This window comes from Molossus molossus, unplaced genomic scaffold, assembly GCF_014108415.1.
Source record: "Molossus molossus isolate mMolMol1 unplaced genomic scaffold, mMolMol1.p scaffold_m16_p_4, whole genome shotgun sequence".
In the NCBI taxonomy this organism is placed as follows: domain Eukaryota; kingdom Metazoa; phylum Chordata; class Mammalia; order Chiroptera; family Molossidae; genus Molossus; species Molossus molossus.
This window is the reverse complement of record NW_023425377.1, coordinates 53,132,142-53,204,230: the sequence shown is the minus strand read 5'-3', so window position 1 is coordinate 53,204,230 and position 72,089 is coordinate 53,132,142. Positions and strand designations below refer to the sequence as shown.

Below are 72,089 nucleotides of genomic sequence, written 5' to 3'. Positions count from 1 at the left end.
TTAATTTATTGATTTTTATTAAAGATGTTTCTCCTTTTCCCCCCAATGATTCCTCCCTCCACACCCTGTCCCCAGCTTAGTTGTTTATGTCCATTGTTCATGCATACATGCATATAAGTTCTGTAGTTTATACCTCCTCCATGACCCCCTCTTCTGAGGATTGTCAATCTGTACCCCACTTCCACGTCTCTGGGACTATGCCATTCCTCAGACTGTTATGTTCATTATATTCCACAAATAAGTGAGATTGTGTGATATCTGTCTTTCTGCTTGGCTTGTTTTGCTTATAATAATACTCTCCAGGTCCCACTGTGTCATCTCAAAGGATAAGAGATCTTTCTTTCTCACCGCTGCATAGTACTCCATTGTGTATATGTACCACTGCTTTTTTATCCATTTGTCTACTGATGGACACTTGGGCTGTTTCCAGATCTTAACTATCATAAATAGTGCTGCTATGAACATGAGGATACATATATTCTTTCTGATTGGTGTTTCAGGGTTCTTTGAGTATATTCCTAGAAATGGGATTACTGGGTCAAATGGCAATTCAAGTTTTAAATTTTTGAAGTAACATCATAGTGTTCTCCATATTGGCTGCACCAATCTGCATTCCACTAGCAGTGTACTAGAGTCCTCTTTACTCCACACCCTCGCCAACATTTGTTGTTTGATAATTTGTTGATGGTGGTCATTCTGACCGGTGTAAGGTGATACCTCATTGTTGTTTGAATTTGCATCTCTCTGATGATTAGTGATGTTGAGCATTTCTTTATATGTCTCTTAGCCATTTGTATGTCCTGTTTGGAGAGGTGTCTATTTAGTTCCTCTGCCTATTTTTTAATTGTGTCCTTTGTCTTCCTTTTGTTGAGTTGTGTGAATACTCTATATATTTTGGAAATTAACCCCTTATTTGATGTATCATTGGCAATTATGCTCTCGTATACAGTGGGTTATCTTTTCATTTTGAGGTTGTTTCTTTTGCTATGCAGAAGATTAGTAGCTTGATGTAGTTTAATGTGTTCATTTTTTCCTTTGTTTCGGTTGCCTTAAGTGATTTATCAGTGAAAATTCTGCTGCATATGATGTGTGAAGTTTTGTTGCCTACATTTTCTTTTAGAATTTTTATGGATTCACGGGTCACATTTAAGTCTTTTATCCATTTTGAGTTTATTCTTGCATATGGTGTAAGTTGATGGTCTAGTTTCATATTTTTTTGCATGTAGCTGTCCAATTTTCTCAACCCCATTTATTAAAGCAGCTGTTTTTACTCCATTGTATGCTCTTGCCAACTTTGTCAAATATTAATTGAGCATAATGTTTTGAGTCCATTTCTTGGTTTTCTGTTTTGTGCCACTGGTCTATATGCCTGTTCTTGTGCCAGTACCAGGCTGTTTTGGTTACAGTAGCTTTGTAGTATAACTTGATATTTGGTATTGTGATCCCATCTATTGAGTCCTTCTTTTTCAAGATTGCTGTGGCTATTCGGGGTCCTTTGTGTTTTCATATAAACTTTTAAAGTATTTATTCTAGTTCTGTAAAACATGTCATTGGTATTTTGATGAGGATTGCTTTGGCTAATATGGACATTTTAATGATGCTAATTCTTTCAATTCATGAACAAGGTATGTGCTTCCACTTTTTTATATCTTCCTCTATTTCTTTTTTCAATGTCCCATAGTTTTCTGCAAATAGGTCCTTCACTTCTTTGGTTAAGTTTATTCATAGGTATCTTAATTTTTTTGCTGTGATGGTAAATGGGATTGTTTTTGTAGTTTCTCTATCTGTGAGTTCATCATTGGTATATAAGAATGCCATCAATTTGTTGACGTTAATTTTGTATTCTGCTACTTTGCCAATTTTATTTAATAACTCTAGTTGATTTTTGATAGAGTTTTTAGGGTTTTTTATGTATACCATCATGTGATCTGCAAATAATGACAGTTTCACTTCCTTTTTTCCAATTTGGATACTTTTTATTTTTACTTCATGTCTAATTGCTGTGGCTAAGACTTCAAGTACTATGTTGAATAAGAGTGGTGAAAGTGGGCATTCCTGTCTTGTTCTTGTTGTGAAGGGTAATTCTTTTTATTTTTGCCCATTGAGTATGATGTTGGCTGTAGGTTTTTTATATGTGGCTTTTATTATGTTGAGATATGATTCCTCTATTCCCACATTGCTGAGTGTTTTTATCAGCAATGGTTGCTGGATTTTGTTGAATGCTTTTTTTTTTTTAGCATTTATTGATATGATCATGTGGTTCTTATTTTTCTTTTTGCTCATGTGGTGTATCACATTTATTGATTTGCAAATATTGTGCCATTCTTGCATCTCTTGAATGAATCCCACTTGGCCACGATGAATAAATTTTTTTATGTATTGCTGGATCCAATTTGCTAATATTTTGTTAAGGATTTTGGCATCTGTGTTTGTTGGGGATATTGGCCTGTAGTTTCTCTCTCTAGTTTTTTTTTTTTTTTGGTAGTGTGTTTATCTGATTTTGGAATTAGAATTATGCTGAACCCATAAAATGAGCTTGGAAGTTTTTCTTTTTTTGGAATAGTTTGAGGAGGATAGGTGTTAGTTCTTGAATGTTTGGTAAAATTCACCTGTGAATCCACCCAGTGCAGAACTTTTGTTTGTAGGAATTTTTTTTCTGCTTTATTTTCACTGGTTGTAGTCTGTCTGTTCTGATTTTCTCATTCATCTGCATTTAATTGTTAAAGATTGTATGTTTCTAGGAATTTATCCATTATTTTTCAGATTGTCCAACTTGTTTGCATATAGTTGTTCATAATATTTTTTACAATCCTTCATATTATTTTTTATTTTTTTATTTCATCCTCAGCCGAGAACATTTTTCCACTTTTTGTTCAGATAGAGTGGGAAGGAGAGGGAGGGGGAGAAACATTGACGTAAAAGAAACATATCGAGTGGCCGCCACCCACACAACCCAACCAGGGCCAGGGACAAACTGCAACCAAGGTACATGCCCTTAGTGGGAACCAAACCAGGGTCTCTCTGGACTGCAGGCTAATGCTCTAACTGCTGAGCTAAACCAGCCAGGACCAATCCTTCATATTTTTTTGATGCCACTTATTAATTCTCCTCTTCAGTTCTGATTTTATTTATTTTGGTCCTCTCTCTGTTTTTCTTAATTAGTCTGGTTAAAAGTTTGTCAATCTTGTTGAACTTTTCAAAGATTCAGTTCTTAGTTTTATTGATTTTTTTTTTAGACCTCTCTGTTCTGACTTTTAAAAAATATTTTTATTGGAAAAAGATGGTGGCAGGCAGGACCAGAGAGAGGGTGAGTGTGTGAAAGAGTGAGCTAATGAGTGAGAGAGTATGAGTGGACATGAAGGTGGACAACCACATTCGTGCAGTGCAGAGACATGAAGCAGAAGGTTCCTGAGCTGTGGATGGGAGCAGCCGGCTACCGCAGTAAGTGGCCAATCAGGGCACTTCTCCTTGCACCATAAGGAGGTCCCACCATTTTAAAAGATCCTGAGTCTTCCCTGGAAGGAGGCACTGAGAGTGGCTAGGGCCCAGCAACCTGAGCCTACCAGTGCACCTGGCACCATTGGACCAGTGAACACTGTGTGTCAACACAGACCAGTGCATAGTAGTTGAGCTCCCAAGGTGCCAGTCACTGAAGCTGAGGACAGCTGGGAGCCCAGCACCATAGTAGCAGCCCAATCAAAGCAGAGATATACCCCCAGAAACAGAAGCTGGGGAGCAGAAATCCATCCCAGGCAACAGAAGCACAGACCAGCAGCTGGGACCCATTCCCCAAAACTACAGCAAAAGCTGAACAGGAGTTGAGCCCCACAGGGCTGCAGCACTCCCCAGGCACCAGTAGCAGGACCTGGTGCACACAATAACTGTGGGAAGCTGGAGCCCGAGAGGGACTCGTGTGATCTAGCTGCTGGCCTGCAAGACCTGCAGGGTGTTTGGGCATCAGAGAGGCTTGTGTGACCCAGCAGGGACTCTGCGATTCAGTTAACCTTGGGACCTGTGGGGTGCTGATGCACCAGAGAGACCAGTAGACCCAGCAGGGACTGATTGATCTACTTACCCATGGGACATGTGGGGTGCTGAAGCACCGGAGAGGCCTGCACAACCCAGAAGGGATGGTGCAATCCAGTTACCCATAGGACCTGCGGGGTGCTGAAGCACCAGAGAGGACTGTGTGACCCAGAAGCCCGTAAAATAAACATAAAGCCAAGTCCCCAAAGGACTGTGCTATTTAGTTACCTGCAAAACCTGCAGGGTGTGGGGGCACCAGAGAGGCCTGTGTGACCTAGCTCCGCACAAAATACGCGTATAGGATGTGAAAATGGAGGCAGAGTGAATCAAAGCTACGTAGATGATCTCCCAGGACCAAATGGGAATTACAACTAAAATAAAGGCAAATCTATAAAACAAAAGCAACAGAAAAGCATCATGAGAGGACCATATGACCAGGGACACTGGTAGGATCAGCGGAGACATGAGAGGGTGGCAGGCTGGGAGCCCATGGACAGCAGCAGTCTTAGCTGTGAGCAATGTTTTTGGGGAATAAAGACCAAGCCTGCTCCACAGAACAGAGAGCTGGGACAGAGCGCTAAAATAGCCACAGCCACTCACCTGGGGCTACTGCAGAAGGAGGGCAGACTGGGCTGGAACTCTGTGGGGACACCCAGGATTTGAAGAGCACTTAGAGTTTTTACTGAGTTGCGGCCACAAAGGACTGTGGCCAGTGTGCTCCTTCCCAGAGCTGTGGGAAAAGCAGCAGCCCACCCCTCTGAGATTCAGCCATTCTGAGGTGAGGCAAAAAAGTGCATATTGAGGCTCATTAACGACAAGCATCAATCCCACCCTCTGGAAATCCTCTTATGCAAAACACCAGGGCTACATTCCAAGGCACTGAGTAATTGAGACTAGTAGCGTCCAGAAAAAAGTTAGAAGATAACTGAACCTTTCCTGGGCTTGAAAATATACCCATAAAAGTAAGACCTGACAGTGGTGTTTAAAGTGGGCCCACCCAGGATCATCCAAACCCTATAGAAGAAGCCACAAACAGCAGAAAAAACAGCCACAAGGAAAATTTGGCAGGCTGCCAAACCCACTGAGCTAGCCAAAATGGTGAAACAAAGAAACAAATCCCAAATGAAAGAACAAGAGAACTCTGTCGAAGATGAGATCAATGAAATGCAATTAAGCAAATTATCAGAGGTAGAGTTCAGAGCCATGATCTTGAGAAAGCTCAACAGCATGAGTAAGGACATTAGCACAATAGAAATACTGAAAACCAACCAAGTGGAAATGATGAATGACATAGCAGAAATACAGAACACATTGGAAAACTAACCAGCAGAGTAAAGGAAGCTGAGGACCAGATCCATGAATTAGAAAACAATGTAGAAAAAATTAACCAATCAGAAAAGCAAAAGGAAAAAACAATTAAAAAAACAGGAAAATAGACCAGTCCTGGGAAGCCACCAGGCAACTTTCAGTCTTTATATTTGCTCATTCTGGAGGTTTCACATAGTAGACATCATGCGCTATTCTGTCTCATCTGGTCTCAGACTGGCTTTAGAAAGTTACTTTTGAGAAGAATGTGGGAACCGAAAAATGGCGGCGGCGTGAACGGAGCTACACAGACCGTCTCCCAGAACCAAACTGGAATTACAACTATAACACAGACAAATTGACGGGAAAAATCAACAGAAAAGCAGCTTGGAGGACCAGACAATGAGGGACACTGACTCCATCCCGGTAGGCTTGCGAAGGCGCGAGACGGGGCTGGGAGCCCATGGTCGCAGCTCGGCAGCGGCCTCAGCTGGGAGCGGCGCCCTCGGGTTACACTTCCAGGCGGCCCCACAGCGCAGCAGCCGGGACAGAGGCTGAAACAGCCACAGCCACTCACCTTGGGCTCCGGCAGAGGGAGGGCAGACTGGACTGGAACTGTGTTGGGACACTCGGGGTTTGGAGGGCACTCAGAGCTTTGGCTGAGTGCAGCCACTCAGGACGGTGGTCACATTGCTCCTTCCCAGGGCTCTGAGTGAGGCAGCAGCCCCTCCCTCGGAGATCCAACCCCACCCTGTGGGCCATTGAAGTGCTAATTGAGGCTCACTAACAACCAGTATCTGCCCCACCCTCGTGAAAGCCCCTTGGCTGAGCACCAGAGGGAGTTTTTCAATCAACTGACAACCCAAAACTCATCAATTAACCTAGACTGCTAGCCTCCAGGCAAAAAGCTAGAGGATAACAGTACGTTTCCTGGGCTGGTAACTTTAACCAGGAAAGTAAGACTGGACAGTGGTGTTCAACGTGGGTCCTCCCTCGCTCATCTAAACACAGGAGAGGGAGCCACAAACAGCAGAACATCAACACCCACAGGGAGAACTTGACAGGCTCCAAAGCCCTCAGTGATAGCCAAAATGGTGAAACACAGAAACAGAAGCCAAATGAAAGAGCAAGACACCTCCACCGAAGATGAGATCAATGTGGAGCAATTAGGCATGTTAACAGAGCTAGAATTCAGAGCCATGATCTTGAGGAAGCTGAACACATGAGTAAGGATATAGAGACACTGAAAATAAGCCAAATGGAAATTAAAAACCAACAAGAAGAGATAAAAAATGACATATCCGAAATGAAAAACACATTGGAAGGTTTAAAAAGCAGAGTAGGGGAAGCTGAGGACCGGATCAGTGAATTAGAAGACAGGGTAGAAAAAATCAACCAATCAGAAAAACAAAAGGAAAAAACTTAAAAAACAAGAAGACAGCTTAAGAGAACTATGGGACAACTGGAAACGTAATAATATTCACATCATAGGAGTCCCCGAAGAAGAAGAAAATGAGCAAGGGATAGAGAATATATTCAAAAACATAGTGAGAGAAAACTTCCCTAATTTGGTGAAGGAAGAAGGCATTCAAGTTCAAGAAGCACAGAGAGTCCCAAGTAAGAAGAACCCAAACAGGCCCACACCAAGACACATAGTAATTAAAATGCCACAAATTAAAGACAAAGAGAGAATCCTAAAAGCAGCAAGAGATAAGCAACAGGTTACCTACAAAGGGAACCCCATAAGGCTCTCAGCTGACTTCTCCCAGGAAACACTACAGGCCAGAAGAGAATGGCATGAAGTAATCAAAGTCATGAAAAACAAGAATCTGAATCCAAGACTACTCTACACAGCAAGGCTATCATTCAAAATAGAAGATCAAATAAAGAGCTTCCCAGACAAAAAAAGGCTAAGGGAATACATTAGCACCAAACCAGCACTGCAAGAAATGTTAAAAGGACTGCTGTATTTAGCAGGAGAAATGGGAAGAAAAATAGAACCACACTAAACAAAAATGGCAATAAATAAGTACATATCAATAATCACCTTAAATGTAAATGGATTGAATGCTCCCATAAAGAGACACAGAGTAGCTGATTGGATAAGAAAGCATGACTCATCTATATGTTGTTTACAAGAGACCCACCTCTCAACAAAAGACTCACATAGGTTGAAAGTGAAGGGATGAAAATAAATTTTCCAAGCAAATGGAAAGCAAAAAAAAGCTGGGGTAGCAATTCTCATATCTGATAAAATAGATTTCAAAATGAAGACCATAACTAGAGACAAAGACGGCCACTACATAATATTGAAAGGATCTAACCAACAGGAAGATATAACCTTGATGAACATGTATGCACCCAATATAGGAGCACCAAAATATATTAAAAATCTTCTGGAGGACTACCAAGGAGAAATCGACAACAATACAATCATAGCAGGGGACTTCAACACCCCGTTGACAGCACTGGATAGATCCTGTAGGCAAAAAATTAGCAAGGAAACAGAGACTCTAAATGAAGCACTAGACCAAATGGATTTAATAGATATCTACAGAGAATTACACCCCAAAACTACAGAATACACATTCTTCTCAAGTGCACATGGAACATTCTCAAAGATAGACCACATGATAGGACACAAACTAAATCTCTACAAGTTCAAGAAGATTTAAATCATATCAACGATCTTCTCAGATCACAATGGCATGAAACTAGAAATCAATTGCAACAAGAACATGCAAAGACATTTCAACACATGGAGGCTAAATAGCATGTTATTAAACAATGAATGGGTCACCGAGGAGATCAAGGAAGAAATTAAAAACTTCCTGGAAACCAATGAAAATGAACACACACAACAATACAAAATCTATGGGATGCAGCGAAAGCAGTTCTGAGAGGGAAGTTCATAGCACTACAGGCCTACCTCAAAAAACAAGAAAAATTTTTAATTGACTGTCTAACCTCACAATTTAAAGAATTAGAAAGCAAACAAAAAGAAAACCCCAGAGCAAGTAGAAGGAAGGAAATAGTAAAGATCAGAGCAGAAATAAATGACATAGAGACCAAAAAAACAATTCGAAGGATCAATGAAACAAAGAGCTGGTTTTTCGAAAAGATAAACAAGATTGATGGACCCTTAGCTAGACTCACCAAGAAACAAAGAGAGAGAACCCAAATACACAAAATCAGAAATGAAAGAGGAGAAGTAACAACCAACACCACGGAAATACAAAAGATCGTTAACAACTACTATGAACAACTATATGGCAACAAATTCGACAATCTAAGCGAAATGGACAAATTTCTAGAAACACACAGTCTCCCAAAACTATTCCCGGAAGAGATAGAAAACTTGAACAGACCAATAACAACGAAGGAAATTGAAGAGGTAATCAAGACTCTCCCAGCAAACAAAAGCCCAGGCCCAGATGGTTTCACGGGGGAGTTTTACCGAACATTCAAAAAAAACTAACACCCATTCTCCTCAAACTATTTCAAAAAATTCAAGAAGAAGGAAGACTTCCAAACACGTTCTATGAGGCCAGCATAATTCTAATTCCAAAACCAGAAAAAGACACTACGAAGAAAGAAAACTACAGGCCAATATCCCCGATGAACATAGACGCCAAAATACTAAACAAAATACTTGCAAATCGGATCCAGAAATACATCAAAAAAATTATTCACCATGACCAAGTGGGATTCATTCCAGGGATGCAAGGCTGGTACAATATTCGAAAATCAATAAACGTGATACACCACATAAACAAAATGAAGAATAAAAACCACATGATCATATCAATAGATGCTGAAAAAGCATTCGACAAAATCCAGCATCCATTTCTGATAAAAACGCTCAGCAATGTAGGAATAGAGGGATCATATCTCGACATAATAAAGGCCATATATGAAAGACCTACAGCCAACATCATACTCAATGGACAGAAACTAAAAACATTTCCATTAAGAACAGGAACAAGACAGGGATGTCCACTTTCGCCACTCTTATTTAACATTGTACTGGAAGTCTTAGCCACAACAATCAGACATGAAGAAAAAATAAAAGGGATCCAAATTGGAAAGGAGGAAGTGAAACTGTCATTATTTGCAGATGACATGATATTGTACATAGAAAACCCTAAAGACTCCATCAAAAATCTATTAGACTTAATAAATGAATTTGGCAAAGTGGCAGGATACAAAATTAACGTCAAGAAATCGATGGCATTCTTGTACATCAATGATGAACTCACAGAAAGAGAAACTGAAAAAACAATCCCATTTACCATCGCTCCAAAAAAATTATGATACCTAGGAATAAACTTAACCAAAGAAGTAAAGGACCTATTTGCAGAAAACTACAGGTCATTGAAAAAAGAAATAGAGGAAGATATAAAAAAGTGGAAGCACATACCCTGTTCATGGATTGGAAGAATTAACATAATTAAAATGTCCATACTATCCAAAGCAATCTATAGATTCAATGCAATCCCCATCAAAATACCAACGACATATTTCATAGAACTAGAACAAATACTTCAAATGTTCATATGAAACCAAAAAAGACCGCGAATAGCCACAGCAATCTTGAAAAAGAAGAACAAAGTAGGTGGCATCACAATACCAGATATCAGTTTATACTACAAAGCGACTGTAACCAAAACAGCCTGGTACTGGCACAAGAACAGGCATATAGACCAGTGGAACAGAACTGAAAACCCAGAAATGGACCCAAGGCAATACGCTCAATTAATATTTGACAAAGGTGGCAAGAGCATACAATGGAGTAAAGACAGCCTCTTTAATAAATGGTGTTGGGAAAATTGGACAGCTACATGCAAAAAAATGAAACTAGACCATCAACTTACACCATACACAAAAATAAACTCAAAATGGATAAAAGACTTAAAGGTGACCCGTGAATCCATAAAAATTCTAGAAGAAAATGTAGGCAACAAAATTTCGGACATCATACGGAGCAGAATTTTCACTGATACATCACCTATGGCAACAAAAATAAAGGAGAAAATGAACACATGGGACTACATCAAACTCAAAAGCTTCTGCACAGCAAAAGAAACAATCATCAAAATGGAAAGGCAACCCACTGTATGGGAGAACATCATTGCCAATGATGTATCAGATAAGGGGTTAATTTCCAATATATATAGAGTGTTCATACAACTCCACAAAAGGAAGACAAAGAACCCAATTAAAAAATGGGCAGAGGAGCTGAATAGACACCTCTCCAAACAGGACATACAAATGGCCAAGAGACATATGAAGAAATGCTCAACATCACTAATCATCAGAGAGATGCAAATTAAAACAACAATGAGGTATCACCTCACACCTGTCAGAATGGCCACCATCAACAAATCATCAAACAACAAGTGTTGGCGAGGGTGTGGAGATAAGGGAACTCTAATACACTGCTGGTGGGAATGCAGACTGGTGCAGCCGCTATGGAAAACAATATGGTGCTACCTCAAAAAATTAAAAATTGAACTTCCATTTGACCCAGTGATCCCACTGCTGGGAATATACCCTAAGAAGCCTGAAACACCAATCAGGAAGAATATATGTACCCCCATGTTCATAGCAGCACTATTTACAATAGCTAAAATCTGGAAACAGCCCAAGTGTCCACCAGTAGACGAATGGATCAAAAAGCTGTGGTACATATACACAATGGAGTACTATGCAGCGGTAAGAAAGAAAGATCTCCTATCCTTTGAGACCACATAAAGGGACCTGGAAAGTATTATCGTAAGTGAAAGAAGCCAAGCAGAAAAAGACAAATACCACATGATCTCACTTATATACAGAATATAATGAACATAACAGTCTGAGGAATACAGTAGACCCAGACACATGGAAGTAGGGCACAGACTGACATCCCTCAGAAGAGGGGATGGGGGGTGGGGGGTGGTGGGAAGAGATAATCCACAGAACTTATATGCATGTATGCATGATGAATGGACATGGACAACTAAGCTGGGGACAGGGTGGAGGGGGGGTGGGGTGGGGGGTGCCAATGGGGTAAAAAGGTAAAATGTCTGTAACAAAAAAATAAATAAAAATTCATTAAAACAACAACAACAACAACAAAAAAACCCCAGGAAAATAGCTTAAGAGAACTATGGGACAACAAGAACCATAATAATATTTGCATCGTAGGAGTGCTTGGAAAGTAAGAAAATAGGCAAGAGTTAGAGAATATATTTGAAGAAACAGTGACAGAAAACTTTCCTAACTTGGTGAAGAAAGAAGGCATTCAAGTTCAAGAAGCACAGAGAGCCCCAAGTAAGAAGAACCAAAAAGGCCCACACCAAGATATATAGTAGTAAAATTCCAAAAATTAAAGAGAAAGACAGAATCCTAAAGGCAATAAGAGGTAAGTAACAGGTTACCTACAAAGGAAATCCCATAAGACTCTCAGATGACTTCTCAACAGAAACACTACAGGCCAGAAGGGAGTGGCATGAAGTAATCAAGGTCATGAAAAATAAGAATCTGCTATCCAAGACTACTCTATCCAGCAAGGCTATCATTCAAAAGAGAAGGTCAAATATAGAGCTTTCCAGACAATTGAAAATACTAAGGGAATATATTAACACCAAACCAGCATTGCAAGACATGCTAAAAGGATGGCTGTAATTAGTAGAAGTAGGAAAAAATTAGAACCACACTAAACATAAATGGCAACAAATAAGTACATATCAATAGTCACCTTAAATGTGAATGGTTTGAATGCTCCGATAAAAAGACACTCAGTAGCTGACTGGATAAAAAAAAGTGACTAACATATAAGTTGTTTAAAAGAGACCCACCTCACAACAAAGACTCACATAGATTGAAAGTGAAGGGATGGAAAAAAATCTTTCAAGCAAATGGAAAAGAAAAAAAAGCTGGGGTAGCAATACTTATATCTGATAAAATAGACTACAGATTGAAGGCCATAACTAGAGACAAAGAAGGCCACTACATAATATTGAAAGAATCTATCCAACAGGAAGATATAACCTTGATAAACATATATGCACCCAATATAGGAGCACCAAAATATATTAAAAAACTATTGGAGGACTTCAAAGGAGAAATCGATAGCAATACAATCATAGCAGGGGACTTCAACACCCCGTTCACATCACTGGATACATCCTCTAGACAAAAAATTAGCAAGGAAACAAAGACTCTAAATGAAGCACTAGACCAAATGGATTTAATAGATATCTACAGAGAACTACACCCCAAAACTACAGAATTCACATTCTTCTCAAGTGCACATGGAACATTCTCAAAGAAAGACCACATGTTAGGGCACAAACTAAGTCTCTACAAGTTCAAGAAGATTGAAATTATAACAAGCATCTTCTCAGACCACAATGGTATGAAACTAGAAATCAATTGCAAGAAGAACATACAAAGACATTTTAACACATGGAAGCTAAATAGAATGTTAATAAACAATGAATGGGTCACCGAGGAGATCTAGGAAGAAATCAAAAACTTCCTGGAAACCAATGAAAATGAGGACACAACAATACAAAATCTATGGGATGCAGCAAAAGCAGTTCTGAGAGGGAAGTTCATAGCACTACAGGCCTACCTCAAAAAACAAGAAAAATCTCTAATAGACTACCTAAACTCACAACTTAAAGAACTAGAGAGTAAACAAAAAGAAAACCCCAGAGCAAGTAGAAGAAAGGAAATAGTAAGGATCAGAGCAGAAATAAACGACATAGAGACCAAAAAAACAATCCAGAGGATTAATAAAACAAAGAACTGGTTTTTCGAAAAGATAAACAAGATTGATGGACCCTTAGCTAGACTCACCAAGAAACAAAGAGAGAGAACCTAAATACATAAAATCAGAAATGAAACAGGCTGGTACAATATTTGCAAATCCATAAATGTGATACACCACATAAATAAATTGAAGAATAAAAACCACATGATCATATCAATAGATGCTGAAAAAGCCTTCGACAAAATCCAGCATCCATTTCTGATAAAAACGCTCAGCAGTGTGGGAATTGAGGGATCATACCTAGATATAATAAAAGCCATATATGAAAGACCTACAGCCAACATCATACCCAATGGGCAAAAACTAAAAGCATTTCCCTTAAGAACAGGAACAAGGCAAGGATGCCCACTTTCGCCACTCCTATTTAACATAGTACTGGAAGTCTTAGCCACAGCAATCAGACAGGAAGAAAAAATAAAAGGGATCCAAATTGGAAAGGAGGATGTGAAATTGTCATTATTTGCAGATGACATGATACTGTACATAGAAAACCCCAAAGACTCCACCAAAAGCTTACTAGACTTAAGAAATGAATTTGTCAAAGTAGCATGATACAAAATTAACGTCAAGAAATCGATGGCATTCTTATACACCAATGATGAACTCACAGAAAGAGAAACTAAGCAAACAATCCCATTTACCATTGCGGCAAAAAAAATTAAGATACCTAGAAATAAACTTAACCAAAGAGATAAAAGACCTATTCGCAGAAAACTACAGGTCTTTGAAAAAAGAAATAGAGCAAGATGTAAAAAAGTGGAAGAACATACCCTGTTCATGGATTGGGAGAATTAACATCATTAAAATGTCCATATTACCCAAAGCAATCTATAGATTCAACACAATCCCCATCAAAATACCAACGGCAAACTTCACAGAATTAGAACAATTAGTTCAATAGTTCATATGGAACTAAAAAAGGCCTCGAATACCACAGCAATCTTGAAAAGGAAGAACAAAGATGGAGGGATCACAATACCAGATTTCAGGTTATACTACAAAGCCACCATAATCAAAACAGCCTGGTACTGGCACAAGAACAGGTATATAGACCAGTGGAACAGAATAGAGAACCCAGATATGGACCCAAGTAAATTTGCTCAATTAATATTTGACAAAGGTGGCAAGAGCATACAGTGGAGTAAGGACAGCCTCTTTAATAAATGGTGCTGGGAAAATTGGATAGCTACTTGCCGAAAAATGAAACTAGACCATCAACTTACACCCTACACCAAAATAAACTCAAAATGGATAAAAGACTTAAATGTAACTCATGAATCCATAAAAATCCTAGAGGAGACTGTGGGCAACAAAATCTCAGACATCATACGCAGCAGAATTTTTACTGACACATCACCTAAGACAATAGAAACAAAGGAGAAAATGAACACATGGGACTACATCAAACTCAAAAGCTTCTGCACAGCGAAAGATACAATCATCAAAACGGAAAGGCTACCCACTGTATGGGAGAGCATAATTGCCAATGATATATCAGATAAGGGGTTAATTTCCAATACATATAGAGTGCTCATACAACTCCACAAAAGGAAGACAAAGAATCCAATTTAAAAATGGGCAGAAAACTAAATAGACACCTCTCCAAACAGGACATACAAATGGCTAAGAGACATATGAAGAAATGTTCATCATCACTAATCATCATAAAGATGCAAATCAAAACAACAATGAGGTATCACTCACACCTGTCAGAATGGCCGCCATCAACAAATCACCAAACAACAAGTGTTGGCGAGGGTGTGGAGAAAAGGGGACTCTAGTACACTGTTGGTGGGAATGCAGACTGCTGCAGCCACTATGGAAAACAATATGGTGTTACCTCAAAAAATTAAAAATTGAACTTCCATTTGACCCAGTGATCCCACTTCTAGGAATATACCCTACGAAGCATAAAACACCAATCAGAAAGAATATATGTACCCCCTTCTTTGTAGCAGCACTATTTACAATCGCTAAGATTTGAAAACAGCCCAAGTGCCCATCAGTAGACAAATGGATCAAAAAGCTGTGGTACGTATACACAATGGAGTACTACGCAGCGGTAAGAAAGAAAGATCTCTTATCCTTTGAGACTACATGGAGGGACCTGGAAAGTATCATCCTAAGTGAAACAAGCCAAACAGAGAAAGACAAATTTTATATGATCTCACTGATTTGTGGAATATAATGAACATAACAGTTTGAGGAATGGGGTAGCCCCAGAGACGTGGAAGCGGGGTATAGACTGACAATCCCCTAAGGAGTGGGGAGGTGGGAGTGGGATGAACCACAGAACTTATACGCATGTATGCATGAATAGTGGACATGGACAACAATCTGGGGAAGGGGTAGGAAGGGAAGGGGGAGGGGGGAATCAGTGGGGGATAAAAGGAGAATCATCTGTAACAAAAATTAATCAATAAAAATAAATAAATAAAAATAAAAGGACTGCTGTAATTAGCAGGAGAAATGGGAAGAAAAATTGAACCACACTAAACAAAAATGGCAATAAATAAGTACATATCAATAATCACCTTAAATGTAAATGGATTGAATGCTCCAATAAAAAGACACAGAGTAGCTGACTGGATAAGAAAGCATGACTCATCTATATGTTGTTTACAAGAGACATACCTCACAAGAAAAGACTCACATAGGTTGAAAGTGAAGGGATGGAAAAAAATCTTCCAAGCAAACAAAAAAGAAAAAAAGAAGCTGGGGTAGCAATACTCATATCTAATAAAATAGACTTAAAAATGAAGGCCATAACTAGAGACAAATAAGGCCACTACATAATATTGAAAGGTTCTATGCAACAGGAAGATATAATCTTCATAAACATATATGCACCCAATATAGGAGCACCAAAATATATTAAAAATCTTCTGGAGGACTTCAAAGGAGAAATTGATAGCAACACAATCATAGCAGGGGACTTCAACACCCCGCTGATATCACTGGATAGATCCTCCAGACAAAAAATTAGCAAGGAAACAGAGACTCTAAATGAAGCACTAAACCAAATGGATTTAATAGATATCTACAGAGAATTACACCCCAAAACTACAAAATTAACATTCTTTTCAAGTGCACATGGGACATTCTCAAAGATAGACCACATGTTAGGGCACAAACTAAGTCTCTACAAGTTCAAGAAAACTGAAATCATACCAAGCATCTTCTCAGATCACAATGGCATGAAACTAAAAATCAATTGCAAGAAGAACATACAAAGACATTTGAGCACATGGAAGCTAAATAGCATGTTTTTAAACAATGAATGCGTTACCGAGCAGATCAAGGAAGAAACTAAAAACTTCCTGGAAACCAATGAAAATGAAGGCAAAACAACAACACAAAATCTATGGGATGGAGTGAAAGCAGTTCTGAAAGGGAAGTTCATAGCACTACAGGCCTACCTCAAAAATCAAGAAAAATCTCTACTAAACTATCTAACCTCACAACTTAAAGAACTAGAGAGCAAACAAAAAGAAAACCCCAGAGCAAGTAGAAGGAAGGAAATAGTAAAGATCAGAGCAGAAATAAATGACATAGAGTCCAAAAAACAAAAACAAAACAATTCAAATGATAGATGAAACAAAGAGCTGGTTTTCGAAAAGATGAAAAAGATTGATGGACTCTTAGCTATACTCACCAAGAAACAAAGAGAGAGAACCCAAATACACAAAATCAGAAATGAAAGAGGAGAAGTAACAACTGCAACCACATAAATACAGAAGATCGTTAACAACTACTATGAAAAATTATATGGCAACAAATTTGACAATCTAAGAAAAATGGAGAAATTTCTAGAAACACACAGTCTTCCAAAAACGGACCAGGAAGAGATAGAAAACTTGAACAGACCAATAACAACAGAAGAAATTGAAGATGTAATCAAGACTCTCCAGCAAACAAAAGCCCAGGCCCAGATGGCTTCACAGGGGAGTTTTACCGAACTTTCAAAGAAGAACTAACACACATTCTCCTCAAACAATTTCAAAAAATTCAAGAAGAAGGAAGACTTCCAAACTCATTTTATGAAGTCGGCATAATTCTAATCCCAAACCCAGAAAAAGACACTACAAAAAAAGAAAACTACAGGCCCATATTTCTGATGAACATAGACACCAAAATTCTGAACAAAATACTAGCAAATTGGATCCAGCAATACACCAAAAAAATTATCCACCATAACCAAGTGGGATTCATCCCAGGGATGCAAGGCTGGTACAATATTTACAAATCAATGAATGTGATACACCACATAAACAAAATGTAGAATGAAAACCACATGATCATATCAATAGATCCTGAAAAAGCCTTCGACAAAATCCAGCCTCCATTTCTGATAAAAACGCTCAGCAATGTGGGAATAGAGGGATCATATCTAGACATAATAAAGGCCATATATGAAAGACCTACAGTCTACATCATACTCAATGGGCAAAAACTAAAACATTTTCCTTAAGAACAGGAACAAGGCAAGGATGCCCACCTTCACCACTCTTATTGAACATGGTACTGGAAGTCTTAGCCCCAGCAATCAGACAGGAAGAAAAAATAAAAGGGATCCAAATTGGAAAGGAGGAAGTGAAACTGTCATTATTCGCAGATGGCATGATACTATACATAGAAAACCCTAAAGAATCCATCAAAAATCTACTAGACTTAATAAATGAATTTGGCAAAGTATCAGGATACAAAATTAATGTCAAGAAATCAATGGCATTCTTATACACCAATGATGAACTCACAGAAAGAGAAACTATAAAACAATCCCATTTACCATTGTGGCAAAAAAAATTAAGATACCTAGGAATAAACTTAACCAAAGAAATAAAGCACCTATTCGCAGAAAACTACAGGTCATTGTAAAAAGAAATAGAGGAAGATATAAAAAAGTGGAAGCACATATCCTGTTCATGGATTGGAAGAATTAACATTATTAAAATGCCGTACTACCCAAAGGAATCTATAGATTCAATGCAATCCCCATCAAAATACCAACGGAATACTTCACAGAATTACAGCAAGTATTTCAAAAGTTCATATGGAACCAAAAAAGACCTCGAATAGCCACAGCAATCTTGAAAAAGAAGTATGAAGTTGGAGAGAACATATTACCAAATTTCAGGTTATACTATAAAGCCAATGTAATCAAAACAGCCTGGTATTGGCACAAGAATATAGACTAGTGGAACAGAACAGAAAACCCAGAAATGGTCCCAAGGCAATATGCTCAATTAATATTTGACAAAGGTAGCAAGAGCATACAGTGGAGTAAGGACAGCCTCTTTAATAAATGGTGCTGGGAAAATTGGACAGCTACATGCAGAAAAATGAAACTAGACCATCAACTTACACCCTACACAAGAATAAACTCAAAATGGATAAAAGACTTAAATGTGACTCATGAATCCATAAAAATCCTAGAAGAAACTGCAGGCAACAAAATTTAAGACATCATACGCAGCAGAATTTTCACTGATACATCACCTAAGGCAATAGAAACAAAGGAGAAAATGAACACATGGGACTACATCAAATTCAAAAGCTTCTGCACAGCGAAAGATACAATCATCAAAATGGAAAGGCTACCCACTGTATGGGAGAGCATAATTGCCAATGATATATCAGATAAGGGTTAATTTCCAATATATATAGAGTTCTCATACAACTCCACAAAAGGAAGACAAAGAACCCAATTAAAAAATGGGCAGAGGAACTAAATAGACACCTCTCCAAACAGGACATGCAAATGGTAAGAGACATATGGAGAAATGCTCAACATCACTAAGCATTACAGAGATGCAAATTAAAACAGCAATGAGGTATCACCTCACACCTGTCAGAATGGCCGCCATCAACAAATCATCAAACTAAATATGTTGGCGACGGTGTGGAGAAAAGGGGACTCTAGTACACTGCTGGTGAGAATGCAGACTCATGCAGCCACTATAAAAAAGATTATGGTGTTACCTCAAAAAATTAAAAATTGAACTTCCATTTGACCCACTGATCCCACATCTAGAAATATACCCTAAGAAGCCTGAAACACCAATCACAAAAAATATATGTACCACCATGTTTTAGCACCACTATTTACAATAGCTAAGATCTGGAAACAGCCCAAGTGTCCATCAGTAGATGAATGGATAAAAACTCTGTGGTACATATACACAATGGAGTACTATGCAGCTGTAAGAAAGAAAGATCTCTTATTCTTTGAGACTACAGGGAGGGACCTGGAAAGTGTCATCCTAAGAAAAACAAGCCAAGCAGAGAAAGACAAGTATCATATGATCTCACTTATTTGTGGAATATAATGAACATAACAGTCTGAGGAATGGAGTAGTCCCAGAGACGTGGAAGTGGAATACAGACTGACAATCCCCAGAAGAGGTATTGGTGGGGGAGAGATAAACCACAGAACTTATATGCATGTATGCATGAACAATGGACATGGAGAACAAAGCTGAGGACCGGGCAGTGAGGGAGGGGGATGGGGCAGTCAGTGGGGAAAAAATGAGAAACATGTGTAACAAAAATTAATTAATATTAAGAAAAAAAGAAACTTGTAATAGACTGGAACAGTGTCATACTTCCTCTGAGTCATGTAGTCATCTGTCTCCCAATGCCAATGCCTTACCCACCTCAGGAACCCCTGGATCATGCTGCAGCTGGACTGTGGCACAAATTAAAAAGGAGGAAGTGAAACTCTCATTATTTTCAGATAACATAATATTGTACATAGAAAATTCTAAAGACTCCATCAAAAATCTACTAAATAAATAAATTTTGCAAAGCAGCATAATATAAAATTAATGTCAAGAAATTGAAAGATGAACTCATAGAAAGAGAAACTAAAAAAACAATTCCATTTACCATCGGGGCAGAAAAATCAAGATGCCTAGGAATAAATTTAACCAAAGAGGTAAAGGACCTCTTCACAAAAAACAAGAGGTCATTGAAAAAAGAAATAAAGGAAGATATAAAAAACTGGAAGCATATACCTTGTTCATGGATTGGAAGAATTATTATCATTAAAATGTCCATATTACCCAAAGCAATCTATAGATTCAATGCAATCCCCATCAAAATACCAACAACATATTTCACAGAACTAGACCAAGTACTTTAAAAGTTTATATGGAAAAAAAAAAAAAAAGACTCCAAATAGCCACAGCAATCTTGAAAAAGACTAAAGTAGTAGGGATCAAAATACCAGATATCAGTTTATATTATACAAAGCACTGTAATCAAAACAGCCTAGTACTGGCACAAGAACAAGCATATAGATCAATGGAACAGAACAGAAAACCCAGAAATTGAACGAAGACAATATGTTCAATTAATATTTGACAAAGGTGGCAAAAGCATACAATGGAGTCAAGACAATCTCTTCAATAAATGGTGTTGGGAAAATTGGACAGCTAGATGCAGAAAAATGAAGCTAGACCGCCAACTTACACCATACACAAGAATAAACTCAAAATGGATAGAAGACTTAAATGTGACTCGTGAATCCATAAAAGTCCTAGAAGAAAATGAAGGCAATAAAATTCCAGACATCACACATAGCAGAGTGTTCACTGATACAAAGCCTAAGGCAAAAGAAAAAAGAAATAAATGAACACATGGGACTAGATCAAACTAAAAAGCTTCTGCACAGCAAAATAAACAACCATCAAAATGTAAAGAAAACCCACTATATGAGAGAGCATAATTGCCAATGACACATAAGATAATGATTAAATTTCCAAAATATATAGAGTGCTCACATAACTCAACCAAAAAAGACAAAGAACCCAAATAAAAAAATGGGTAGAGGGGAACAGGACAGGTAGGAGGGTGTTAAGGGGGGGAGGAAAAAAATCTGTAACAAAAATGAATTAATAAAAATTGGGGGTGGGAGGAATGGGCAGAGGACGTTAAGAGACACCTCTCCAAACAAGACATACAAATGGTCAAGAGACATATTAAAAAATACTCAACATCCCTAATCATCAGAGAGATGCAAATTAAAACAACAATGATGTATCACCTCACACCTGTCAAAATGGCTGCCATCAACAAATTATCAAACAACTAGTGCTGGTGAGCGTGTGCAGAAAAAGGGACTTTAATGCAGCTGGTGGGAATGCAGACTGGTGCAGCCACTATGAAAAACACTATGGAGTTACCTAAAAAAGTTAAAAATTAAACTGCCGTTAGACCCAGTGATCCCACTTCCAGGAATATATTCTAAGAAGCCTGAAACACCAATCAGAAAAAAAATATATGTACCCCTATGTTCATAGCAGCACAATTTACAATCACTAAGATCTAGAAACAATCCAAGTGTCCAGCAGTAGATGAATGGATACAAAACCTGTTGTAAATATACACAATGGAGTACTATGCAGCTGTAAGAAAGAAAAATCTCTTATCCTTTGAGTCGACATGGTGAAAACTGGAGTGTGTTATTCTAAGTAAAACCAGGCAATCAGAGAAAGACAAATATCACATGATCTCACTTATTTATGAAATATAATAAACAAAACAAAATGATGAACAAAATAGACCCAGAGACATACATGTAGGATACAGATTGACAAACCTCAGAAGAGAGGGTAGGAGTGGGAAGGAAAGAGATAAACCACAGAACTTATATGCATGTATGAGTAACCAATGGTCATAGACAACAGTCCTGGGGGCGGGGCGGGGGAGATGTGATCAGGAGGAGGGTGTGAATGGGGGAAAAAGGAGAAACATCTACAGATACAAAAAATAAATAACAAAATAACAAAAATAAATTAAAAAAAAAAAAAGAATCTAGTTAGGATTTCCCAGGAATGGGAAATTGTCAGGCAGAAGAGGAAAGTGTCACCCTGAATGTCAGTCTCTTTAACAAATGTTGAGTGCTATCAATTTTTGAATTCTTTTTATTTTCATACCTATAAGATGGTTCAGCCACCACATATGTTCCTCCATCACAGAAAACTCCAATACAAATGCCTGACACTAGAGTTGCCAGGGTCTAGCTCTCAACAATCAATGTGCCCCCTTTCTCTTCTGGGTAACACTGGTGGAGTTCACACAATCACAGCCTGATTGTTCCTCAAAATGCTTTCCTTAAGATGCATGAAGCTTGAGAATATCTTGTCTTTTCTGGAAGATTCTTTGCTTCTCAGTTATCAGAACATTTTGCCTTTCAGTTGACTGCTCATATTCTGACACCAATTCCATGCAATTTGTTCCCTACCATTCAGTAATTAACTCAATTCTGACTCCATCTATCTGGATACAGCATGGATCCCACAGGTGCAGTTACACATGACTGCCTCCACTTCAAACACCAATCACAAGTCCAGGTTATCACCTGTGCTTCTGATTGGAGGTTCCCAAGACCCATCCTCTGGTTTGGTTAATTTGCTAGAGTGTCTCACAGAACTCAGAGAAACACTTACTTATTAGATCACTGGCTTATTATAAAGAATTTAAAGCATGAAGAGCTCTGTTAAAGATGCACAGGGCAAGGTATGTAGGAAGAGGTGAGAGGCTTCCATGATTTCTGAATCCACCACTCTCCCAGACCTCCATGTGTTCACCAACCCAAAAGCTCTCTGAACCCCATTTTTGGGGGAATTATGGAGGCTTATTACATAAGCTGAATTGATTAACTCACTGACCATTGGTGATTGATTCAACATCCAGTCCCTGTATGTCCCCTGAGGTTAGAGGTAAGACTGAAATCCCCTGGAGATGAGCCCCCATCCTTAGAGGCTTTCCAAAATCACCTCCATAGCAAAAGATACTTTTACTGCTCTCCTCACAGAAAATGCCAAGATTTTTTTTTTTTTTGAATTTTTTTTTATTTATTTATTTTTTTGTTACAGATATTTTACCTTTTTACCCCATTGGCACCCCCCACCCCACCCCCCCTCCACCCTGTCCCCGGCTTAGTTGTCCATGTCCATTGGTCATGCATACATGCATATAAGTTATGTGGTTTATCTCTTCCCACCCCCCCCACCCCCCATCCCCTCTTCTGAGGGATGTCAGTCTGTGCCCCACTTCCATGTGTCTGGGTCTACTGTATTCCTCAGACTGTTATGTTCATTATATTCCGTATATAAGTGAGATCATGTGGTATTTGTTCTTCTCTGCTTGGCTTCTTTCACTTAGGATAATACTTTCCAGGTCCCTCCATGTCGTCTCAAAGGATAAGAGATCTTTCTTTCTTACCGCTGCATAGTATTCCATTGTGTATATGTACCACAGCTTTTTGATCCATTCGTCTACTGGTGGACACTTGGGCTGTTTCCAGATCTTAGCTATTGTAAATAGTGCTGCTATGAACATGGGGGTACATATATTCTTCCTGATTGGTGTTTCAGGCTTCCTAGGGTATATTCCCAGCAGTAGGATCACTGGGTCAAATGGAAGTTCAATTTTTAATTTTTTGAGGTAGCACCATATTGTTTTCCATAGCGGCTGCACCAGTCTGCATTCCCACCAGCAGTGTATTAGAGTCCCCTTTTCTCCACACCCTCGCCAACACTTCTTGTTTGATGATTTGTTGATGGCGGCCATTCTGACAGGTGTGAGGTGATACCTCATTGTTGTTTTAATTTGCATCTCTCTGATGATTAGTGATGTTGAGCATTTCTTCATATGTCTCTTGGCCATTTGTATGTCCTGTTTGGAGAGGTGTCTATTCAGCTCCTCTGCCCATTTTTTAATTGGGTTCTTTGTCTTCCTTTTGTGGAGTTGTATGAGAACTCTGTATATATTGGAAATTAACCCCTTATCTGATACATCATTGGCAATGATGTTCTCCCATACAGTGGGTTGCCTTTCCATTTTGATGATTGTTTCTTTTGCTGTGCAGAAGCTTTTTAGTTTGATGTAGTCCCATGTGTTCATTTTCTCCTTTATTTCTGTTGCCTTAGGTGATGTATCAGTGAAAATTCTGCTCCGTATGATGTCCGAAATTTTGTTGCCTACATTTTCTTCTAGAATTTTTATGGATTCACGGGTCACATTTAAGTCTTTTATCCATTTTGAGTTTATTTTTGTGTATGGTGTAAGTTGATGGTCTAGTTTCATTTTTTTGCATGTAGCTGTCCAATTTTCCCAACACCATTTATTAAAGAGGCTGTCTTTACTCCACTGTATGCTCTTGCCACCTTTGTCAAATATTAATTGAGCGTATTGCCTTGGGTCCATTTCTGGGTTTTCAGTTCTGTTCCACTGGTCTATATGCCTGTTCTTGTGCCAGTACCAGGCTGTTTTGGTTACAGTCGCTTTGTAGTATAACCTGATATCTGGTATTGTGATCCCTCCAACTTTGTTCTTCTTTTTCAAGATTGCTGTGGCTATTCGGGGTCTTTTTTGGTTCCATATGAACTTTTGAAGTATTTGTTCTAGTTCTATGAAATATGTCGTTGGTATTTTGATGGGGATTGCATTGAATGTATAGATTGCCTTGGGTAGTATGGACATTTTAATTATGTTAATTCTTCCAATCCATGAACAGGGTATGTGCTTCCACTTCTTTATATCTTCCTCTATTTCTTTTTTCAATGACCTGTAGTTTTCTGCAAATAGGTCCTTTACTTCTTTGGTTAAGTTTATTCCTAGGTATCGTAATTTTTTTGGAGCGATGGTAAATGGGATTGTTTTTTCAGTTTCTCTTTCTGTGAGTTCATCATTGATGTACAAGAATGTCGTCGATTTCTTGACGTTAATTTTGTATCCTGCTACTTTGCCAAATTCATTTATTAAGTCTAATAGATTTTTGATGGAGTCTTTAGGGTTTTCTATGTACAATATCATGTCATCTGCAAATAATGACAGTTTCACTTCCTCCTTTCCAATTTGGATCCCTTTTATTTTTTCTTCATGTCTGATTGTTGTGGCTAAGACTTCCAGTACAATGTTAAATAAGAGTGGCGAAAGTGGACATCCCTGTCTTGTTCCTGTTCTTAATGGAAATGTTTTTAGTTTCTGTCCATTGAGTATGATGTTGCCTGTAGGTCTTTCATATATGGCCTTTATTATGTCGAGATATGATCCCTCTATTCCTACATTGCTGAGCGTTTTTATCAGAAATGGATGCTGGATTTTGTCAAATGCTTTTTCAGCATCTATTGATATGATCATGTGGTTTTTATTCTTCATTTTGCTTATGTGGTGTATCACGTTTATTGATTTGCGAATATTGTACCAGCCTTGCATCCCTGGAATGAATCCCACTTGGTCGTGGTGAATAATTTTTTTGATGTATTTCTGGATCCGATTTGCTAGTATTTTGTTCAGGATTTTGGCGTCTATGTTCATCAGGGATATTGGCCTGTAGTTTTCTTTCTTCGTAGTGTCTTTTTCTGGTTTTGGAATTAGAATTATGCTGGCCTCATAGAATGTGGTTGGAAGTCTTCCTTCTTCTTGAATTTTTTGAAATAGTTTGAGGAGAATGGGTGTTAGTTCTTTTTTGAATGTTCGGTAAAACTCCCCTGTGAAACCATCTGGGCCTGGGCTTTTGTTTGCTGGGAGAGTCTTGATTACCTCTTCAATTTCCTTAGTTGTTATTGGTCTGTTCAAGTTTTCTATCTCTTCCGAGTCCAGTTTTGGGAGACTGTGTGTTTCTAGAAATTTGTCCATTTCGCTTAGATTGTCGAATTTGTTGCAATATAGTTGTTCATAGTAGTTGTTAACGATCTTTTGCATTTCCGTGGTGTTGGTTGTTACTTCTCCTCTTTCATTTCTGATTTTGTGTATTTGGGTTCTCTCTCTTTGTTTCTTGGTAAGTCTAGCTAAGGGTCCTTCTATCTTGTTTATCTTTTCGAAAAACCAGCTCTTTGTTTCATTGATCCTTTGAATTGTTTTTTTGGTCTCTATGTCATTTATTTCTCCTCTGATCTTTACTATTTCCTTCCTTCTACTTGCTCTGGGGTTTTCTTTTTGTTTGCTTTCTAATTCTTTAAGCTGTGAGGTTAGACAGTCAATTAGAAATTTTTCTTGTTTTTTGAGGTAGGCCTGTAGTGCTATGAACTTCCCTCTCAGAACTGCTTTCGCTGCATCCCATAGATTTTGTGTTGTTGTGTGTTCATTTTCATTGGTTTCCAGGAAGTTTTTAATTTCTTCCTTGATGTCCTCAGTGACCCATTCACTGTTTAATAACATGCTATTTAGCCTCCATGTGTTGAAATGTCTTTGCATGTTCTTGTTGCAATTGATTTCTAGTTTCATGCCATTGTGATCTGAGAAGATGCTTGATATGATTTCAATCTTCTTGAAGTTGTAGAGATTTAGTTTGTGTCCTATCATGTGGTCTATCTTTGAGAATGTTCCATGTGCACTTGAGAAGAATGTGTATTCTGTAGTTTTGGGGTGTAATTCTCTGTAGATATCTATTAAATCCATTTGGTCTAGTGCTTCATTTAGAGTCTCTGTTTCCTTGCTAATTTTTTGCCTAGAGGATCTATCCAGTGCTGTCAACGGGGTGTTGAAGTCCCCTGCTATGATTGTATTGTTGTCGATTTCTCCTTGGAAGTCCTCCAGAAGATTTTTAATATATTTTGGTGCTCCTATATTGGGTGCATATATGTTTATCAAGGTTATATCTTCCTGTTGGATAGATCCTTTCAATATTATGTAGTGGCCGTCTTTGTCTCTAGTTATGGTCTTCATTTTGAAATCTATTTTATCAGATATGAGAATTGCTACCCCAGCTTTTTTTTGCTTTCCATTTGCTTGGAAAATTTTTTTCCATCCCTTCACTTTCAACCGATGTGAGTCTTTTGTTGAGAGGTGGGTCTCTTGTAAACAACATATAGATGAGTCATGCTTTCTTATCCAATCAGCTACTCTGTGTCTCTTTAGGGAGCATTCAATCCATTTACGTTTAAGGTGATTATTGATATGTACTTATTTATTGCCATTTTTCTTTAGTGTGGTTCTATTTTTCTTCCCATTTCTACTGCTAATTACAGCAGTCCTTTTAACATTTCTTGCAGTGCTGGTTTGGTGCTAATGTATTCCCTTAGCTTTTTTTTGTCTGGGAAGCTCTTTATTTGATCTTCTATTTTGAATGATAGCCTTGCTGGGTAGAGTAGTCTTGGATTCAGATTCTTGTTTTTCATGACTTTGATTACTTCATGCCATTCTCTTCTGGCCTGTAGTGTTTCTTGTGAGAAGTCACCTGAGAGCCTTATGGGGTTCCCTTTGTAGGTAACCTGTTGCTTATCTCTTGCTGCTTTTAGGATTCTCTCTTTGTCTTTAATTTGTGGCATTTTAATTACTATGTGTCTTGGTGTGGGCCTGTTTGGGTTCTTCTTACTTGGGACTCTCTGTGCTTCTTGAACTTGAATGCCTTCTTCCTTCACCAAATTAGGGAAGTCTTCTCTCACTATTTTTTTGAATATATTCTCTATCCCTTGCTCCTTTTCTTCTTCTTCGGGGACTCCTATGATGCGAATATTATTACGGTTCCAGTTGTCCCATAGTTCTCTTAAGCTGTCTTCCTGTTTTTTAATAGTTTTTTCCTTTTGTTTTTCTGATTGGTTGATTTTTTCTACCCTGTCTTCTAATTCACTGATCCGGTCCTCAGCTTCCCCTACTCTGCTTTTTAAACCTTCCAATGTGTTTTTCATTTCGGATATGTCATTTTTTATCTCTTCTTGTTGGTTTTTAATTTCCATTTGGCTTATTTTCAGTGTCTCTATGTCCTTACTCATGCTGTTCAGCTTCCTCAAGATCATGGCTCTGAATTCTAGCTCTGTTAACATGCCTAATTGCTCCACATTGATCTCATCTTCGGTGGAGGTGTCTTGCTCTTTCATTTGGCTTCTGTTTCTGTGTTTCACCATTTTAGTTATCACTGTGGGCTTTGGAGCCTGTCAAGTTCTCCCTGTGGGTGTTGGTGTTCTGCTGTTTGTGGCTCCCTCTCCTGTGTTTAGATGAGCGAGGGAGTTCCCGCGTTGAACACCACTGTCAAGTCTTACTTTCCTGGTTAAAGTTGCCAGCCCAGGAAACGTACTGTTATCCTCTAGCTTTTTGCCTGGAGGCTAGCAGTCTAGGTTAATTGATCAGTTTTGGGTTGTCAGTTGATTGAAAAACTCCCTCTGGTGCTCAGCCAAGGGGCTTTCAGGAGGGTGGGGCAGATGCTGGTTGTTAGTGAGCCTCAATTAGCACTTCAATGGCCCACAGGGTGGGGTTGGATCTCCGAGGGAGGGGCTGCTGCCTCTCCTCAGAGCCCTGGGAAGGAGCAATGTGGCCACCGTCCTGAGTGGCTGCACTGAGGCAAAGCTCTGAGCGCCCTCCAAACCCCGAGTGTCCCGACACAGTTCCAGTCCAGTCCGCCCTCCCTCCGCCGGAGCCCAAGGTGAGTGGCTGTGGCTGTTTCAGCCTCTGTCCCGGCTGCGCTGCGGGGCCGCCTGGGAGTGTATGCCAAGATTTTTAAGAGCTCTGTACTAGGAACAGAAAATAAAAGAAACAACAATGTGAAGTTCACATACAGAGAGATGAGAGGATAAATCAAAAGTGGGTGTTTTACAGTCAGGGTAAAGACTTTTAAGAATGAACACACTTATTCACCATAAGTGGTGACCAGGAGCTCAGGGTGACAGGAAGGCCTGGATGCACTCAGGATGAACTCTTGGCCTTCCCAATATCTTTAAGCCCTGAAGCACATACAAGTCCTAGATACTCATGTCAAAATAATCTCATTATTATTATTAGCCACAGGGTATGTTATAGTTTTCTATTGAGACAATTTTTCTCTCCACAATTACCCCATTTCTACCATAGATAATGTGGATGAAAAGGAGCAACATACCAAATCTGATAAGCTCAAGAGAGGCCTGCAAGGTGGCTTTACAAACTCAAGAGACTGAAAGTAACCATATAGGTGGTCTTAAATTAAAACTTCTTAACTAAAAGTGAGTTGTTGTGGGTAGTCATGTCCTGGGCTGGTGTCTTTCTTGGCAAAGTTCAATCTTTACTTTGAGCCTATCTGTTGTCTTTTTGCATCTAAAATAACATACCTTTGGAATGTTTGAGTAATCCTGTTTTCCAGATCCCTTAGGGCACAATCTCTCACCAGAGGGCAAGAGCACAAAACCTCATTGTTAATCTTGTTCCCCTGCAATGTAAAAGAAGTATTGTTTTCTTCATTTTTCTCTTTATTCAATCCCCGAGAGCCCCCCATTTTGCTTTCTCTTGCCTCCCTAATTTATGATGAATGAATTTCATGTAACCCTCCCTACAACTTCTCCTTTGGTTGTAACATCAAATAAGGTGCAAAAGTATCGTTCTCTGGAGCATTTTCTCAATCATTGAGATTTTGCTTCCTGGTAATTGTTGTCAGTTGGTTCAAATAAATTCATTAAGAATTCTTACAAGTTTGGATGTTTATTATGTTGACAATAACCAAAGTAAGACTAATTTGTTTGCAAATTTAGTCTAGTTTCAAACTTGGTCTGATTTTTTACATAAGTGCAACAAGAATAGTGATTAACCATCGAAACTCTTTTACAGTAACATTCTATAAGAAATCTCAGCTTGAACTCTCAAAACTAAGAAACTGAGCTGAAGACCTGCCATCAGACTTCTCCTGTAACACCTATAGATTTGGGTGAATTTCTCTCTTCTTGAAGTCCCCCAGATATCTAGGGGTTCCTGAGCCTACCAGAAAATTTTGCCCATTGAGTAGATAAAAGAAAATTAAGTTTTAGTTTTACACGAGTACAATATTGATATTAAAGTGTCAATATAAGGGATGTCCAAACCTGTAGAGAATTCTTATAAGAATTTATTTGAGCCAAACTGATGACAATTGCTGGGGAGCAAGATCACAAATGCTTCAGAAAATAACAGATTTGCCATTTCTTTTACGCATTCAAATTAAGAAGGGAACCTGAAGAAGGTTCCATGGAGGTGGGAGAAGCAAGGTAAGGATTGGATTACAGTAGAGCTAAAGTTATGTGCTGTCTTGAGGGTGGTCATGCACTGAGAGGTACTCTGGCATTTCAAGGTATGTTAACCTAGATGCACAAGAACAATGGACAGATGGTGTAACAACCTTTTACTAAAGTAGTTAGAGGCCCCCAGGAATGACTGCTCACCCCCATGACCTGCCTAGTTAGAAAGTTATGATCAGATCACCCTGTGAGGTTACTTTCCATAAAAATCTTTTTTTTTGGTCTAAAAAAACAGATATTTATGTGATACACCATATAAATAAAATGAAGAATAAAAACCACATGATAATATCAGTAGATGCTGAAAAAAGCCTTCGACAAAATCCAGCATCCATTTCTGATAAAAATGCTCAGCAGTGTGGGAATAGAGGGATCATATCTAGACATAATGAAGGCCATATATGAAAGACCTACAGCCTACATCATACTCAATGGGCAAAACTAAAAGCATTTCCCTTAAGAACAGGAACAAGGCAAGGATGCCCACTTTCGCCACTCCTATTTAACATAGTACTGGAAGTCTTAGCCACAGCAATCAGACAGGAAGAAAAAATAAAAGGGATCCAAATTGGAAAGGAGGAAGTGAAATTGTCATTACTTGCAGATGACATGATACTATATATAGAAAACCCCAAAGACTCCATCAAAAGTTTACTAGAATTAATAAATGAATTTGGCAAAGTAGCAGGATACAAAATTAACGTCAAGAAATCGATGGCATTCTTATACACCAATGATGTACTCACAGAAAGGGAAACTAAGAAAAAATCCCATTTACCATTGCGGCAAAAAAATTAAGATACCTAGGAATAAACTTAAACAAAGAAATAAAGGACCTATTCGCAGAAAACTACAGGTCATTGAAAAAAGAAATAGAGCAAGATATAAAAAAGTGGAAGCACATACCCTGTTCATGGATTGGGAGAATTAACATCATTAAAATGTCCATATTACCCAAAGGAATCTATAGATTCAATGCAATCCCCATCAAAATACCAATGGCATACTTCACAGAATTAGAACAATTATTTCAAAAGTTCATATGGAACCAAAAAAGGCCTCGAATACTCACAGCAATCTTGAATAGGAAGAACAAAGTTGGAGGGATCACAATACCAGATTTCAAGTTATACTACAAAGCCATTGTAATCAAAACAGCCTGGTACTGGCACAAGAACAGGCATATAGACCAGTGGAACAGAACAGAGAACCCAGAAATGGACCCAAGGCACTATGCTCAATTAATATTTGACAAAGGTGGCAAGAGCATACAGTGGAGTAAGGACAGCCTCTTTAATGGTGCTGGGAAAATTGGACAGCTACATGCAGAAAAATTAAACTAGACCATCAACTTACACCCTATACGAGAATAAACTCAAAATGGATAAAAGACTTAAATGTAACTCATGAATCTGTAAAAATCCTAGAAGAAACTGTAGGCAACAAAATTTCAGACATCATACACAGCAGAATTTTTACTGACATATCACCTAAGGCAATAGAAAAAAAGGAGAAAATGAACACATGGAACTACATCAAACACAAAAGCTTCTGCACAGCGAAAGATACAATCATCAAAACGGAAAGGCTACCCACTGTATGGGAGAGCATAATTGCCAATGATATATCAGATAAGGGGTTAATTTCCAATACATATAGAGTGCTCATACAACTCCACAAAAGGAAGACAAAGTACCCAATTAAAATATGGGCAGAGGAACTAAATAGACACCTCTCCAAACAGGACATACAAATGGCTAAGAGACATATGAAGAAATGCTCAACATTACTAATCATCAGAGAGATGCAAATTAAAACAACTATGAGGTATCACCTCATACCTGTCAGAATGGCCACCATCAACAAATCATCAAACAACAAGTGTTGGCGAGGGTGTGGAGAAAAGAGGACTCTAGTGCACTGCTGGTGGGAATGCAGACTGGTGCATCCACTATGGAAAAAAATATGGTGTTACCTCAAAAAATTAAAAATTGAACTTCCATTGGACCCAGTGATCCCACTTCTAGGAATATACCCCAAGAAGCAAAAAACACCAATCAGAAAGAATATATGTACCCCCATGTTTGTAGCAGCACTATTTACAATAGCTAAGATCTGGAAACAGCCCAAGTGTCCATCAGTAGACAAATGGATCAAAAAGCAGTGGTACATATACACAATGGAGTACTACGCAGCTGTAAGAAAGAAAGATCTTTTATCCTTTGAGACTACATGGAGGGACCTGGAAAGCATCATGCTAAGTGAAACAAGCCAAACAGAGAAAGACAAGTTTCACATGATCTCACTTATTTGTGGAATATAATGAACCTAACAGTCTGAGGAATGGGGTAGTCCCAGAGACGCAGAAGTGGGGTACAGACTGACAATCCCTAACCACAGAACTTATGTGCATGTATGCATAAACAGTGGAAATGGACAACAAACTGGGGAAAGAGCAAGCAGGGAGGGGAAGGGGGGGATCAGTGGGGGGGAAAAGGAGAAACATCTGTAACAAAAATTAATTAATAAAAAAATGATATTTAAAACCCATATAATAAATTTATTCAATTTTAGCCAGCTTGACCACAAAAAGTAAGATTCTCACTTTTTCTCTCTCTCTTCCCAATTTTGTATTCCTGTTTTGTTCATCCTTTATTCTCCTCTGTTATTTTAAAACCATCAGTTATTTTACTCCTAAAATAAATGCATTTCCATTATTTATATATTCCCTTCCCGAATCATATCCTACAGCTCTTGCGCAGTTGTTTCCTTATTATTTCCTTATTATTTTAATTACACACATTAGAATTCTTAACCCTTAGAAGCCCTTATTTTATTTTATTTTATTTTATTTTATTTTATTTTATTTTATTTTATTTTATTTTATTTTTTATCCTCACCCAAGGACAATTTTCCATTTTTTGTTCAGATCGAGTGGGAGGGAGAGAGAGGAAGAGAGAGAGAGAGAAACATCGATGTGAAAAGGACACATCAAGTGGTTGCTACCCGCACGACCCAACCAGGACCGGGGACAAACTGCAACCGAAGTACATGCCCTTAGTGGGAACTGAACCCGGGTCTCTCCAGATCACAGGCCAACGCTCTAACCACTGAGCCAAATCGGCCAGGGCAGAAGCCTTTATTTTTAATAGAAACTAAGAAACAAGCATGTGTGAACTTTCTGTTACACCTAAATTCTGTAGATTGGCAAATGTATAAATACATTTCATAGTTTATAAAAGCATACACTGCTTCAGAATGCAACAAAGTAAAATGCTCACTCTCTGACTCCCTCTTATTCCAGCCTGCATTGTTCCCATGATCTTGAGAGTAATAGCTCCTGCTATAACATGCTAAGTATTAAGAGGAATTCTGCTTAGGACTTGAGCTTTTGGAAGAACAGCCCCATGTTAGAAAGTGGAAAATATGTACCAAATTAATGATTGTTTATCAAAGATTTGTAGTCGCCTCAAGACTGGACTCAGATCAGCAGGGGTCAATAGACTGAGAACAAAAAATTTAGAGAGTTCATGCTCTTCCTTGGATCCCTATTGATGCCTAGATGTTACACACCTCTTTCCCTGCCTACTGTCTCTTCACTTTACATAAGAGAAGCCTGAATTCTGGGCTCTATTAACATGGATTTAAGGATCTTCTAAGGCCCCCATCTTTGTGATTGGGCTCCTTCTCAAGCAAGAAACCTTTTCTTACCCCAAACTCTGTAAAAGACAAACACATGCTATGTGAACATACAGAAAGATTTTTTCCCATTAGGCAGACCTCACACCCTGGACTTTAAGAATAGTAAGAACTGCCCTGGCTGGTTTCGCTCAGTGGTTAGAGCATCGGCCTGCAGTCCAGAGAGAACCGGGTTTGGTTCCCACTAAGGGCATGTACCTCGGTTGCAGTTTGTCCCCGGCCCTGGTTGGTCATGCAGGTGGCAGCCACTTGATGTGTCCCTTTCACATCGATGTTTCTCTCTCTCTTCCTCCCACTCTATCTGAACAAAAAATGGAAAAATGTCCTCGGATGAGGATAAAAAAAAGAATAGCAAGAACTAGCAGCCAGTGTTAATAGTTAACCATTATATTGTATAGTTAGCAATTGCATTGTACAGACCCGAAACTGCTTGCTCCCTCAGGCATAATGGCTAACCGCAGATATCTGCTTCTGTATGAGCTTGCTTGCTCGCAAACCTTTAGCCCAATTTCTTAACTAGGGCTAAGACAACTACATAAGCAGCCCTCCCCCTGAGCTCAGGGCTGCTCTCTCCTCTGCGTAGGATGGGACAGCCGTGGCACAGCTAACAAAGCTCTTAATTTGAACACAGTTCAGAGTCTGAGTCTGCTCTGTCTCATTGGTCTACAACATGACTTTTTTGAAACTTAGCCTTTTGAAATATTGGGCACATGAACTTTGAATCAGTAACAAGAGTACAATCTTTCAATGTGGCATGAGATATGTTTATTAACAGATTTAAACATCTTTAGTTTAACTGTAATAAAAAACCAAAAGTAGGTAATTAGTATTTCTGTATTTTATCTTATGTGGAAATGATCTAAATATTCAATGAATTTTCATTATTAACTTAGCAAAACTCTAAGGGTGGAAATTACTAAAAATATATTTAGAAAAGTATTTTTATTTATTTTTTTAATAAAAATACTATTTAGTTTATTAAAACAACCTCATCAAGCACATCTTAATTCAGTCATAATTGCATCCCAATGTTTCATTGTGGGTGAAAATGAACAGTAGGTTCAGCTTGCCCTGTGACAATGCATATTCTTTTTTTTTTTTAATTAATTTATTTTTGTTACAGATGTTTCTCCTTTTCCCTCACTGATACCCCCTTTTCCTCATCCTCCCCACCTTGTCCCCAGAGCTGTTGTCCATGTCCATTTTTCATGCATACATGCATATAAGTTCTGTGGTTTATCTCTTCCTGCCACCCCCTTTTCTGGGAATTGTCAATCTGTATCCCACTTCCACGTCTCTGGGACTACCCCATTCCTCAGATTGTTATGTTCATTATATTCCACAAATAAGTGAGATCATATGACATTTGTCTTTCTCTGCTTGGCTTATTTCACTTAGGATAATACTTTCCAGGTCCCTCCATGTCATCTCAAAGGATAAGAGATCTTTCTTTCTTACAGCTGCATAGTACTCCACTGTGTATATGTACCACTGCTTTTTTATCCATTTGTCTACTGATGGACATTTGGGCTGTTAGAAAACTATTTTTTAAACAGATATACCACAAAACACAATTATATTGTTGAAACATTTACTTGTAAACTTTTATGTACGTTTATAGCATTCACTTGTTCTCAACAATTATGTTTACATTACTCATGAAAATTTCATGAGATTAAACAGCTGACCATAATTTTTTTTTTTTGGTGATGAATTCTGGAACAGAAAGAACATGAACTTATTTGATTATAAACCCAGGTAGACTAAGAGTTTTGTGCCTGTATTATATTTAATGCTGATAACTCTGAAGACATGCTTATTTTAATTAAACCACACATTTCAACTAGATTTTATTGATCAAAAATTCTCTCAGATCATGTGAACATAAATTTAAAAATTTGGATTAGTTTCTATTAGAGTACTTAATTTACATAGGGGTTTCTTTTCTTTAAGCCAATTAAATAAAGCTCTGTAGGGGAACTCACTGAGATGCAATACGACTCCAGCAGCAAAGGCATCTGGGAAATGTTGGACTCTTAACTCTCTGTAGCCTCAGACTTGTCTGACTACCCAGAAAATAGCAATGCCACCAAAAAATAAATGTCATGTGCCTAAGAAAGAGGTTAATAAATGTATAGAATGTGATAACTGACTAATGTTATTTTGTTAACTTAGAAATGCATTGTTCTATCTGATGGCCTATATGACTATGGACCATATGGTTTTACTATTAACCCCCTTTTAAAAAAAAACTGTGTCCTGGGAGGGGTGTGGATTTTTCCTGGCCAGCCACCACTGGAAGCAGCTGCTTTGCCCATATATGTAGGTTTTTTCTGTTAAAGCTCTTATAAATTTGAATAAGGCTATGTGTCAGTTCTTCAGAATCTATCTTGAATTTGGATATTTGGGGCTTCCTCCAACAAGCTCTTTTATGAATTTATCACCCCAAAGTAGAAAAATACTGTAACTATAATATTCATATACAGACATAAATATAAGCACATGGATAGATGAAAAGAGATCTTATAACTTTCAATTTAAAATTTTAGTCATAAGACAGGTCCATTAATACAAAACTTGCTAGTTTATAAAAAAATAGTTGGATCCAAATTGTGTTTCTGGCAGCTGGAATTAGTTAAGTTTAGCAGCTCAGATGGCTAAACCTTTTTTTACTGGTATTTGTGGGGAAGACTTTGACAATATTTTTATTTGCCCGATTTTCAAATAACTTTTCTTTCTTCTTTTGAGAGTCATCTTTCTGAAGTTGGCATTTTATTTTATTTTATTTATTAATTTTAGAGAGAGGGGAAGGGAGAGGGAGAGAGATATATAAACATCAATGAGAGAGAACATTGATTAACCGCCCCCTGCATGCCCCCCACTGGGGATCAAGCCCACAACCTGAGCATGTGTCCTGATCAGGAATCGAACTGGTGACCTCTTGGTGCATGGGTCAATGCTCAACCACTGAGCCATACTAGCCAGGCTGAAGTTGGCATTTTAAAGAGAGAGTTCTGGGTTCCTAGAGAAGAGGAAATCATAACATATCTTAGAGGCACAGAGAAGGTGTCCAAGTTTTCTTCAAGAAGTCTTGGACCACATTATTGAGGTCTTAGGTAATTACTATTTAAAATGTCTCTTCTTATTCTTAAGTGCAGAACAATTCTGTTTCCAAAGTCCAGCTCTTTCACAACATCTGCAAGCATTTTGAGATAAATAGACAGAGGTTTAGAGATTGGTAAAAGGATAGGTGAAGTTAGAATTGCTTCTAAAGCTGCCTTATTATTTTGTGAAGATAAAGGTACTTGCTTTTATTCCTCAGAAAGTTTGATTTCAGCCTGAATGACATCAAGAGTCTGATGTACCCATTCAACTACATTATCTTCAATTTGCATTTTGATATCAGGGAGAAGATTTACAAGTAAGATGAAAATCAAAAGGCTCCTGCATTCCAGATTTAGAGCTGTGTGTCTTTAGACAGTTTTTATAATTCTGAAAGGGGCTGGAGAGAATAATAGAATAATAGAGAACTAATCATAATGGGATGCTAGCCATAGTTATAATAAATGTTGAACATCCCTACTCTGTTAATTGTGATTGCTTTGTTCTGATTAAAGAAAACCCAATCTGACCTGCCTGGGAGTTGTATGCCCTGGGAGTTTACCTTGAGAATGCTATTCATTCTTCTTTCTCTAGAACTGCCCCCTCCCACCCTTGCCAAGTTCATGGAAAGAAAGACTAACAACCTTGGAGTCTTGGAGGTGGTGAACTAGAGACAGCCCACATTCCCCAGCTTCCATTATTTCCATATGCCTGTAATCTGTAACTGTTTAACCCACTATTCCCTTTTGCCTTTCTCCCCATGTAATACCCAATATAAGCAACTGGCCATGGAGGGAGTGCAGAACATATTTTTGCAGGATGACCTGGCTGCTCTCCCATACTTCCAGCAATATTTGAATAAACACTCATATACGATTCAACCTTGTCTCTGCTTAACTGGCTCAAGTAGTAATAGGTGGCCTGCACCCATTTGTTGTCTGGTTTCAATCCTTCCACAATGTCTTCAGGGTATTTTCTTTCCTTCTTGGTACCTAGTTCCATTTTAGCTTACGAGGCAAGGCCTAAAATTAAAGTTTGTATCAGGCTCTGAATATCAACCTCCAATTTGGCCAACTTCTGACCATAGGACTCTTTTTAAAAAGTCTTTTAAAATATCTTATCAGGTTTCAGCCAGGAAAAACAGTAACTGTTCTTGGTGCTAGTAAATTCCCACCCTCCATTTTTCTTTTAAACAAAAGGTCACTCAAAACTAAAACCAATAAGCCTTTTTTTTTTTTTTTTGCATTTATCTTCAGATAGAGTGGGAGGGAGAGAGGGAGGAAGAGAGAGAGAAACATCGACGTGAGAAAGACACATGGACTGGTTGCCACCCACATGACCCCAACTGGGGCTGGGGATGAATCTCAACCAAGGTACGTGCCCTTAGTGGGAACCGAACCCGGGGCTCTCTGATCCATGGGCCGATGCTTTAACCGCTGAGCCAAACCAGCCAGGGCCCAATAAGCCTTTTATAACTTAACTGCAGGTACAAAAAACATCCCACAAAGGATGTAAGAGATGCAGCCCTCCCAAGACCCAGAGTCATTTCCAAAGACAGCCAAAAAAAAAAAAGATTAGGCAATTCTGAGAGCTGATAACAGTCAGTTGGACCCTAGCCACAAATAAACTGCAACCCACATTTCTGTAAGGCCATATTTTGGGGACATCCAACCTGATAGTTTAGCCACTTATACACACAGAAACTGATAACCTGTATGCGCTGAGCCAGCAGAAAGCCAAGGCTAGTTCTCAGGACATGAAACAAGACAAAGAGGAAAGCATTACCATCCCTAGGAGGAAAAAGATCAATGACAAATGGGCATCCCCAAACCAAATGTTACCCAGAGTCACAATCCAAGAAATTAATTCTTACAAATGTTTTCTTCTGAAAATTTTGTTACTAGCAAAATGACGAGACCTCAGTTTTTGTCTTATTGAAGAAAATATTTTAATCAAGAGACAAAGTGTAGAAAAGCAAGCAAGAATTTATTGACCACAGCAAAAACACACTTAGGACAGTGAGACAAGGAAGGGCATAGAAGCAACAGGAGAGCCTAAACTTGGCTGCTTTGGCTCACTTGGAAGTCAGAGGAAAGGGGCTGTTGGGAACAGGTTGAGGGGATTAGCCTGAGACAAGCTGGCCCTCCCCATTGCTCCCCTGGCTGCAAATTTTATGGGGTCCCTTGGAGATTAGGAGATATGTGCCTGTGGGGGAAGGAGAGGGAGGAGGAAATGGTATGGGCATGCTTCCTGGAGGGAGAGCACACTGGGACCTTTGTTTTCAGGGGTTTTAGAGGCTGGGTATTTAGGGAAGGTCTTAGGGGAGGATCAATGAAATATTCATCAACTTTATGCTGATGTACCAAAATGAGATATATTCCCTTAATTTGTCTGACCTTGGGTATTTGGCAAATGGCACAAATTAGATTTTTGTTGTTTGTCTCTCTAAGTAGGGTGATTTAAGCTATTTGCCCTCTGGTAGGGGAGGAGAAGTGCAAACTATTTACTCTTAAGTGTTCTTGGTTTAGGGAAGCTAAAATATATAAGGTGGCTGCAAACTGCTACTTAACTATTTTTCCTATTTGCTTGTCCCGGAATCTTCCTAGCTTCTTACTATCCTATGCCAACTTGAATTTGGAAAGGAAAGAACAACATAAAGTTTTACCTTCCGCTCTCAACCAGGCACTGCAGAGAGAAATCGGGGAGAGATGAGTTTGGTAGAATCCTTACCCTTTGTAAGCTTCTGTCAATTTTCCCAGAATCTTGTCTGTAGGCTCCTGAGAGAGGATAGTTTCTCAACAAGTTTTAAAGTCACCAAACTGTAGGGAAGAAAAAAAAATTTCCCTCTACCCTTTTTAGTTCTTGTGGCTGAGACACCCTGCAATAAATGACAGGAGAAAAACAATAAATGTTTTTCAATAAAATGTTTTGCAATAAATTAACAAGAGAAAAACAAACAGAAATTTTATACATAAGAGAGACCCAAGAAAATGGAGTAAAAGTCCCTGACATGGCTCAAGCCACCACCTTACACACCATCTCCAGCTAAAGACCAAAAAAAAAAAAAAAAAAAGTGTTGTGAAGCCAGACATGGGGGCTACCAGAAAACTCTAGTAAACTAAGGTAAAGTTATCATGCAAGTTTCAGCCTGACCTTCTCCATTGATGGGATCAGATAGGGAGACCCCTTACAAATGGAGATTTTCCTTATTAATATAAAGTACCCTTACAAAAGGGCAGCACCTACTGTTTTCAGGGCTCTTCCTATGTCTGCAGGCTCTCAAATATAGCCAAAATAATCCTACTCAAAAAGGCACATTTGGTGTGGCACATTCTACTCCCCGCTTGACTATTCTCAATCTTTCTCCTCACACAATTCTACCATGTTTTATATGCCTAATATGTCCTAAAATCTAAAGAAAGGCATATATAGAACTAAGAAAAGTGAGTTAAGCATGTTGAAGTAATTCAGAGTCAGAACACGTTTACATATTACAACTGCCTATAAGGATGAATAAGTTGTATTTGAAAGTGCAGGTTACAGTAAAAAAAAAAAAAAAAAAAAAAAAATTCCAGTACGATAAAATATACCTAGGTATAATGTACACATTTATTGAAAGATTCATCAGTAGTTAACTTTTCACCTGAAAATATACATTAATTTTAGATAAGATATATTAAATTAAAGGACTGCTATGTGCTGTTTGACATGGGACTCAGCTGACTGGAAATGATAGAAGAAGTATACTGCCATTTTAGAAAAAGCAAGTTCCCAGGAGATCACTAGACCCTTTTGCCTCCCAGGAGATAACTAGATTCTTTTGCCTCCTAGAGATAACCAGACCTTTTGCTTCCTGCTTCTGTAAATTGCTTACCGCTTTTGCATCTAAAATGTCTGCCTTAGACGCGAGACAGGGCTGGAAGCCTGTGGTGGGCAGCGGCCTCAGCTGTGAGCTGAGGCCTCGGCTGGGAGCTGTGGCCTCCGCAGGGAATGGCACCCTCGGGTTAAGCTCCCATATGGCTTCACAGTGCAGAGCCAACACAGAGGCTAAAATAGCAGCAGCCACTCACCTTGGGCTCCGGCAGAAGGAGGGCAGACTGGACTAAAACTGTCTGGAGACACTCGGGACTTGGAGGGCTCTCAGAGCTTCTGCTTCATTGCAGTGACGCAGGACTTTGGTCATCTTACTCATTCCCAGGGCTCTGGGAAAAGACAGCAGCCCCTCCCTCAAAGATTCAACCCCACCTGGTGGAAAATGAAATGCTAATTGAGGCCTATTAACAACCAGAATCTGCCCCACCCTCGGGAAATCCTCTTAAGCTAAGCACCTGAGGGAGTCTTTCATTCAACTGAGAAGCCTAGGTTCTTCAGGTGACCACTACTAATAGCCTCCAGGCAAAAAGCTAGAGGATAACTGCAACATTCCCTGGGATAGCAACTCAAACCAGGAAAGTAAGACTTCACAGTGGTGTTTAATATGGGTCCTCCCTGCCTCATCCAAACACAGGAGAGGGAGCCACAAACAGCAGAACACCAACACCCACAGGGAAAATATGGCAGGCTCCAAAGCCCACTGTGATAGCCAAAATGGTGAAACACAGAAACAAAAGCCAAATGGAAAAACAAGAGACCTCTACCAAAGATGAGATAAATGAGATGCAGTTAAGCAAGTTAACAGAACTAGATTTCAGAGCCATGATCTTGAGGAAGCTCAACAGCATGTGTAAGGATATGAGCACCATGAGTAAAGACATAGAAATGTTGAAAATCAACCAGTTGGAAATTAAACACCACCAAGAAGAAATGAAGAATGACAAATCAGAAGTAAAGAACACATTGAAAGGTCTAAATAGCAGAGTGGAGGAAGCTGAGGACCGGATCAGTGAAATAGATGATAGGGTAGAAAAAAATCAACCAATCACAAAACCAAAGGGAAAAAAACAATTAAAAAACAGGAAGACAGCTTAAGAGAACTGTGGGACAACTGGAAATGTAATAACATTTGCATCATAGGAGTTCCTGAAGAAGAAAATGAGCAAGGGTTAGAGAATATATTTGAAGAAATAGTGACAGAAAACTTCCCTAATTTGGTGAAGAAAGAAGCATTCAAGTTCAAGCATAGAGAGCCCCAAGTAAGAAGAACCCAAACAGGCCCACACCAAGACACACAGTAATGAAACTGCCAAAAATTAAAGACAAAGAGAGAATCCTAAAAGCAGCAAGAGATAAGCAACAGGTTACCTACAAAGGAAACCCCATAACGCTCTCAGCTGACTTCTCACAAGAAACACTACAGGCCAGAAGGGAATGGCATGAGGTAATCAAGGTCATGAAAAACAAGGATCTGAATCCAAGACTACTCTACCCAGCAAGGCTATCATTCAAAATACAAGGTCAAATAAAGTGCTTCCCAAACAAACAAACAAAAAGGCTAAGGGAATATATTAGCACCACACCAGAACTGCAAGAAATATTAAAAGGACTGTTGTAATTAGCAGGAGAAATAGAAAGAAAAATCGAACCACACTAAACAAAAATGGCAATAAATAAGTACATATCAATCACCTTAAATGTAAATGGATTGAATGCTCCAATAAAAAGACACAGAGTAGCTGATTGAATAAGAAAGCATGACTCATCTATAAATTGTTTACAAGAGACCAACCTCACAACAAAAGACTCACATAGGTTGAAAATGAAGGGATTGAAAAAAAATCTTCAAAGAAAATGGAAAGGAAAAAAAGCTGGGGTAGCAATACTCATATCTGATAAATTAGATTTCAAAATGAAGACCATAACTAGAGACGAAGAAGGCCACTACATAATATTGAAAGGATCTATCTCACAGGAAGATATAACCTTGATAAACATATATGCATCCAATATAGGAACACCAAAATATATCAAAAATCTTCTGGAAGACTTTAAAGGAGAAATCAATAGCAATACAATCATAGCAGGAAACTTCGAAACCCCACGGACATCACTGGATAGATCCTCTAGACAAAAAATTAGCAAGGAAACAGAAACTCTAAATGAAGCACTAAACCAAATGGATTTAATAAATATCTACAGAGAATTACACCCCAAAACTACAGAACTTACATTCTTCTCAAGGGCACATGGGACATTCTCAAAGATAGACCACATGTTAGGACATAAACTAACTCTCTACAAGTTCAAGAAGATTGAAATCATCTCAAGCATCTTCTCAGATCACAATGGCATGAAACTAAAAATCAATTGCAACAAGAACATGCAAAGACATTTGAATACATGGAACCAAATTAGCATGTTATTAAATAACGAATGGGTCAATGAGGAGATCAAGGAAGAAATTAAAAACTTCCTGGAAAACAATGAAAATGAACACACAACAACACAAAACCTGTGGGATACAGTGAAAGCAGTTCTGAGAGGGAAGTTCATAGCACTACAGGTCTACCACAAGAAGCAAGAAAAATCCCTAATACACTACCTAACCTCACAACTTGAAGAACTAGAAAGCAAACAAAAAGTAAACCCTAGAGCAAGTAGAAGAAATAAAATAGTAATAATCAAAGCTGAAATAAATGACATAGAGTCCAAAAAAAAAAAAAAATTCAAAGGATCAATGAAACAAAGAGCTGGTTTTTCAAAAAGATAAACAAGATTGATGGACCCTTAGCTAGACTCACCAAGAAACAAAGAGAGAGGTCCCAAATACAAAAATCAGAAATGAAAAAGGAGAAGTAACAACTGACACCACAGAAACACAAAAGATCGTCAATAACTACTATGAACAATTATATGGCAAGAAATTCAACAATCTAAGAAGAATGGACAATTTTTTAGAAACACATAGTCTCCCAAAACTGGACTGGGAAGATAGAAAACTTGAACAGACCAGTAACAACAGAAGAAATTAAAGATGTAATCAAGACTCCAGCAAACAAAAGCCCAGGCCCAGATGGCATCATGGGGGAGTTTTACCGAACATTCAAAATGGAACTAACAGCCATTCTCCTTAAACTATTTCAAAAAATTCAAGAAGAAGGAAGACTTCCAAATTCATTTTATGAGGCCAGCATAATTCTAATTCCAAAACCAGAAAAAGACATTACAAAGAAAGAAATCTACAGGCCAATATCCCTGATGAACATAGACGCCAAAATCCGGAACAAAATACAAGGAAATCGGATCCAGCAACATATCAAAAAAATTATTCACCATTACCAAGTGGGATTCATCTCAGGGATGCAAGGATGGTACAATATTTGCAAATCAATAAATGTGATACACCACATAAACAAAATGAAGAATAAAAACCACATGATCGACTTCCGGTCAAGATGGTGGCGTAGGTAAATGCGGTATCGCGTCCTCCCACAACCACATCAAAGTGACAACTAAACTACAGAACAACCATCATTCAAAAGCGCCTGAAATCAAGCTGAATGGAAGTTGTACAACTACGGAATTAAAAAAAAAAAAGCAGCTACATCCAGACTGGTAGGACGGGCGGCAGCGTGGTGGGTGGCAGCGGTGCGCGGCGGTGAGACATGCTGGTCCCACACCCAAGCGAGGTGGATAAAAATCAGGAGGCTCCCGCGGCTGGGAAGATCCTTCCTGAGGACTGAGGGGTCCCCATCCCACACCAGGTGCCCCGTCCAGGGTTCCAGTGCCAGGAAGAGAAGTCCCCATAACTTCTGGATGGAAAAACCAGTGGAAACTGAGGCTCAGGGAAGCTGACCTGGCTGGAGCCCCAGGCAGCTCCCTAAAGGGCCGGCGCATGGACTTATCGGACTCTCTCCCTCTAAGCTCGGAGGGGAGGCAGCTCGAAGGGTGCCAGAGACATACAGGGAAGAACTGAGCTGTTTGGCACTGGAGCGAGGGCTGGAGAGGGGGCTTCCTCGGGGACAAACGTGCTGTAAGAGGCCTTTGTTCCTTTGGTGAGCCCTTCCCCGGGGGCGGCAGACAGAAGCCATATCTGGGACTCCAGCAACCTGGCTCACACTGGTAGCCCCGCCCTGCTGACTCCCCGAGGCCCCGCCCCGCCCCACACAACTTTCAAGCCCACCCAAGCTGTTGCCACTTGCTTAACCATAGGATTGGCCGGTCTTGGATCCTGCTTCAGGTTTTTCCTAAATTCTTTCAAATGAGCAGCATCGGGTCTCAGCGAGCCCCATACCACTCATTAAGTAATACACAGAAACAAACACAGGGAGGCAGCCAAAATGAGGATACAAAGAAACAGGTCCCAAATGAAAGAGCAGAACAAAACCCCAATAAAAGAACTAAGCGAAAGGGAGATAAGCAATCTAACAGATACTGAGTTCAAAATACTGCTTATAAGGATGCTCAATGAACTTAGTGAGAACCTCAGTGAACTTAGGGAGGGCCTCAAGAGCATAAAAAAGGACCAGTTAGAAATCATGGATACACAGTTAGAATTAAAGGAGGCATTAACTGAAATAAAGAATAATTTACACAGCTTCAATAATAGAGTATGTAAATCCAAGGAGCAAACCATCGATTTGGAATATAAGGAAGCAAAAAATCCCCAATCAGAACAGCAAAAAGAAAAAAGAATCCAAAAAAATGAGGAGAGTGTAAGGAGCCTCTGGGACAACTTCAAGCGTGCCAACATTCGCATCTTGGGGCTGCCTGAAGAAGAGAGAGAACAAGAAATCGAAAACCTGTTTGAAACAATAATGGCAGAAAACTTTCCTAACTTGGTGAAGGAAACAGACATACAAGTCCAGGAAGCACAGAGGGTCCCAAACAAGATGAACCCCAAGAGGTCCACACCAAGACACATCATCATCAAAATGCAAAAGGTTCAAGACAAAGAGAGAATCTTAAAAGCAGCAAGAGAAAGGCAGCTATTTACCTACAAGGGAGTACCCATTAGGCTGTCAGCTGATTTCTCAAAAGAAACTTTGCAGGCCAGAAGGGAGTGGCAAGAAATATTTAGAGTGATGAAAAGCAAGAACCTACAACCAAAATTACTCTATCCTGCAAAGCTGTCATTTAGAATCGATGGACATATAAAAACTTTCCCAGACAAGAAAAAGTTAAAGGAGTTCATCACTACCAAACCGTTATTATATGAAATGATGAAGGGTCTTTTTGAAGAAAAAGATAAAATGTATGAAGAAACAAAATGGCAATGAATACATATCTATCAACAATGGAATCTACAAACAAAATGAACAGGAAGAACAGAAACATTCTCATAGATACAGAGATCATTTTGTTGGTTGCCAGTTGGGAAGGGGGTTGTGGGAATGGGTGAAAATGGTGAAGGGATTAAGAAGCACAAACTCATTGCTAGACTGACAAACCTCAAAGGGAAAGGGGTTGGGAGAGTGGGAAGAAATAAACCAAAGAACTTATATGCATAACCAATGGACACAGACAATAGTGTGGGAAAAGGTGAGAGGGTGGTGGGAGTGGGGAGGAGAGGGTCAATGGGGGAAAAATGTGGAACATCTGTAATACATTTTACATCCAAAAATAAAGATTTGAAAAGAAAAAAAAAATAAACCACATGATCATATCAATAGATGTTGAAAAAGACTTCGACAAAATCCTTAGCAGTGTGGGAATAGAGGGATCATATCTAGACATAATAAAGGCCATATATGAAAGACCTACAGCCAACATTATACTCAATGGGCAGAAACTAAAAGCAGTTCCCTTAAGAACAGGAACAAGACAGGGATGTCCACTTTCACTACTCTTATTTAACATAGTACTGGAAGTCTTAGCCACAGCAATCAGACAGGAAAGAAAAATAAAAGGGATCCAAATTGGAAAGGAGGAAGTGAAACTGTCATTATTTGCAGATGACATGATACTATAAAAAGAAAACCCCAAAGACTCCATCAAAAATTTACGAGACTTAATAAATGAATTTGGAAAAGTAGCAGGATACAAACTTAACGTCAAGAAATCGATGACATTTTTATACACCAATGATAAACTCACAGAAAGAGAAACTAAAAAAAACAATCCCATTTATCATTGCGGCAAAAAAAATTAAGATAGCTAGAAATAAACTTAACCAAAGAAATAAAGGACCTATTTGCAGAAAAGTACAGGTCATTGAATAAAGAAATAGAGGAAGATATAAAAAATGGAAGCACATACCTTGTTCATGGATTGGAAAAATTAACATCATTAAAATGTCCATATTACCCAAAGCAATCTATAGATTCAATGCAATCCCCACCAAAATACCAATGGCATACTTCACAGAATTAGAACAAATACTTCAAAAGTTCATATAGAACCCAAAAAGACCTCGAATAGCCACAGCAATCAAAAAAGAAGAACAACGTTGGAGGAAGCACATTACCACATATACTACAAAGTCACTGTAATCAAAACAGCCTGGAACTGGCACAAGAACAGGCATAGAGACCAGTGGAACAGAACAGAGAACCCAGAAATGGACCCAAGGCAATATGCTCAATTAATATTTGACAAAGTTGGCAAGAGCGTACAGTGGAGTAAGGACAGCCTCTTTAATAAATGGTGCTGGGAAAATTGGACAGCTACTTGCCGAAAAATGAAACTAGACCATCAACTTACACCCTACACAAAAATAAAGTCAAAATGGATGTTTATTAAATGTGACTCATGAATCTGTAAAAATCCTAGAAAAAAGAGTAGGCAACAAAATTTCAGACATCATACACAGCAGAATTTTCACTGATACATCACCTAAGGCAACAGAAACAAAGAAGAAAATGAACACATGGGACTACATCAAACTCAAAAGCTTCTGCACAGCAAAAGATACAATCATCAAAACGGAAAAGCTACCCACTGTATGGGAGAGCATAATTGCCAATGATATATCAGATAAGGGGTTAATTTCCAATACATATAGAGTGCTCATACAACTCCACAAAAGGAAGACAAAGAACCCAATTAAAAAATGGGCAGAGGAACTAGACAACTCTCCAAACAGGATATACGAATGGATAAGAGACATATAAGAAATGCTCGACATCCCTAATCATCAGGGAGATGCAAATTAAAACAACAATGAGGTATCACTTCACACCTGTCAGAACAGCCACCATCAACAAATCATCAAACAACAAGTGTTGGCGAGGGTGTGGAGAAAAGGGGACTCTAGTACACTGCTGGTGGGAATGCAGACTGGTGTAGGCACTGTGGAAAACAATATGGTGTTACCTCAAAAAATTAAAAATTGAATTCCATTTGAACCAGTAATCCCACTTCTGGGAATATACCCAAGAAGCCTAAAACACCAATCAGAAAGAATATATGTACCCCCAAGTCTGTAGCAGCACTATTTACAATAGCTAAGATCTGGAAACAGCCCAAGTGTCCATCAGTAGACAAATGGATAAAAAAGCAGTGGTACATATACACAATGGAGTACTATGCAGCTGTAAGAAAGAAAGATCTCTTATCCTTTGCGAGGACATGGTATGACCTGGAAAGTGTCATCCTAAGCAAAACAGAGCAAGACAAATATCATATGATCTCACTTATTTGTGGAATATAATGAACATAACAGTCTGAAGAATGGCGTAGTCTCAAAGACGTGGATGTGGGGTACAGACTGACTATCCCCAGAAGAGGAGGTGGGGGGGAGAGATAAACCACAGAACTTATATGCCTGTATGCATGAACAATGGACAGGGACAACAAAGCTGGAGAGAGGGTGGAAAGGGAAGGTGAGGGGGGAATCAGTGGGGGAAAAAGAAGAAGCACCTGTAAAAAAATAATTTAATTATAAGAAAAATAAATAAATAATTAAATAAATAAAACAATACAATAATTAATAATAATAATAAAAAAGAATGTCCGCCCAGCCCGTTATAAAGCTCGGCATGCCCTGCAGCTTGGGGTCCAGAATTTGGATACTGCCTCCTCTTGGTCAGCATGCATAAATAAAGGAAACTCTGCTTTCTCCAGTGTTCTGTCTGAGTCTTTTCCATAACAGAGATGCAAGCAGACCACGAGGTGCCTCTGGAACAAAGAAAATTCCTGCAAAGATTGATTAATAGCTACCTACTGATACCTTCTTGTTTATCCATATCATATAAGGTAAATACAAAATGTAATTGTAAAGGTTAAAGTCAATCCCAATGATTTTTTTCACTCTCTATTTCCCAATACAAGAAAATTTCTATACAAACTACAAACAGATAGAAGCTCATATACTAGAGATGGTTGGGTCTCTTCCTTTTCTTGTGAGGAGAGTCCACCACTCTGTTTGTGGAGGGCTTTTCTTGCTTATCCTCTCTGCTCTATAAACTTACTTCCAATTTAAATTCTCTGTTTGAATTTGAATTCTTTCTTGTGCAAAGCCAAGAACCCACAGTGGGTTGTGGACCGTTGGGTTCCTGAACCCTGATAATGCTGGCATCATGCCCACCCAGGGCTCTGAAGCCTCATAGCCCTAGTGAAGAAGCTGACTCACCAGTGGGTTTTGAGGCGTTGGGTGGGAGTTTGTAACATCCAGATGCAAGGACTGATTTCAAGAAGAGGTGCTATCAGATCATTTCCCTCCAGGCCTAATTTTCATGTTACCTGCAGAAGTAGAACAATCTCTAACTTGGGAGTTGGGGGGAAGGATTGCCTAAGAGGACATTTACTCATCTCCTTCCTGGAAAGCAGATAGAAGCAGCTGTGTTAGCCTAGGGTTCAGTTGACAGGTGTCTTGATAAGCTCAACAAGTGTTTCCTGCTAAGCCTACTCCTAAATAGGGCCCTAGTCCTCAGAGTTGCTGCCAGACACAGAGCATTTCTGTGGGAATTTGGAAATTGTTACCATCTACTGAAACTAATAAGAATAACACCCTTTTTTCTGTATCTGTAGGGAATGAACCATGCTCCCCAGGGGTATGCCAGCTGGCTGCAACATTCTGGGCCTGGGATTCACTTCATCCCTAGTGCTCAGGGAAGCGGTGCCTCTGGGAATATTTACCACTGCTCATAGCTTGAGGGATGGGCTTTTCTAAGGCTGCTGTCAACCTGACATAAGTAAAGGATGGCAGAATAGATCACCCCAAAATGTATCTCTTTGTTTATAAGGATTATCTTGAGCTGTTTATTTTTTATTAACAGCAGACATTGGAAGAAAACAGAGTGAAAGCTGCCCTTTTGTGAAGGATATTAACACTGATAGAAAAATCATTTGTAAGGGGACTCCCCTCTCTGGTCCTATCAATGGAAATGGATTAAACCTACATGATAAACCTTATTCTTATTTACCAGGCTACTCCTGATAACCTCCCATAACTGGCCTCCTCACCCCTCAATTTCTTTACTTTGTCTTCAGCTGAAAATGGTATTTAAGCTGGTGGTTTAGGCCATTTCAGGGAGGTACTAAGTTTCCCTGGGTATCTTCCATATGTACATGAGCTGTACATGTCAATAAACTTCATAGTAAAGAAAACTACTAGAGAACAAAATTTACTGCATCCTATATGTTTAATATTTTGTAGTTCTATTTTCACTTGGCTTTATGTATTTTCTATTTCCTTTTAGAAGTGTGTTGTTTAATTTCTAATTGTTTATAGATTTTCTCTTCCCTTTCTATTATTATTGATTCCTAGTTTGATACCATATAATATTTTTTAATATTAAAAAAAATTGTTGGGGTTTGATTAAGTCCCTAGATAAAGCCTGTCTTGCTGAATGTTTCATGAACTGATAGTGTTGGATGGAGAGTTCTATCCACATCATTTATCTTGGTAAATTGTGTTGTTAAGAACTTCTACATCCTGGCTGATTTTCTGTCTAATAGTTCTATTAGTTGCTAAGAGAGGCTGTTTAAATCCTCAACCATAATTGTGGATTTCTTCTTTGAGTTCACTAAGTTTTTGCTTCATGTGTTTTGAACCTCTGTTGTTTGATACATACACACTTAGGATCATTATATCTTATATAAATATAAGTACTCTTGATTTTAAAAATTGTTTGCTTTGCCTTTTACTTGATATGTTTAGACCATGTACATTCAAAATACTTTTATTATTATTTTTTAATCCTCATGAGGATTTCCATTGATTTTTCAGGTAGAGTGGGAGGGAGGGAGGAAGGGAGAGAGAGAGACACATTGACTGGCCACCTCCTACATGACCCCAACCAGATCTAGGGATCTAACTACAACCTAGGTATGTGTCCTTAGCCAGAAAATTATTGGAATAAATTAATTTAGTAATGTTGCAAGATAAAGAACTAATATGCAGGAATCAGTTGTGCTTCTATATTTTATTTATTTTCTTATAAAATTTAATTTTTTCTATCATCATTTATCCCTTCTATGCCCCCCTCCCAATTACCAAACTGTTGTCCATGTCCTTGAGTTCTCTTTTTTTTCTTTTTTGTTCAATTCCTGCAGCCTTCCCTGCATCACCACAACTGTCTACCTGATCCCTATTACGAGTCTATCTCTATTTTGCTTGGTAGTTCAGTTTGCTCATTAAATTCCACATATGAGTAAAATCATACAGTACTTGTCTTTCTCTGACTGGTTTATTTCACTTAGCATAATGTTCTTCAGGTCCATCCATGCTGTTGCAAAAGGTAAAATTTTCTTTTTTATGGCAGAGTAAATGTACCACATCTTTTTTATCCATTCATCTACTAATGGACACTTGGGCTGCTCCTAAATCTTGACTATTGTAAATAACACTGCAATGAACACAGGGGTATAGACAGTCTTTCCTCTGGCCTACAGGACGACACTCCAACCACTGAGCCAAACTGGCCAGGGCATCGGGTTTCTTTGGATAAATTCCCAGAAATGGAATTGCTGGGTCATAAGGCGGTTCCATTTTTAATTTTTTGAGGTAACTTCATACTGCTTTCCACAGTGGCTACACCACTCTGCATTCCCACCAACTGTGCACATGGTTCTCTTTTCTCCACATCCTTGCCAATACTTACTCTTTGTTGATTTATTGATGATAGCCATTCTGAGATATGTGAGGTGATATTTCATTGTAGTTTTAATTTGCATTTTTCTGATGATTAGTGATGTTGAGCATCTTTTCATATGTCTATTGGCTGTCTGTATGTCCTCTTTGGAGAAGTATCTATTCATGTCTTTTGCCCATTTTTAAACTGGATTTTTCTTTTTTTTGGTGTTCTTTATAAATTTTTAAAATCTTTATTGTTGAATGTATTACAAATGTTCATCATTTTTCCCCCATTTACCCCCTCCTCCTGACTCTCATCCCCCTCCTGCCTTTCCCCATACTGTTGTCAGTGTCTATTGGTTATGCATATATGCATATAATTTCTTTGGTTTATTTCTTCCCACCCCCAACCCCCCTTCCCTTTGAGGTTTGTCAGTCTAGCAACCAGTTTGTACTTTTTAATTCTTTCACCTTTTTCACCCATTCCCCCAAACCCCCTCCCATCTGGAAACCAACAAAATGTTCTCTATATCTAATGAGAATGTTTCTGTTCTGCTTGTTCATTTTGTTTGTAAATTCAATTGTCAATAGATATATATTCATTGACATTTTGTTTGTTCATATTTTTTATCTTTTTCTTCAAGAAGACCCTTCAACATTACATATAATAATGGCTTGGTGGTGATGAACTCCTTTAGCTTTTCCTTGTCTGGGAAAATCTTTATATGGCCATCGATTTTAAATGACAGCTTTGCAGGATAGAGTAATCTTGGTTGTAGGTTTTTGCTTTCATCACTCTGAATATTTCTTGCCACTCCCTTCTGGCCTGCAAAGTTTCTTTTGAGAAATCAGCTGACAGTCTTATGGGAACTCCTTTGTAGGTAACTAGCTGCCTTTCTCTTGCTGCTTTTAATATTCTCTCTTTGTCTTGAACCTTTTGCATTTTGATGATAATGTATCTTGGTGTGGGCCTCTTGGAGTTTATCTTGTTTGGGACTCTCTGTGCTTCCTGGACTTGTATGTCTGTTTCCTTCACCAAGTTAGGGAAATTTTCTGCCATTATTGTTTTAAATAGGGTTTCGATTTCTTGTTCTCTCTCTTCTCCTTCTGGCAACCCCAAGATGCAAATGTTGGCACGCTTGAAGTTGTCCCAGAGGCTCCTTACACTATTCTCATTTTTTTGGATTCTTTTTTCTTTTTGCTGTTCTGATTGGGTGTTTTTTACTTCCTTATATTCCAAATCGATGGTTTGCTTCTTGGCTTTACCTACTCTACTTTTGAATCTGTGTAAATTATTCTTTATTTCAGTTAGTGCCTCCTTCATTTCTGACAGGTCCAATTTTATGCTCTTGAGGCCCTTACTAAGTCTGCTGAGGTTCACACTAAGTTCATTTTAATTAAATGAACATCCTTATAAGCAGTATTTTGAACTCAGCATCTGTTAGGTTGCTTATCTCCATTTCGCTTAGTTCTTTTCCTGGCATTTTGTTCTGTTCTTTGATTTGGGACCTGTTTATTTGTCTCCTCATTTTGGCTGCCTCCCTGTGTTTGTTTCAATGTATTACTTAACAAGAGGTATGAGGTTAGCTAAGACCAGATGCTGCGTGTTTGAAAGAATTTAGGAAAAGTTGAAGCAGGATCTGATACAGGACAATCCTACGGTAAAGCAACTGGCAACATCTTGGGTGGGCCTGAAGGTTGGGTGAGGCAGGGCCTCGGGGAATCACCAGGGTGAGGCAAACAGTGTGAGTCAGGTTGCTGGAGTCCCAGATATGGCAGCTGTCTGACGCCCCAGGGAAGGGCTCACCAAAGGAACAAAGGCCTCTGACAGCATGTCTGTCCAGGAGAAAGCCCCTTCTCCAGCCCTTGCTCCAGTGCCAAACAGCTCAGTTCTTCCCTGTATATCTCTGGTAGCCCTCGAGCTGCCTTCCCTCCAAGTTGAGAGGGAGTGAGTCTGATAAGTCCCTGCGTAGGCCCTTTAAGAGAAGCTGCCTGAGGCTCCAGCCGCCTCAACCTCCCTGAGCCTCAGTTCCCGCTGGTTTTCCAGCCAGAAGTTATGGGGACTTCTTTTCCGGGCACTGGAACCCTAAGCTGGGTGCCTGGTGTGGGACAGGGACCCCTCAGTTCTCAGGGAGGACCTTCCCAGCCGAGGTATTTTCCTGATTTTTATCCGCCACACGTGGGTGTGGGACTAGCCTGCCCACCTCCGCCCCTCCTACCAGTCTCAATGCGGCTTCTTCTTTAATTTTGTAGTTGTAGGACTTCCATTCAGCTTGATTTCAGGTGGCTCTGAATGATGGTTGTTCTGTAGTTTAGTTGTAACTTTGATGTGGTGTTAGGAGGTCTTGAGACCACATTTACCTACACCACCATCTTGACCAGAAGTCCTTCTTTATAAATTTTGATTATTAACCCCTTATCAGATGTGTCACTGATGAATATGTTCTCTTATTCAGTGGGTTGTCTTTTCATTTTGTTGGTCATTTCCATTCTGTGCAAAGATCTTTAGTTTGATGTAGTCCCATTTGTTTACTTTTTCTTTTTTTCCCCTTGCCTATATCAGAAAAAATATTGCTACAAGAAATGTCTGAGATTCTACTGCCTATTTTTCTTCTAGGATCTTTATGGTTTTGACTGTAACAGTTAAGTTTATTCTTATGTGTGGTGTAAGAAGGTGGTCTAATTTATTTATTTATTGCACGTATCTTTCAAAGTTTCCCAACATCATTTATTCAGTACACTATCTTTAGTCTATTGTGCTTTTACCTCCTTTGTCAAATATTAATTGACTATAAAGGCATTGGTTTATTTCTGAGCTCTCTATTTTATTCCATTGTTGTGTATGCCTGTTTTAATGCCAGCACCATGCTGTTTTGATTACTGTGTCTTTGTAGTATAGTTTGATATCAGGTAGCATGATTCCTCCAACTTTGTTCTTCTTTCGCAAGATCACTGTTGCTATTTGGGACCTTTTCTGGTTCCATATAAATTTTTGAAACATTTGTTCTAGTTCTGTGAAATATGTCATTAGTATATTGATAGGAATTGCATTGAATCTGTGGGTTGCTTTGGGTAATATGAACATTTTAATGATGTTAATTCTTTCTATCAATGAACACAGTATAGGCCTCCAGTTATTTGTATTTTCCTCAATTTCTTTCTTCAGCATCTTATAATTTTCTGAGTACAGATCTTTTACCTGCCTGCTTAAATTTATTCCTAATGTGCTTCTATACTTTAATAACAAAATTCAAGAAGGAGAAATTACAAAAATTATCCCATTTACAATTGCATTAAAAAGCATAAAATACCTGGGAATAAATTTAACCAAAGAGGTGACAGACCTATATTCTGACACTGAAGAAAAAAATTGAAGAGGATACAAATAAATGGAAGGATATACCTTATTCATAGAGTGGAAGGATTTATATATATATTTAACCCTCACCTGAGGACATTTTTGCATTTATCTTTAGGTATAGCAGGAGGGAGAGAGGAGGGAAGAGAGAGAGAGGAAAATCAATGTGAGAGAGACACATTGAGTGGTTGCCACCCACAGGATGCCAACCGGGACCGGGAACAAACTACAACCGAGGTACGTGCCCTTAGTGGAAACCGAACCCAGGACTCTCTGGTCCACAAGCCGACTCTTAACTGCTGAGCCAAACCAGCCAGGGCAGGATTCATATTTTTTAAACATCCTTACTACCTAAAGCAGTCTAAATATTTAATGTAATCCTTATTAAAATACTATTGGAACTCTTCTCAGAAGTAGAACTAGCCGTAAAATTTATGTGGAACCACAAAAGACCTGAATAGCCAAAGCAACTTTAAGAAAGAACAAAGTGGGAGGTATCATAGTTCTAGATTTCAAACTATACCACAGGGCTACAGTAATCAAAACAGCATACTACTGGCATAAACACACACACACACACACACACACACACACACACACACACACCAGATATATAGAAAAATGGAATAGAATAGAAAGCCCAGAAATAAATCCTCATTTATATAGTCAATTAATCTATGACAAAGGAGGTAAGAACAAATTATCTGAAAAAAGAAAAAAAGAATTTTATTTATAGTAGCATTAAAACAATAAAATACTTTTAAAATTTAACCAAAGTAAATTTAGCCAAAGAGGTGAAAGACCTCTACTCTGAAAACTACTAGACACTGATGAAAGTAAGCCCTTGAATATATGGGCAAATGATAAAAGAAATTTTAAAAGACATAAATAAATGGAAACATAGCCTTTCATAAATGGAAAGAATTAACATTGTTAAATTGTCCAAAATACCCAAAGCCACCTATAGATTCAATTCAATCCTCATAAAGAGTCTAACTGAACTTTTTATAGAAGTAGGAAAAGAAAACCTGAAATTTTAATGAAACCACCAAAGACCCTAACAACCAAAGAAATCCTGAGAAAGAAGAACAAAGCAGAATGTTTTACACTTCCTGACTTTAAGCTATATTATAGAGCTATATTAATCCAAAGAGCATAGTACTGGCATAAAAACAGATATATAGACAATGGAACAGAATAAAGAGCATAGAAATAAATACATGCTTATATGGTCAATTCATATTTGACAATGAAGCCAAGAATATTCAGAGGAAAAAAACAATCTCTTCAATAAATGAAAATAGACCACTATATTATACCACTCACAAATATTAACTCAAGGATTAAAGACTTAAATGTAAAACCTGAAACCATAAAAGTAGAAGAAAACATACAAAAAGACTCCTTGACATGGGTCTTGGTAATGATTTTATACATATAACACCTAGAGCACAAGGAACAAATTAAAAAATAAACAAGTGTGTGTTTGACAGTGGTGTTGGCGGCAGATGCAGTGAAAGAGTTTGGTGCTATGTCTCACACCATTTTACTGGTATAGCCTACCAGGAGGCCAGAAGGCAGAACTTATGCTATGAATCAGTGAATGAATGCATGGAAGGTGTTTGTAAAATGTATGAAGAACATCTGAAGAGAATGAATCCCAACAGCCTCTCTATTACATATGATATCAGCTAGTTGTTTGATTTTATTGATGATCTGGCAGACCTTAGCTGTCTTGTTTACCAAGCTGATACCCAGACATACCAGCCTTATAACAAAGATTGGATTAAAGAGAAGATCTATGTACTCCTTCATCGGCAGGCCCAACAGGCTGAAAAATAGTTGTGTTGGAAGCACTGGGGGTTGGGGGTGGGCTTGAAACACAGGTGTGTATAGCAATTTATAGTGGAAGTTTTGTATTACAGTAATCCTGTTTCCATTTTGGTACATTCTAGCCAGGATTGAATGTGTTAGATGAAATGTGAGGATCTTGTTCAATATGAACTTCCATCACCTCCTTTTTTTCTCTTTTTTTACTTAAAGATTCTTATGATGATTTAGAAGGAAGTTTTTCTTTGTCAAGTTAATCATTTTCAATCATTTAAAAACTGTTCATATCTACTTGATAACATTCACTATACTAACCCTTCTTCAAGTTTGGGTGGAGGGTAGTAACACAGTTTAATTATGTCCTAAGATAAAGTCTTAGTGAAAAACAAATAAATGATCTTTAGTTTAAAAAATAAAATAAACAAGTGAGATGCTATCAAACAAAAAAGCTTCTGTACAGCAAAATAAATTAACAATAAAACAAAACTTTTCTATGTATGAAATGTTAGAAAATACTTGCAAATCATATATCTGATAAGGGGTTAATATCCAAAATATATAAAGAACTCAAACTCAATATCAATGCAATAATAATATTCAATGTAATAATAATACAATTAAAAATGGAGAAGGACCTGAATAGACATTTTCCCAAAGGCAATATTCAAATGGCCAATAGGTGCATGAAAATATCCTCAGCATCACTTAATCATCAGGAAAATGCAAGTAGAATCACCTTTTGACCCAGCAATTCCATGTCTGGGTATTTAACTGAAAGTAATAAAATCATTATATCACAGAGATATTTGCATCCCCATGTTTGCTGTAGTATTATTTACAATAGTCAAAACATGGAAACAACTTAAGTGTCCACTAAAGGATAAAAGGATAAAGAGTATGTCATACATATATATAACAAAATATTACTGAGCCATAAAAAAGAAGGAAACCCTGTCATTTGCAACAACATGGATGGACCTTGAGGGCATTATACTAAGTGAAATAAGTCAGAAATAGAAAGACAAATACCACATGGTTTCACATATATATGAAATCTAAAATCATCAAACTCATAGAAGAGAAATTAAATTTGTGGTCATCAGAAGTGAGAGCTCAGTGTAAGGGAACTGTGTAAAGGCAATCCTAAACTACAAACTTCCAGTTATAAGATAAATAAATTCTAGGGATATAATATACAATATGATGACTATAGTTAAAACTGCCGTATAATATATTTGAAAGTTGCTAAGAGAATACATCTAAAAAGTTCTCCTCATGAGGAAAAAAATTGTAACTATATGAGGTGATGGATAGTAACTAAACTTATTGTGGTAATTATTTCATAATATAATATAATATAATTTCAAGTCATTATGCTATTCACTTTAAACTTATACAGTGCTTTATGTCAATTATATTTCAGAAAAACTATAAGATTGCTGAAAGTAATTAAAGAAGACAGAAAAATAGAAAGACAACCCATGTTCATGAATTGTACTTAATATTGTTAAAATGTCATTACTAACCAAAGTAATCTACGGATTAAATGCAAGTCTTATTAAAATCCAAATGGCATTTTTTTTTGCAGAAAAAATATTCTAAAATTTATATGAGATATCAAAGTACCCCCAAATAGCTAAAAACAATCTTAAGAGGGAAAAAAAAAGCTAGAGGCCTCACACTTCCTGTTTTCAAAACATATTACAAAACCACAGTAAGAAAAACAGTATGGCACTGGAATACATATACACACACATATCAAAGTAACAGATTAGAGCCCAGAACTAAGCTCCTGCATATTAGTCAAATGATATTTGACAATAGTACCAAGGCTACACAATGGGGAAAGTATAATTTTTTAAAAAAATGGTGGTAGAAAAACTCGACACTTACCATACATTATATACAAAAATTATCTCAAAATGTATCAAAAACTTAAACTATATAAGAACACATGAGGAGAAAGCTTAATGGCATTGAATTTGGTAATGGTTTCTTAGATATGACACCAAAGCACAGGCAAAATATAACAAATTAAAAAATGGGACTAAGCCTGGCCAGGGTAGCTCAATGGTTGAGCATTGACCCATGCACCAAGAGGTTGCCAGTTCCATGCCTGGTCAGGACACATGCCCGGGTTGAGGGCCCAGTCCCCAGTGTGGGGGCTTGCAAGAGGTGGCCAATTGATGTTCTCTCTCATTGATGTTTCTCTCTCTCTCTCCCTCTCCCGTCCTCTCTCTCTAAAATCAATAAAGAAAAAATATATTTTTTTAAATGGGACTACATCAAAATTAAAAATTTCTGCACATTAAAGAAAATAATCAAAAGAATTAAAATGCAACCTACAGAATAGGAGAAAACATTTGTAAGCACTATATCTGATAAGAGGTTAATATTCAGAATACACAAAAACACCTACAACTCAACAACAAAAATAACCAGATTTTAAAATGGGCAAAGGGCTTCAGTAAATTTAATGCAAGTAGATTTAAGGCTGAATAATATTTCATTTTGTATGTATACATTATATACATATATATGTGTGTATATATATGTATGTATATATTTATACACACACACACACACACACACACAGGGTGTCCCAAAAAATGTACACATTTTAACAACTGATAACATTTAATTTTCACTACTTTCCAGGTTTAACTGATTTGAAATCATGGGTGAAGCCAGACTAAGCTTTGAAGAAGGAAAATTTCTCCAAGGAAGCTATCCAAATGGCCAACAAGCATATAAAAAGATATTGAATATTACTAATCATCAGGGCAATACAAATTAAAATCACAGTGACACATTACCTCATACCCACTTGGATGGCCACTATAAAAAATAAAAATAAAATAACAAGTGTTAGCAAGTATGTGGAGAAAGTGGAAGTCTTGTGCATGGTGGTAAGAATGAAAACTAGTACAGTTCCTCCTGGCCGGTGTGGCTCATGGGTTGAGCATCAACCCATGTACCAAGAGGTCACCAGTTCAATTCCCAGTCAGGGCACATGCCCAGGTTTGGGCCAAATCTCCAGTGGGGGGCAAGCCAGAGGTGGCCAATCAACAATGTTCTCTCCATCATTGATGTTTCTATCTCTCTCTCCCTCTCCTTTTCTTTCTCTTTCTCTAAAATCAATAAAAAAAAAATTAGTACAGTTTCAATATAAAATAGTAGCCACTCAAAAAAGTAAAAAATAAAATTAACATAAGATTCAGGAACCCCAATTCAGGGGATATATTCAAAATATTAAAAAGAATTTTTTTTTATCCTCACGCGAGGACATTTTTCCATTTTTTTGTTCAGATAGAGTGGGAGGGAGAGAGAGGAAGAGAGAGAGAGAGAAACATCGACATGAAAGGGACACATGGACTGGTTGCCACCCTCACGACCCCCAACCAGGGCCGGGGACAAACTGCAATCGAGGTATATGCCCTTAGCGGGAACCAAACCTGGGTCTCTCTGGACTGCAGGCTGACACTCTAACTGCTGAGCCAAACCGGCCAGGGCTCAAATATTTTTTAAAAAGATCTTGAATAGATATTTGTACACCCATGTTCATTGTAGCATTATTCACAATAGCCCAGAGGTAGAAAAACCCCAAATGTCAAGTGTCATGCAAATGGATAAAGAAAATGTGACATTCAGGGTGTCCTCGAAAAAGGTATATACAATTTGAATGATTATAAAGTCAATGTCTATTAACATAAGTTCATTTTCAAAATTGAAGAGAATCTACAGAAATGAATAATTATTTTTATCATTGCCTATTTTCAAACCGTTCTGGTCCAGACACTGCTGATAAGACAAAGCAATGGAATAGCAAACATCAAGAATAATTTCCTTTGATATTTGGGCGCATTCTCTTTCAATAGCTGCCCTCAATTTGTTGACTATTGTTGGCTTTGTACCATAAAATATATCTTTTATGTATCCCCATTAAAAAGTCTAGTGAATAAATTTTCTTTGTTCAAAACGTAGTCTGGCTTCACCCATGATTTCAAATCAGTTAAACCTGGAAAGAAGTGAAAATTAAGTGTGATATCAGCTGTTAAAATGTGTATACATTTTTTGGGACACCCTATATATATATGTGTGTGTGTGTATACATATATGTATATGATACATATATGATATATACATACAAAATAAAACATGATTTAGCCTTAAAAAGAATAAAATCTTGTTATATGCTATAACATGGATGAACCTGGAGAGCATTTTGCTAAATGACATAATCCAGTCACAAATAAACAAATATTAATAGTCAAATTCTTAGAAGGAGTAAGTAGTAGAAGAGGGAAAAGAAGAGTTGGTGCTCAATGTCTACAGAATCTCAGCTTTAGCAGATGAAAACGTTCTAGGTGCCCTTGAAAAACAGCATGCATATAATTAGCACAACTGCATTGTACACTTAAAAATGTTAAGATGGTCCTGGCCTGTTTTGCTTGGTGATTGGAGTGTCAGCCTGTGGACCAAAGAATCATGAGTTCAATTTCCAGACAAAGGCACCTACTTTGGTTGTGGTTTAGTCCCTGGCTCTGGTCGGGGTTGTGTGGGAGGCAACAAATTGATGTGTCACTCTCACATCAATGTTTCTCTCTCTCTCTCTCTCTCTCTCTCTCTCTCTCCCTCCTTCTCTCCTTCCCTCCCACTCTGTCTGAAAATAAATGAAAAAATATCCTCGAGTGAGGAAAAAAAAAGGTTAAGATAGTACATTTTATGTTGTATGCACTTACCTTTATTTTAAAAAATTAGTAGGCACCCTGGCCAGTGTGGCTCAGTGGTTAGAGTATTGGCCTGTGTACCACAGGGTTGCAGGTTTGATTCCTGGTCAAGGGCATGTATTTGGGTTGTGGGTTTGATCCCTTGGCCCAAGTTGGGGTGCAAGCAGGAGGCAACCAATTGATGTGTCTCTCTCACATAGATGTCTCTCTCTCCCTACCTTCCTCCCTTACATTCTGTCTAAAAAATCAATGGAAAAAATATCCTTGGGTGAAAATTAAAAACAAAAACAAAACAAACAAACAAAAATTAGTGGGTGCTTCAATACAAAAATTAAAAAATTTACAGGCAGTATGATGATAATGGTTTATTAAATAGAGAAAATTATAATGATGGAAATTATAAACAATAAATAAATAAAAATTCTGGAGTTGAAAAGTATAAAAGTTGAAGTGAATAAATTAAAAAAGAGGGCTCAACAGCAGACTCAAGCTGGCAAAGTACAGAATTAGTGAACTTTAAGATGTATCCTATCTGAAGGAAAAAAATATTAAGAACACTGAACTTGTAGAACTGTAACGTATCAACATCTATACTAAACACACGTAAATGGAGTCCCAGAAAGTGAGAGAAAGAGGTTTAAGTTATTTGAAGAAACAATGGCCAAAATTTTCCCAAACATGATGAAAAACTTTAACATATACATCTAATGAATTCAATAAACTCCAAAGTGAACACAAAGAGATCCACACCTAGACACATTATAGTCAATTTATTTATTTATTTATTTATTTATTTATTTATTTATTTATTTATTTGGTACATGCCCCTAGCAGGAACCAAACTCAGGACTCTCTGGTCCACAGGCCCATGCTCCAACCACTGAGCCAAACTGGCCAGGGCCATTATAGTCAATTTAATGAAAACCCAAAACAAAGAAAAATCTTGAAAGCGGCAAGAGAAAAACAAATTGTCACATACAGCAGAACCTCAATAAGATTAATGGCTGACTTCTCATTAAAAACAGTGGAAGACCCTGGCCAGTGTGGCTCAGTTGGTTATCATCCCATGCACCAAAAAGTCACTGGTTCAATTCCCGGTGGGCACATGCCGAGGTTGCCAGATTGATCCTCAGTAGGGGGTGTGTTGGAGGCAGCCAAAAAATGTTTCTCTCTCTCCCCCTCTTCTTTCCTCCATCTCTTAAAAAAAAAAAAAAATCAATATAGACATTAAAAAACAAGAAAATAGTGGAGGGCAGAAGATATTCAGATACCATACTTAAAGAGCTAAAAGAAACAAAAAATGACTAACAAAGAATTCTATAACTAGCAAAACTATCCTTCAGAAATGAAGATGAAATAACGATATTCCCAGATATATAAAAACTGAGAGAATTTGTTGCTAGAAAGTTTTCCTTATAAGAAATACTAAAGAACTAAGAGAAACTGAAACTAAATGAAAATTTAAATCTACATAAAGACATAAGGAACATGGCAAGTATAATTACATAGGTATATATAGATGACAGTATCAATAACATTTTCTTGACTGATTTAAAAGCCAGCCAACAGCCCTGGCAGGTTTGGCTCAGCGGTTGGAGCATCAGCCTGTGGACCAGAGAGCCTGGGTTCGGGTCCCGTTATGGGCACGTACCAAAAATAAATAAATAAATAAATAAAAGTCAGCTAACATAAAACAATACTTATAAAATTGTATTGTTGGGATTATAACATATAGAGAATATATATATATATATATATATATATATATATATATAGAGAGAGAGAGAGAGAGAGAGAGAGAGAGAGAGAGAAAGAAGAGAGAGAAATTGACCTATTTTGGAAAAGTAAATTTACATCAGGCAGTAATGCAAATCCAGAGGAATGCCTCCTTCTCTTGAGAAATATAAGTAATAAATTAATCTTTCAATGGGGTGTCACTCAGTCACCTCCATAAATTAAAATCCCAAGGGTACAATCATATTGATACAATAGAACACTCTACTGAAGAGCAATAGAACACACATTCTTGTCAAATGCACATGGACCATTCTCCAGGATGGGCAATATATCAGGCTGTAAATCAACTAAGTATGTGTTTTCACCACAATGGAGTTTAATCGGAAGTCAAACAATAAAAGGAAATTTGGGAAAGCCTTCTATTTCTATTCCAAAAAATATTTGGAAATTAAACAACATGCTTTAAAATAACCCATGTGTCAAAAAAGATAGTTTTGAACTTGTAATATTGAAAGTAATGGGATGCTGATGGAGCAGTATATAAAGAAAAATTTATAGCTGCAAATGTCAGTGTTATAACAGAAGAAAGCTTCAACTTCAACTTCAAGAAAAATAGAAGGAAAAGAGCAACCTGAACCCCAAAACAAGCAAAAAAAAAGAGGGGAAAATAATATAGATGAAGGTGGAAATCACTGAAATAAAAATAAGAAAAAAATAGAAAATGCCAAATAAAATTAAAAAATTGTTCTTTGAAAGATCAAAATAATTTTCACAAAATGTTAGTTTTACTGACCAAGAGGAAAAAAAGACACAAAATACCAAAATCAGAAATTATGTTTTTATTTTATTTTTTAAAAATTTTTTATTTATTAATTTGTTTTTGTTACAAATGTTTCTCATTTTTTCCCCATTGACACCCTCTTTCCCTTCCCCATCGCCCCATCCCCAGCTTTATTGTCTATGTTCATTGGTCATGCATACATGCATGTAAGTTCTGTGGTTTATCTCTTCCCCCACAACCCCCCGCCCCAAGGCTTGTCAGTTTGTACCCCACCTCCGTGTCTCTGGGTTAATTTTGTTCAGCAATTTGTTTAGTTCATTATATTTCACAAAGAAGTGATATTTGTCTTTCTCTGCTTGGCTAGTTTTGCTTAGCATAAGAGTATTACTATGCCAGGAGAAATGACTTAAAAAAATCTTTTTTCCTCTATTGATTTGAGAGAGAGAGGGAGAGAGAAATAGAAACATCAATGAAAGAGAATATCCATTGGCTGCCTCCTGCATGCCCCCACTGGGGATTTAGCCCACAACCCGGGCATGTGCCCTGACCGGAAATCGAACTGGCAACCTCCTGGTGCATGGGTCAACACTCAACCACTAAGCCACACCGGCTGGGTAGAAATGAACTTTTAATAGATGAAAGGATAAGAAAATACTTTGAAGACCTTTATGCTGGAAAATTAGACAATATGGATGAAACATGCAAATTCCTAGAAAGACAAATATTACTTAATAGAAAATCTGATTGCCAATGATACATCAGATAAGGGGTTAATTTCTAAAATATATGGAGTGCTTATACAACTTAACAAAAGGAAGACAAAGAACCCAATTAAAAAATGGGCAGAGGAGCTGAATAGACACCTCTCCAAACAGGACATAAATATGGCCAAGAGACATATGAAGAAATGCTCAGCATCACTAATCATCAGAGAGATGCAAATTAAAACAACAATGAGGTATCACCTCACACCTGTCAGAATGGCCACCATCAACAAATCATCAAACTACAAGTGTTGGCGAGGGTGTGGAGAAAAGGGGACTCCAGTACACTGCTGGTGGGAATGCAGACTGGTGCAGCCACTATGGGAAACAATATAGTGTTACCTCAAAAAATTAATAATTGAGCTTCCATTTGACCCACTGATCCCACTTCTAGGAATATACCCTAAGAAGCCTGAAATACCAATCAGAAAGCATATATGAACTCCCATGTTCATAGCAGCACTATTTACAATAGCTAAGATCTGGAAACAGCCCAAGTGTCCATCAGTAGACAAACGGATAAAAAAGCTATGGTACATATACACAATGGAGTATTCTGCAGCTGTAAGAAAGAAAGATCTCTTATCCTTTAAGACAACATGGAGGGACCTGGAAAGTATTATCCTAAGTGAAACAAGCCAAGCAGAAAAAGACAAATACCACATGATCTCACTTATTTATGGAATATAATGAACATAACAGTCTGAGGAATAGGGTAGACCCAGAAACATGGAAGTAGGGTACAAACTGACAACCCTCAAAAGGGGGGGTAATGGTGGGAGGGAAGAGATAAACCACAGAACTTATATGCATGTTTGCATAACCAATGGACATGGACAACAAAGCTGGGGACGGGGCGCGGGGGATGGGGAAGAGGGTGTCAATGGAGTAAAAAAGGAGAAACATCTGTAACAAAAATAAAATAAATAAATAAAAAGAAAGGAAAATCTGAACAGATTTCAAATCTTCCCATAAAGAAAAGTGTAGAATATGCTCACTGGAGCCTTCCACAAAACACTGGGGGAGGAATCAATAGCAATTCTTCACAGACATGTTCAGAAAACAGCAGAAGAGGGAACAAAGACCCCAGGAAAAACGCAGACTGACATTACCTCATATATGAATCTAAAAATTCTAAACAAAACTTAAGCCAATGTGAGTCCAGCAAGATACTGAAAGCATTAAATGGGATCTATGATAGATGTTACATCCATCTATCATTCCAGGAATGTTAGATGGGAGTAACAACTTGAAAATCAGGCATGTAACACACCACATTAGTGAAATAGGATCTTTCTGAGGGGATGGAAATGTTCTGAACTTGAACTGTAGTGACAGCGGATTTAGTAAAAATCATTGCATTGTCCACTTGAAACACCTGAATTCTACGATGTGAAAATCATATCACAATAAAGTTATTACAAAAAATAAGAATGGTCAGAAGAGGAGGGTCTGGGCAGGGCAGGGTCCAGAGCAGCGTGGGTGAGATCATCAGGCCGGTGCACAAAGTGGCTCTGCGCCAGGGTTGTTCCGGGTAGCAGGAGAAGGCGGGTGCTGAGGCCTGGACCCGGATGGGTGGTGGTGGTATGAGGTGAGTGTACAGGGCTGGCCTCAAGAGGGGCATAGAACTCCTGGGATAGGGGACGGCCAGGGAGCATCGGTGTGCTGGGTTCGTGGGGTGTGCCGAGGGAGCTAGGGAACAGGGGTATGGGGAGCACGGAGGGTATGGAATGAGCATGGAGTGCAGAAGGGTGGGTGGAGGGAGCCCAGAGGTCGCGGGTGGGGGTGGGGTGGTTGCCCCATGATGGAAGGTCATGGAGCGAGCGTTCAGGGTCATTGGGATGCAGTGCAGATAGATGAAGCAAGCCACCACGGAAGAGCTCCTGGCTCCAAGCGCCTCCAGAAAGACCCTCAGGACACTGGGGGCCCCTCCTGCAAGTCTGGCTTCAGGGTCCATGGGGGCGGGAACTGGCCTGATTACAAAGCGCACCTGGAGTGAAGGTGTGGTATTCCCTGCTCAACTGGGAACTTACTGAAATAGCTGAATTGTCAGTTTACCACAAGTAAGTGGGTGGCATGAGAAGCAGACTGTAAAGTTATTTGAAATCCAGCACTCTTTGGGCGGTCCTGCCCCTCTCTCCTGCTGACTCAAGTGTGGAATGGGTGTTACTGCACAGACTTGCTGTTGGATTAGCGGAGTAAGACATACAGAATGGGGACAAAACAAATGAAGAAAGACCTTCTGTTTCTTAATGCAATCCTGTGGATATATTACATGCCCAGGATGGGACAGAAGGAGGGGATAAAAAGGGACATCAGGGACACCCACCAAGGCCCAGCAGGGCTGTCTTTATTTCTCAGATTTTCCTTTTACTACACATACCCTGCCACCAGGATTAGAGTAGCCAGACACACTTGACACCATTCTGCCCTTTCCTTCACAGTGCTTGTCACACCCTGTGATCACATTTTAAATTGCTTTCCTCTGGCTCCCCTGTGTGGCTGTACCACCATCTGCAGGCAGAGCTGGACATTTTAAGAATGTAGTAGGCTCCATGGAGGGTGATTATAGGAAGCCTTGGTGTCTTATCACATCTGACACCTGGCTCAGATTTCTACCTCCATCCAACTTTATTTTCCTCAAGACTCTCATGACAGTCCCTGAGGGAGCTGCCAAATTATTACTGTGGGACTCACCACTGCTAATGCAGGAGACATTCACTAGTAGTGCAAGGCATACACACTGCTGGTGTAAGAGACACTGCTCCTAGTGTAGAAGACACTCACTGTTAGGGTAGGCTACACCCACTGCTATTGTAAAAGACACCCTCTGCTAGGGTAGGTGACACCCACTGGTAGCGTAGGAGACATCCAGGGTTAATATAAGGGAAACCCACCAGTAGTACAGGAGACACCCACCACTAGTGTGAGACACCTGCTGTTAGTATTGGGAGACACTCACTGGTTTTTGAGGTGACACGCACTGTAATGTAGCAGACATCCACTGGTAGTGTGGAAAACACTCAGTAGTAGTATAGGAGATATCCACTGGTATTGCAGGAGACACTCACTGCTAGTGTTGGAGACACTCAGTGGTTTTTTGAGGTGACACTCACTGCTAGTGACACAGACCAGTAAGCCAGGACAGGTGGAATAGGGACACTGAGACAGATAGCTGAACAAACTGAGAGCAATTTACAGCAGAAACAGAAATTCACCTCCCTAGAAATAACATACAGGCCTGTTGTATTTCAGCTCCAGATCCAGAAAAGCAGCAAAACCAGGTGGGTGACACCAGGACCAACCGCAATGACTAATGACCCCTTTCCCTGACACTGACCAATCAGTAGAGACCATGACCTTGAGGAAGCACATGTAGAAAACTGATGAATATTCTGCTGAAACCCTCCTGAGACCTCCCCTAAGATTCCTACCTGCAAGAGAGATAAAATCCTCAAGACAAAGGACCTAGTGAGAGCTCTTCTTCCCAGAAGCATGCCCACACTTCCTGCCTCTCCACCCCCCACCGGGGCATGCATCACCTAAACTCTAAGGGACCCCTCAAGTCTTGCAACCAGGGCAACAATCGGCAACAGCAGTTTAACCCAGACAAACCCCCTGAACCTGTAACCAAGGCCTTTCCTCTGACTTCTTAGTGAGCCAAAGCAGACCAGCCTGGACTAATTCTCCCAGCATTTTTCTTGTTTCACTATCTCCAGCTTTAGTAAGTGTCCTCTAAAATTCACCTGGACTTGTGTTGTGAAATTTTTCCTGCATGAAGAACCCACACACTACTGGCTGGCCCTAGGCAGACCCGCCAAGGGCCAGGTCCCCTTTCTGGTGACACTAATGTAGTGGACACCCACTGGTACTGTGAAAGACACCCAGTGGTAGTACTGGAGACACCCACCACTAGTGTAGGAGACACCCAGTGGTAATGTGGGAGATAGCACCTGTTGCTAGTGTTGGAGATATTCACTGCTTGTTGAGATACATCTTTGTAGTTTTTAGCCACCTTGAGTATTGATCTGGGCTAAGGCAACTAGATTACATTCTTATGTAGGCCTTTTGGCTGACTAAATAACTCCATTTTTATCATCAATGGACCTTCCTCAATATTTTTCCAATAATAGGTTAATTACCCATAGAAGTAAAATGATTTTGCCTAAGATTATAGTTGCCCCATGTGTTGGGAGGAATTTGCAGTTTCTATTATCGGTATTGGGAGGAATTTGCAGTTTCTAGTATCAGGCATTTGCAGTTTCCATACCGGTAACTGCAGGCATTTGCAAGCCTGGTAAATAATGCTAATTTTGACTTCTATAATCATTGTCACACCCACTATTGTACCAGTCCTGGGAGGTAGGGGGGAAAAAGGAGGATGAAACTTCTGTCTTTAAAATAGACACCTCTCCAAACAGGACACACAAATGGCTAAGAGACATATGAAGAAATGTTCAACATCACTAATCAGAGAGATGCAAATTAAAACAATGAGGTATCACCTCACACCTGTCAGAATGGCTGCCATCAACAAATCATCAAACAAGTGTTGGTGAGGGTGTGGAGAAAAGGGGACTCCAGTGCACTGCTGGTGGGAATGCAGACTGGTGCAGCCACTATAAAAAACAATATGATGTTACCTCAAAAAATTAAAAATTGAACTTCCATTTGACCCACTGATCCCACTTCTAGGAATATACCCTAAGAAGCCTGAAACCACCAATCAGAAATAATATATGAACTCCCATGTTCATAGCAGCACTATTTACAATAGCTAAGATCTGGAAACAGCCCAAATGTCCATCAGTAGACAAATGGATAAAAAAGCTGTGGTACATATGCACAATGGAGTACTACACAGCTGTAAGAAAGAAACCTCTTATTCTTTGAGACGACATGGAGGGACCTGGAAAGTATTATCCTAAATGAAACAAGCCAAACAGAGAAAGACAAGTATCATATGATCTCACTTATTTGTGGAATATAATGAACATAACAGTCTGAGGAATGGGGTAGTTCCAGAGATGTGGAAGTGGGATAGACTGACAATCCCCAGAAGGGGGGGGGGGGAGGATGATAAACCACAGGATTTATATGCATGTATGCATGAACAATGGACATGGACAACAAAGCTGGGGACGGGGTGGGAAGGGGGAATCAGTGGGGGGAAAAGGAGAAATATCTGTAACAAAAATAAATAAAAGAAAAAAAAAGAACATGCTTAAAAAAAAATATCGGACGAGCAAGGAGAATCATGGGAGACTATACCCTCTCAGTCCTCCAGTGAGAATAAAGCGCTCCTTTACAATGTGGCTGTGCGTCTCTGATTATGGTTATCTCGCTGACACATAACAGTATCAACTCCATGAACAGGATCTTCTCTGTTTACTGTGGTCCATGGTGCCCAGGAAAGCCCCACTGGCTCAGCAGGTAAAACATGGAAAGTATATTCAGCATGTGTGTGGATAGGCATCAACTAAGCTAATTTCTTGTCACTTGGTCATGGATGGCTAAACATTCCATTCCAAATATCCCACTTTGGCAACAGGATAATTTGGGGTGGAGGCAGTTGATAAGCACAATAAAGAAGCTAAAAGCCCTCCCCAGGAAAGACTGAGTCAGTCACAGGAGACAATGAGATCTCTCACCATGGGTTTGGCTCTGGGAATCTTACTTAATACCCCTAACCAATCTTTCTTCCCTCACACTGCCTTGACCGGTCATTTCCCAAAAGCGTGTTCCTTATTGCAGAGGCATGAGTTCTGAGCTGCTGCTGGAGTTTCTAATTTTTTTCTGGGTGTTTCCCATGTGCACCAGGTGTATGTGTTAATAAACGTTCTTCTCATTAATCTTTTATTACAAGGGTCCAGACAGGGATCAGATGGGTGGAAGGAATATTTTTCCCCTCTCACACTGGTGTCCAGCTTTGCTACAGAGCCATGGCCTGCTGTTCTCAGGGCAGTCGTGTGCTCCTCTGAACTGTCACCCTGAGGCGGTCCCACCTCCTGGGTTCCAGTGGTCATCCAGGAAGTCCTAAACTTTAAAGTCCAACTCTTGCTCCAGGCAGGAACCAACCAGTATCTGCAGAATCTCAATAGGAAGTGAAACAGTAGGCAGTCAACTGGGATGGGAAAACTTTCCCAGCTAGAAAAGTGCCAGACTCCTGGCTCGACTGAGAAAAATGTCCCATGCATATAATTTGAAGGAATTGTTTAAAATACTCAAAGTGGCACATACATGAAAACAAAATGAATAAATAATCAAGTAGTTAGCTACTGAATACCTTGGAACCTAGAATTGTTGATCAGGTTATTTGCAAAAGAATTACATGGCAGTTGCATGAAATGAATGGACAGCAGTCACTGTGTTCCCAACTTTGCAGTGGGTGGCAGGTCTCTGCCCACAGACTCTCCCGCCCACCAATTAAAGACTGTGGCATCACAGACATAGTTTATTTACTGTGAGGGTGGTCCTTACAACAGATTAAATCTAGGGGTGCAGAGATGCTGCACCAGGCCTTCTTGTGAAACATGAAAACAAGCCAACATAAATCTTGGATCCGGTGGGGTGCAGGAGAGGTCTGTGCAGCCTCACCCCTTCCCCAGGCAGGGCCAGTGTCTTTCCTGAGCTGGTCAGCTCTAGGACAGGAAGGAACATTCTGCAGCCACAGTGATCCACACATGGAGACTTGAGAGCTAAGTCCAGTTCCCTCAGTTCCCTTTTGCAGTACCTCTTGCTCTTAGTGCCATTGCTCTGGCCTTTCCCATGCCCCCTCCTCTCCTAAGGACTGCTGCACCCTGGTAAATGAGGCAACCACATCCAGAACCATTTTTTAGGATCTGACACTGAGTAAGGCTGACAAGACTCACCTACCAGTGGCCTCTTTGGGGATGCAGCTCTGGGGCTGTTGAGGGCTCAGTCTGAGGTCCCAGAAAATTTCACAGGCCCTGGTGCCTCACCCACCCCTGGACCAGTTGAGCTCCAGCACAGTGTTCCCAGGGGACTTGGTTCTGCAGAAAGCTGTGAGCAATGCACTGGTGACATAAGATGGCTATGGAAGATCACGCGGGAGATA

General features: G+C 38.9%; 1 protein-coding gene, 1 long non-coding RNA gene and 1 pseudogene across 6 annotated transcripts in view; 1 reads left to right on the top strand and 2 right to left on the bottom strand.

Moving 5' to 3' along the window:
* Window positions 1-19,758: 19,758 nt before the first annotated feature.
* On the bottom strand, window positions 19,759-49,472 carry LOC118615971. 4 transcript variants are annotated; one of them, XR_004956509.1, is made up of 5 exons: window positions 49,367-49,472; window positions 40,989-41,163; window positions 39,649-39,796; window positions 29,182-29,279; window positions 19,759-19,838 (listed from the first exon to the last, which is right to left on the bottom strand). It is a non-coding gene; the product is annotated as an uncharacterized LOC118615971 (long non-coding RNA). The 4 variants fall into 4 exon arrangements; XR_004956511.1 differs by lacking the exon at window positions 29,182-29,279 and having other exon boundaries at window positions 19,802-19,838; XR_004956512.1 differs by lacking the exons at window positions 19,759-19,838; window positions 29,182-29,279 and adding an exon at window positions 32,038-32,068.
* A 7,228-nt stretch (window positions 49,473-56,700) lies between these two features.
* On the top strand, window positions 56,701-57,011 carry LOC118615970 (annotated as a pseudogene).
* Window positions 57,012-70,253: 13,242 nt separating this feature from the next.
* Window positions 70,254-72,089, bottom strand: part of TRIM11 (tripartite motif containing 11) — an 8,762-nt gene continuing 6,926 nt past the window's right edge. For both annotated transcript variants that reach the window (XM_036241069.1, XM_036241070.1), the window contains exon 6: window positions 70,254-72,089. This exon is cut by the window's right edge and continues 691 nt beyond it. The gene's annotated coding sequence lies outside the window, so the exon portion shown is untranslated.